Genomic DNA, 71,079 nt, shown 5'->3' with positions numbered 1-71,079 from the left:
GAAGGGCGGGTGTTTGACGCATAGAGTCTGTCTATTTCGCAGTCAGCGGTTTTATGATTCGTGAGCGCTCGCGATTCGTAGAATCGTTGATTGTGGTTGCAAGTGGATTTGACGGGTTTTGTGTGTCAGACGCTTGCCTTTTGGCCTCTTCTTGTGTCTAGGGTGTGCAAGGTATCATTATAGCGTCTAATGGTTTTCAGATTCCTGGTTGGGTGAAATACATTTGTGAGAATGTCTTCTTGAGATTTTAGTAGTCACGTTTTGTTTGTAGTTTATATTTTATTTATTTCATGTAATTATCGTAAATAATAGTTATTCAATAATAAATAATTCATCCATATATTCAATAATAAATTTACGAATGACTATAATTTGGATACCTAACAATTAGGCAAAATTACTAGCAAGAATAGGTTGCGGAGTGTTCGAAAGACATTACATTGGAGGCGGATTCTGGTTCGGAATTACAGGCTGCTATTTTGAGCAACTTATCGTCATAAAATTAAAAATAACATTTAGGTATTAGTCAAAAAAATTTGAAAAGTAAGTTAGATATGTTATGGTATTAACTTTTGCAATTTTTTTTTTGTTTGTTTTTTATATTTTTTAAATTTATTTAAAAAAAAAAAATTTATTTTTTTTTTAGTTGATTATTCTTGAACGCAGCTAAAACTAGGAGATGAGGAAGAAATATAGTCATTTGGTGCACAAACACACACACACACCCTGATACACAAACACATCATGACATTAGACAAGAAAACATCCAGACATTAAAACTGACGTACGAATGAGAAGAAGACATAGACAAAGACAGACCAGCGATTACCGAACCATAAAGATTTTCAAGAAGATTATCTCCCCTATTCTGCGAGTCACGTGACTCTCTCTCACCGGTGAGGTGACAATTATCACCTCACCGGTGACAGAGAGTCACGTGACTCGCAGAATAAGGGGGTATGATTAATCAATATCGTGAATCCGGTGTTTAATTGGTCACCATAGACTAATCCGTCCGGCATCGTAGTCACTTGAAAATTTTTCTCATCAACCCCGATCATTGCAATCCTATGGGGATAAAAAAAAAATTACGGATAGCTTATCAAAGAAAATGAAACAATTGTTATAATTATGTTTTTCAACTATTAATTCACTTTCTATTAAAGTGGTCATACCAACTATTAAAAATGTGTTGATCAGCAAGTTTATGCACGATTTTCTTCGGATGTTTAATGGAGAAAAGCAGGTGGACTTAAAATTTTACCTTTATTTTTAGGGAACTGAAAAACGCGCGAATACTACTACTTTAACACTCCGAATAGTAAAATGTGTAATGGCAAACTTACCATGTTTGAAAAATCAAAGCTCATCCATGTATTGGCGAATTTCAAATCTATTGGCGCCATTTGAAATAACATACTTTAAAAATTTATTCGCTATCAATAGATCTAAAATCTATCGATAAAATGCTGAGAAATGATTATTCAAACATTGCCAATTTGCCGTTTAACATTTTACCGGAGGCATCGTGTTCAGAGTGTTAATAATTATGTTTCTCTTCCTAGTCTTCGCTCTTGACGATCAAACTATCCACAACTAAAGCCCTACAGTAAAAGTATGGACGACTGTCACCACAAAACTGAAAAAAAGCTGTTCCAATCGAGCAAAGCGGTGCATTTTGACCTATTTTGACGGTTCGATTGGAACAACTTTTGACAGACGTCCATACTTTTACTGTAGGGCTTTATCCACAACTCCTAATAAACTGCCGTCTACACTGAAATAATACATTTGTCGTTTCAAAGTAATGACTATCGAATGTACAACCGTTTTCTATACAAGAAGTACTCAAGACGTATGCAGACCAATTTCCGGCGTCATCCTAAGCTATTCTGGACGTTTGTGAAGACAAATAGGCTACCGGTTGAGATTCATCTAAGCGATAAATAAGCCAACACTTCTTTAGACAAATGTAACCTCCTGGCAGAACATTTTAAGAGTGTTTTCAACCACTTAACGGCATCGTTAAATCAAGCTGCTGAGTTACATCACCTTGAACCCATAGGTGTATCCAGAGGGGGGCAGGGGCAACGGATCCCCCCTCTCTAAACTCAGCCACACAAAGGCTTTCGGTGAAATGACATTCGGCCAAATTTTCCATAGTAAAATTCTTCCTAGCTCGAAACCTGGCTATGCTCTTGCTTGTACCTGCTCGAAAGTATTTGAGATAATCATCAAAGACGCTTTATTTGCCAGCTGTAGAAACTACATTCCTCCTGACCAACATGGTTTCCACCCCCAAACGATTGTTCTCAACAAACTAGCTCTTTTCATTTCCCTATGCCTACGGAATATGGAGGCAGGACCACAGGTGGACGTCGTATACACGGATCTCAAGGCTGTTTTCGACCGGATTGATCATGCCATTCTTCTTGTCAAACTCGATAAGCTCAGTGTCTCTCAAGGACTTGGTTTGGATCGTATCTTACCAATCGATTGGTTTGAATCGTATATTACCAATCGAGAGCTTTGAGTGAAAATCTTTCAATGAATATTTTTCAAACAACCCAAGCGTTCCTCAAGGCAGCAATTTGGGACAGCTGCTATTCTCGATATTCATTACCGAAATCGGTTTGATACTTCCAACTGGCTGCCAGTCATTCTATGCAGACGATATAAAGATGAACGTGGTTGTGCGATACTTCACTGATAGCTTGCGGTTGCAGCACCTGATCGATAGTTTCAAAGGGTGGTGCTCTAGGAATTTTCTCACGTTGAGTGTACAAAAATACAATATCATCACTTTCCATCGCAAGCTAAAACCTATAGCATCCAATTATACGATCGATAACCAACCTCTGCAGCGTGTGGACAACGTTCGTGATCTAGGAATTACACTTTATTCTGCTTTCACATTTAAGCTACATTACACGGTTATCATAGCCAAAGCTAACAGGCAACTCGGATTCACTGATGAGTTTCCTGCCTGACAGCTCTATACTGTTGTCTAGCACGATCGATCTTGGAATTTGGTGTAGTAGTTTGGATAGCGAGGATCGAGTCTGTTCAGAGGAAATTCGTTCGTTGCGCTCTCCGTCACCTTCCCTGGAATGATCCAACGAACCTTCCATCCTAAGAGAATCGTTGCCAACTCCTGGGTATTGAAACTATTGAACATAGGCGGAAGATTAACCAGGAAGTTGTTACAGCAAATGTGCTGATAAGCGAAATCGACTCTCCCGAGATTTTGGCTGAATTCGAAATCTAAGCACCTGAACGAGTTCTACGATCTAGGAGTTTCCTTCATCTCAGACCTTGAGCAGCTAATTACGGATTACATGATCCATGTATTTTTCTACTTCAACTGCACAGCGTCACCGGATTCAACGTAGTCTGCTGGATATGTGACGATACGGTATGACACATGCAACTGCTTTCAATCAGCTAATTGTTGCAAGACGGTGAGTATAGCTGTCCATTTAATTTAAGAGGGGGCACCTGTTGGTGGGTTTCAAAAATCGTTTTTTTTTTTTTTGCATTTTCAGCATCCTTATACTTTCTAGAATGTTGTGTATCTTATGTATGGAATAGCATAATTAATATAAGTCGCTGTTAGTCTAGTGTTAAATGCACTTAAATATAACTCAAATCTTTAAACGAGTTTTCTCGAAACCACATTTTTTGGGACCCGTACAGAAGGCCGAATCACAAAAGACCGAAAATATTCTAAGGTACCACAAAAGGCCGAAAGCCAGAAAGGCCGAAAATTTATCAAAAACCGCATCCAAACAATCCGTTAAGGCCCACGCAAATTGGATCCGGATCGGACGTGTTGCGGCAAAGTAACAGCTAAACCTATCGTCTAACTGTCAAATTTACGTCAACGCTACGCAAACGGATCTAATGTGGGTGGCCCTTTAACCTTTCTGCTCGCATAACTGACTCGGTTCGTTAAATGGTTTGCATTCACAAAAAATGAAGCCATGATGAAATTAGATATAGAGGCGTTCTCACTTTCTAACTTTTTGGGAAAAACCAGTAAGTGGTAAGCTGCGGGTAAGAGAAGGGTAAGGAAATGCGAGATGCGATAGAGGCGAACGGTTTATTTACGCATACACAACATTCTGATTGGGTAGCGAGTTGCGCAAGCAGTTGAATGTGTGTAACTAGAACGTTCAACAAAACGGACCAAGAGCAATATCGCTGCTAATGACGATTTTGGATTTGAGAATACATACACGCAGAGGAATATAGCTTAGTTGAAATGAAAAACTCATTGATTAAAATCAACAATCATTACGTACATTAAATCAATCCATCATTTTTTTTTGTTCTAATGCAACCGTATTTTCGAAACAAAACAAAAATCAAAACTATACCTTTAGCTATTTCTATACACATCAACGTTGATCTACATTCCTAGTTGAACACTCAGTCGGTTAACAACGTCCCGGTCTCAGTCACGCGGCATCTAGTTTTTTTCGGAGTTTTTTCCGCCCGAGCGTAAGAAAACTAAAGTCACCTCCAGACGATTGCCAAATTCCCAGGGTAATGGGGATGAAAAAACAAAACCGAAGGCTCCTGTTGATCCAATCCCTGGATGCAGCAAGAATTTTCCGCCATTGCCCAACAAAGATAAAAAAAATAAAAAAGCTGCTCCTCAAACTTCTCAAAAGAAATCCAAGTCCGAACGAGGTTTGCTAGCTTTTTCGGACATTGTGGAATTCATATTAAACATGTTCAACATACAAGACCCTCTAAGAAGCTTAGTTTCTGCCTTGCTTCCAACATTAGAATCATATCTTAAGCAATTGACTGTTTCATGGCCCCTCCTTGCATCAATCATATCTTTCGATGGATAATTCGTCGAACGAGGTCGAAGATATGATCACTGTGCTACAGTGGAACTGCCGTAGTCTAGTGCCTAAACTAGACTCGTTCAAATTTTTACTTCACAATTCTGACTGTGATATATTTGCTCTCTGTGAAACATGGCTTTCTTCCGATAAAGAACTCAACTTCCACGATTTTAACATTATACGCCTGGATAGAGACGATTCTTATGGAGGAGTACTTTTAGGGATCAAAAAGTGCTACCCTTTCTACAAAATTTCCCTTCCTGCTCTATCCAGCGTCGAAATCGTTGCTTGCCAAATAAATGTGAAGAACAAAGATCTTTGCATAGCTTCAGTATACGTTCCACCAAGAACCTCCATTAGCCGTAGTCAACTCTGGAATCTAGTTTCGATTCTTCCATCCCCAGTATTAATTCTAGGTGATATGAACTCCCATGGTACTGGGTGGGGCGATCTATATGACGACAATAGAGCGGCTATTTTTTACGATTTATGTGACGATTTCAATTTGACTATTACGGAAATGCGAGATGCGAGATGACTATACGTGTCGCTTCACCAGTGTTCAAGGTGAAGCGACACGTATAGCAAAACCTCCGGCTCGAGAAAGCCGACTCGACCTATCTTTGTGTTCAAGATCGCTATCATTGGATTGTCAGTGGAAGGTTATCAATGATCCCCATGGTAGCGATCATTTGTCAATCATCATTTCAATAAAGTGTGGCCCTCACTCTGCAGAACCATCTCGGGTTCCATTTGATCTTACAAGGAACATCGACTGGCAGAAATATGCAACGGCGGTGACAATCGGTGTCGAATCAATAGATGCGCTTCCACCATTGGAAGAATATCGATTCCTAGCCGATTTGATTTACAAAAGCTCACTGGAAGCACAAAAAAGAAAAGTTCCAAGTGCACCCTTTAAAAGGAGACCAGCCACACCTGGTTGGGACGAAGAATGCACAAAATTGTATGTAGAAAAATCTGATGCTTTCAAAGCTTTTCGTAGACACAAAACCTCCACTTACTTCGAGGAATATTCAAAGCTTGAGACAAAGCTGAAACAATTAATCAAAGCAAAAAAACGCGGTTATTGGCGCAATTTTGTCGAGGGACTCTCACGAGAAACCTCAATGAACACCTTGTGGAGGGTGGCTCGCAACATGCGTAACCGCTCATCTTTCAATGAGAGTGAAGAATACTCCAACCGATGGATATTCGATTTCGCTAAAAAGGTCTGTCCGGACTCAGTTCCAGCACAAAATATTCTTCGAGAAGCGTCTCCTAGCGGCGGCTCTCTGGATAGACCATTCTCAATGCTGGATTTCTCTATGGCTCTTCTTTCATCGAACAACTCCTCACCGGGAAGCGATATGATTAAATTCAATCTTCTGAAAAATCTCCCAGATATCGCTAAAAGACGCTTGCTAGATTTATTCAATTCCTTGCTAGAAAACAACATTGTACCGCCTGAATGGAGACAGGTCAAAGTAATAGCCATTAAAAAACCTGGCAAATCAGCGTCTGACCATAACTCATACCGTCCGATTGCTATGCTTTCGTGCATTAGGAAATTGTTGGAGAAAATGATCCTTCGGAGACTCGATCACTGGGTCGAATCAAATAACTTGCTATCAAATACACAGTTTGGGTTCCGCAAGAGCAAAGGAACAAACGATTGTCTAGCGCTGCTTTCCACAGATATTCAACTGGCCTTTGCACACAAGGAGCAATTGGCTTCAGTATTCTTGGACGTTAAGGGGGCTTTTGATTCAGTTTCCATTGAAATTCTGTCAGACAATCTGCACAGATGTGGACTTTCTGGAATTTTAAATAATTTCTTGTACAATTTGTTGTCAGAAAAGCAAATTAACTTTTCCCTTGGACAACTGACAACTTCCAGAATTAGCTACATGGGCCTGCCCCAAGGCTCATGTCTCAGCCCTCTTCTTTATAACTTTTACGTCAAAGATATCGACAACTGTTTGGCAGAACAATGCACGCTAAGACAACTTGCAGATGACGGTGTGGTTTCCGTAAGAGGTCCACATGCCGTGGACTTGCAAGGACCATTGCAAAATTCCTTAGATAACTTGTCTTCTTGGGCTATGAATCTAGGGATCGAATTCTCGCCGCAGAAAACTGAACTGGTAGTGTTTACTCGAAAGCGGTACCCAGCCCAAATGCAGCTTAATCTTTTGGGCAGAAACATTACCCAATCATTGTCTTTCAAGTACCTTGGGGTCTGGTTTGATTCAAAGTGCACTTGGAATGCCCATATTACGTATTTGAAGCAAAAATGTCAGCAGAGGATCAACTTTCTCCGTTCAATTTGCGGCACATGGTGGGGTGCTCATCCGGGAGACCTCATAACGCTTTATAAAACAACTATTCTCTCTGTTCTAGAGTACGGCTCTTTCTGCTTTCTCTCGGCAAGAAAAAGTCACCTAATAAAATTGGAACGAATTCAATATCGTTGTCTGCGTATTGCTCTAGGCTGTATGCACTCAACGCATAACATGAGTCTCGAGGTTCTGGCAGGAGTAACACCCCTCCAGAACCGTTTCTGGGAGCTCTCTCTCAGAATACTAATCAAATGCGGAGTGACGAACACACTTATAATTGCTAATTTTGAAGAAATTCTTGGGCTGAACACACAATCTCGATTTATGAGAATCTACCACCACTACATATCATCAGATATGTGTCTTCCTTGTTATACTCCAGACCGTGCTCACTTCACCAATCGCAGTTCCTCAATTGAATATGATCTGACCACCACACTTCGTTGACTTTTCCGCATTCACAAAAAACGAAGCCATCTTGTCATTAAATCGTCGTTAAACACTCAAACAAACATAAAACTAAAGCTGTTACTGTTACTGGTAACAAATCGGTCGGTCTTTCCAGATATTTAACAGTCCATGATGTGATTTGTTCGAGAGAGTTATAATTTCCCTAAAGAGTATCAACAAACAATCAAAGTTTACATAATGTTCAGCTTAGTTATTTTAGGTTAACTAACGTTAAGTGTTTACTTCACATCCGCTGAAGCTATCTGGTATTTGTCGAATCTTTACAATATCTGTTTAATTAGTTTTATAATTTAGTGGTTACACTATTTCAATTGTCAAATAAATTAATGCATTACCTTACTTTGGTACAATCCTTTAGCGTAATTCAATTCAGTGCCAACATTTCAAAGGGGCGTAATTGCTTTTGTAAACAATGACTTTAGCCATCAATTTCTCGCGAATGAAATCTTACCTCTTCAAAATAACAATGCTAGCTGGTAGAGGAAACATTCCTCTACCTAATGGTGTCATTATTTTTCATGAGTGAGCTTTTATTCGCGAGAAATCGATGGCTAAAGCCATTGTTTACAAATGCAATTACGCCCCTTTGAAATGTTGGCACTGAATTGTGTGCAAACCATGCGAAATGAATATTTAAAATAATATTTATATGAAATATTGTTGCAATTGGTTTCACAATTCTAATGTGCAATATCATTTGCTTACCATATAGCCACTTTTGTTTGGCGAATTTTAGGCTATTTAATTCACTAATTTAGGTATTAACTAATTTACTTACTATTAAGGTTACTAAAGAGGAATAATAGTTCAATTGATAATAATAGTTTGTGTAATGATTGGCAAATTTTGCTCTTCAAGTGTTCTGAATTTATTATACTCAGTTGACGTCTCAGCAATCCTCTCGATGAACGCTGGGTGTGTCTTCGTTGACGGAGGGGTTTTCGCCAAAGGGCGTCACAAAAGCTACCCAAATTTTAAGTTTTTTTTTCTTTTAATTTTCATTACAGAAATCGAATGGCTATTAAGTAGCTTCCATTATATTTTATTTCGAAGATGCAGAAATAATTATTGTAACTTTACTTTAATAATGTAATTTAACTTATTAAAAAAAAATTAACAATAGCCCGAATCGGGAAAGCGATAAAGTGGACCGGTACGAACGCACGTGATCGCACCGGTCCACTTTTTTGCTTTCCCGAGCTTTTTCGGCCTTTTGTGATTCGGCCTTTTGTGTATTTCGGCCTTTTGTGTATTTCGGCCTTTTGTGTTTTCCGGCCTTTTGTGTTTTCGGCCTTCTGTGATTCGGCCTTTCGTAGTACTCCCCATTTTTTACCATGCGAGACAAGGATCTCAAAGACTATTCGATCAATTTTAGTGATTCTTCTGTCCGCGATGTAAAAATTAATTATTAAAATCTAACATAGGATTTTTTGGATATTACAACCTTTGCATTTTTATGCGCATTTGAGTAGCAATTTTTTCAACGAAAATTGAACTTTTTTTTATTTAGAACGTCACTATTTTGGTAATTTTGCAAACTTCGGAAAAATCCTGTTAGATTTTAGATATTTGAATGAAGAACACAATCCGATGTTTCAGTGCTGACTACGCTGTCCCGCAAGCGACAAATTAATCGCATCTGTCTGGTTGCAGGGCTGCCAACAGCGGAAAAATTAATATTTCGAGCTGAAAATTTTCGAAAATAAAGATGAAAAGTTGCCTAATAACTGGAAGTCTGACAAATTGCCGCAACTGTGAAAATTTGGGTTTAGTAAAAACAGCTTGACTCCGTTTGTTACGAAATATTATGTTTATTGATTCATTTTCCGCCTAGTTGCAAACAAGTTGCAACTTTAATATTCTTACTTTAATTTTAATACGGCTTAATTACACCGTATGTTAGATAAACAGATGTTAAAAAATAATATTTGCGATCATTTCGCTTTAGAGCTTGTGCAATGTGATATCAAGTATTTAAAACAAATGGTAATAGAACTAAAAACAAAGTAATACTTCAGTTCAAACAGTTAAGGAAAAACTCGTTCACGTAAGTTAGTCAAACGTGCCGAACAGATGTCGGCTGTGAAGGAAATCTTCAGATGTTCCATTGTTTGGAACGGGTGGGGATTCGTCTTCTACCGCGGAAGGATCGTTTATCATCGGTGTGATTCCAAATTCGAATCGGGCCGTTCCACCGTTGACAAATCCGAACTCTTCAGTCAAATGATCGACATCAACAAATGAATATTGGCCGTAGGTTAGCTCCTCCAGTTCAAACATTTCTTCTCCTACCATTCTGACGTGCTTGTCCGGATCGTTATTGTACAGCGTGACGAAAAACTTGCAGCTGAAATTTGAGAAGATAAAATTAGAATCCGAATCAAGGTAGGGTAGAGCACTACTTCGTCGTAATCGCCCATTTCCGTCCTATCGAACAGAAAAGATCAATAATATCAATGATTTCACCATGCACAAATCAATAATAGGTTTGTTCTGATGCGTAAGTTCATTGGCTACAACATAAATCCTGTAAGAGCGCATTGTATGAATATTTACGCTAATAGTTCTCAAAACAAAAGAAGCGCTCCTATCGAATCCCCTTTTTCTGTTTATCCGCAGGACGAAGAAAATCTAATGGCGTTTCAATGCGTTAGGACGGAATTGAAACTCGTAGAACGAATTTAGAATCAAGAAACAGTGTTAGATTTTAAACAATATCTCAACAATTTGTGACTCTTTATCAAATCTAACGGTACGTATGGAAAGGTGCATATATTTAGAAGTCATTTTTGACAGAAATTTTCTATTTTTTTGTTTAAACTTATTCAGAAAAGAGAGGTAAAGCGCGGGTTGTGGAATTTAGATCAAAAACACTATACGGTGATTTCTAGGATTTGTATTTAGTAGGTACCTACTACAAAAGTGTTTCGGTTTTAGCAACATGCTTCAATTTTTCATCTGACTGACAACAGAGTGTTTATATGGAGAAACTTTGTTTTGTTTTCGTTTTCAAGCACAGAAGGGGGTCATAGGGAGCATGCATTAAGTACATCACGCGAAATTTAGGGAAAATCAACCCCCTCACACCTTCACGTTTTTCCTATACCTAATGCATTGCTTGTCACACATTTGTAGATCGATACGCTTAAATTTCTGATATTACAATTCGCCTAAAGGTATACTCATTCATCGCTGAACTCTGGAGTCCTTTTAGATTGGGTCGTATGTAACATTTTTGTCAATCAGGGAGACGGAGTGTTTTGGTTTGGTGAACAAAAAATTGTTTCTATTTTCAATGAGATGGATAATTCTTTCAAAATTCCCTTTAACTAACATCTCAGGAGTGTTGCTATCAACTGAGTAAGGTATTGAGAGCGTTCCTGTTGAAAAACAAACGTTGTTTAATCAATCAATATTATACGACCTTTTGCCGTGTTTTTACGTGCGCTTTTTAGCGGTTTAAAAATGTATTATTATGAGTAATTACTCATGAAAAGCGTAGTTATCATTTTATAGACCACCCACAACCGTTTTACATTGAATATTTGGTAAATTTGCACTTTTATTAGAAAAAAACAACAGGTCTTATGTACAGTTTTTACGCTTCTGTCAACTTTGTTACATGCGACGATTGACACCCCCATAGAAGTTAGGTGTCGTATGTAACATTGAGATATATTTTTTGGTCAGTTGGCACATACGACGAATAGTTTTTTGATGAGAAAATGAAACAGAAATGAGGTAGCGGGCCCAAATTTTGCCTTTAGGAAGAGTAAGCAGAGTAGAGTCTGGTTGCATTAAAATGTCGATTTGTTTACGTTTGTTACATACGATTCAATCAAAAAGGACTCCAGAACTATTCTGCAGCCAGAAGAAATAAACAGCACGACCAATGAGATCAACCCAAATTTGAGTTGAGTGCAGAAACTCAGCGATGAGTAAATTTGTCTCATGTTTTCCTGTGGAAAACCTCGATTCTGCCGGAAAATAAGAAAAAAAAATAAATTTTTACTCAGTCTAGAAGTACTACCAATAGACTGACTGAATCCTATCTTGAGTTTTCTCATATTCGGGAATGTTTTTCTGGAAAAACCTGGAACACTCAGGAAAATTTACTCAGCACTGAGTTCCTGCACTTTTTTGGGATTTATGAGTAAATTGAACTCAAATTTGGGTAGATCTCATTGACCGTGAAGAAGATTCCTATCCCTTGCGATTGTAAGGATATGGCCAGGTGTATAATGCGATGCTTGATTTGTAGATTTTAATGTGTAGGAAAAACCACTAGTCCCAAGTGTTTTTCTTTTTCACGGTAACACACGATATTTTCTACAAAATGTATTGGTTGACCATTATAATATTGTATAACATTTTCACTTCGGACCTCCCTGATTTGCCTCAGGGTTGCCACAAATCTTTGTTCGCTGATGACACAGACATTTCCGCTAAAGAAAGAAGTCTTCGTGTTATTTGCAGCAGACTGCAGAAAAGTTTAGATATTTTCTCTTCTTATTTACAAAAATGGAAGATTCCTCCCAAACGCTTCCAAAACTCAACTTATAATATTTCCACATAAGCCTAGAGCTTCCTTTTTGAAACCTAGTAGTAGTCACATAGTCAGTATGAACGGAGTTCAAATTTCTTGGTCAAGTCAAGTAGGATTAGTACTTGAACAAAAATTAACTTTTAAAAATCACATTGAGGGTATTCAAGCCAAATGTATTTAAAAAATATTTAAAATGTTTGTATCCTCTTATAAACAGGAAATCCAAACTATGCCTGAAGAATAAACTTCTATTATTAAAACAAGATTTTTAGACCGGCCATGCTTTATGCTGTGCCAATATGGTCTAGTTGTTGCACTACCAGGAAAAAAGCACTTCAAAGGATTCAGAACAAAGCTCTGAAGATGATTTTGAAGTTGCCTCCCTGGTGCTGGAGTACTATACCGAGGTACATATAGAATTTTAAATGCTGAGACTTTAGAACAAATGTCCAACAAAATAATAAATAATTTCAGACAAAAATCGGTGCAATCCTCAAATGCCTTTAAACCTAGACAAGATTTAGTTTTAGTTTTTAGTTTTAAGATGACAATTGCTATACTGACATGCAGATTTAGAAAACCTGTTTAAAATACTGAACTGCCAAGGCAGAAACAATGTAAAAACAGTTAGATATATATCATAACAATTAAGACTGGAAAGTTACTGTAGTAACTGGAGCACCTAGGTTAAAATGAAATGTAATTTATTCTAAAATAGGAACAATAATTTAAAAAAATGCAAGCATACAGCATGAGATTAAGTCCTCTCACCTTCGCCAAACAGTCAAAAGTGATCAACGGTAGGGAAAATGTAAATCCCTTGTTCTAAAAAACAACACAAGCACTCCAACTGAACCCATTTTTGCCGTCATCCGTATGATGAAGTAAATCCATGACATTCGTATGTGTCTGTACCAAACACGTAGGACTGGTCAGAATTTGGAATCAACAAGTAGAGTTGTATGTTTAACAAAATATATACAATGTGTGACTATTGATTGGTAAATAAATTTAAAAGTAATATGAAGTAAGTATAAACATTCCATTTTTTTGTAAAAATCCGTCCGAAAAAGAGAGGTAAAGTGCGGTTTTGTGCTTAGAAGGCCGAAAATTAGATCTAAACCGTGCATTATTCCGTAAGAGTGCATCATTAATAGCCCACGAATAGCTTCATCCACCACCTATCCAGAGGGATCCAGAACACTTGCCCGTCAATCGCAACCCTCGTATACTTTTTCTTGATCCCATCCCAACCTCCTTATAAAGTGTAGCCCGTAACCTCGAGTAAGCCGCGAGTATTCACCCCCCCCCCCCCCCCCTTTAACTACCTTTAGTTTTAAGAAACACTGTAAAACGCAAATTGAATTACGGCTCCGCAAAGCAACCGCAACTATTAAGGCTCAAATAAATTAATAACAAAACAGTGTCGTAGCTAGATGGCGGGATTTAATTTTTATCTCTTTGTCAGTTGGTATACTGGATGGCTGAAAATGCTATAATAGATCTTCTCTTTTTAATAAATTGTGCACTTGTGCAATTGCCCTCTTGGTGCTGAGTGGATTGGAAATTATCAGGTTATTTAAAAATGAGCATATCGTTCTTTGCTAGAAAAGATACCTACTTGCTTTTGGGACCACTGAGCTGCACAATGTACGCCCCAAGACAAGCCTTCGCCTGCTTGTTGCGGCGTTTCTTGATGTTTCGCTTCAATCGGAGACACCATTCGATGCCCTGGCTGTCCATGAGAGGATGGGACAGAACAAAATCTCCATCATTGACCAGCGTTTCGAGCGACAGGAAAAAGTTGCTACTGGATCGAAGTTTTCTATAAGCAAAATAGAACATGCAATACGATTTATCTTACTAGAGTTCAGGATTATTAGCTTACAATTGGTTAACCTCATCCTTGAGGTCGGTAACCTCTTCAGCAACGCCATGGCGAAATTTATTGTTTTCATCGATGTGTAGATAATTTTCCACAACAATACTGACTGGTTTGATTGCGATGCGCATCATCAACATGTTATGACCTTCGGTGCTAATATAACCGTTTTCCTTCAAAAACGTCATGTCAACAAGTTCCATTTTCTGGTCACAGTGTTGAATGACGAAAGAGTGGTTAATCGTCTTCATGAAATCGTCATGAAGTATTTCAATCACCACCTTGTGCTTGTACCTGCAGATATAGTAGAAAAATGCACTCCTAATGAACGGAAGGACACTAGAGAACTGAAATACCATACATTTCGTGTCTTTTGTTCTTTGGAGAAAATAGCATACTGAACTTCTGCTCGATAAAGGCCGTCAGCGACCACGGGAAACCAGATGCATCAAAAATCATAAAAGAAACGGGGTATTTCTTCTTATATATGTTTTCGATAAAGACCGGTAGCATAATCAATTTCGGAATTAACGAACTGTAAAAAAGAGTAAGAGTATAAGGTGCATATTTAACATGAAAGTGGTATGCACGATATATCACACAATATGCGATATTACAGGAGGGGCACAATTAAGTTAGTAAGGAAAGGAAGCCTAACATACAATACAGAACATTTGGTAGATCTTACACTTCAATGCACCATCAAGTAAGTGATCTTCAATCAACATTAAGGTAAGTAGGTATTAAATAACATTTAAAAAAAAAATCAAACCATTTGATGTTGTGACACTCGACCAACTCGTGAGGTGCATCAATAACGGGTGGCATCTGTTGTGAGATTTGTCCCAGTGTTTCCACATACTTTTGGATGAATTCCATCTTCGACATGCTGTTGATCCTTTTCTCCCAATCGTGCCGGTACAATTCTTTCTTGATTGGCTGTTTCAACTTGGCCAGAAGAAGCTCCTTCCGTTTTTGCACCGAACGTCGTATGTCGCCTTTAGCTGATTGCCCCAAGGCATCAACCTCAGCGATCAACTCCATCTCGTTAGCGGTTATCATTTCTAGGTTTTTGGACACCCGCTTGTTATCCTCATCTCGACATTTGAACGCGACTGTAAGTTCATCGAGTTTCTTGGTGACAAGTTCCATCCGCTGCTGGTAAAGTTTCTCCAATTGTCCGAAAGTGTGACCATCGTGGCTACTGGATTGGAGCGGGCAATCGGCACAAACACCCCGCTCGCAATTCAAGCAGTAATAGGTCATGATCTTACCATGGAACGTGCAAACCGTAAATTGGGTGGACAACCGCTCTGCACAGGTTTGGCATATGTAGCGACCATCGTGAAATCCGTCGTGGGGACACATCAGAAACAGACTTTGGTTACATTCGCCGCATTCTGTAATTAACGGTAGCGATCCGTACTCCGGACAAATCTCACAGTAAAAATGCTCTCGCATGCGCTTATTAGGATACATTTCAGCCATATTTTCAGTAATTGTTTGCCAACCTATCAGAACACGCTACAACTTTATCGTTTGAACGAAAATATACAAAAATAAAACAAAAAAAAGTTCAACAGATTCACAGAAGACAACAATTTAACAAGCAACGAGCGAGCTAAATTTTCGACTGTACTGTTTTACAGGTTTCGCTTCGCACGATCACACTACCACCACTATATTATAGAGAGATTGATGACGTTTATCGTACGCACACTACGTCACGTATACGTATACGCACACGGCGAATGAGAACGACCCAAATTTGAGTTTAGTCAACTCATAAATCACATAAAGTGCAGGAACTCAGCGATGAGTAAATTTGAGTAGTGAGTTCTCATTCGCGAGTGCACGCAATGAGCTACAGAGAGAGGTGAAGCAGATCGTGAAATATGGTTGTATTAGTAAACCAAAAAATCAACACAAACGCAATTAGTGACGTCACTAATTGCTTGTATCTTACATGGGTTTCACTCACCCAACTTAACCGATTGCTTCACCTCAGTAATCCAGCTCATTGGAGTGCACGAATGGATTTGAGTTCACTCACTCGACAAAAAGTGACACAACAGTGGGGCCCTGTGTACGAAAAATGAACACATGAATAATACTCGCGTAACATTTTAAGCGAGCCTATCAACTTTTGTACACAAAACTTGTTAAGCCCTTTTCGTGTGAACTGAATACTCTCACGCAAACTAACAACACTGTCGGGTAGGGGAAATTCTCCCCTTCCCGATAGTGCTCTTGATTTGCGTGAGCGCACTTCGGTTCTCGTGAAAAGGAGCTAGCAAATTATTTACAAAAGTTTATAGGCCCTTTTCAAATGTTACACGAGCATTATTCATGTGTTCATTTTTAGTAAACAGGGCCCCGCTGTTGTGTCAATTTTTTTCAGTAGATGAACAAAAGTTCACCCGTGCACTCGTCTATTAGGTTCTGCAGCGTGACGTCACGAATGAACTCAGTTTTAATAGGCTGAACCTTTTTGACAGTTCAGTGGTACTGTTTACAAGCACTTAGTCGATATTTCGAAATTAAATATTCTAAAATTACCGAACTTTAAGTTGAAAATTGTCGAGGAACAGCGCGATGAAACGAGGGGGGCGACACATCTAAATCTCAAGTTTAGATGCTCAACAAATCTCACACTAGCGAATCAATCTTCGAAAAATCATCTTTCACTTGTCGCATCTACTTGCATCGCTCATCATCTTTTTGCAGGAAATCTTCAGAATCGTCATCAATCTTCTTTCTATCTACTCAGCTTGCGCGCAGCTAGTCACAGCAAAACACAATCTTTTTTGCATCGTAGATAGAGTCGTCCTCCTCGCGATGAAAGGATGTTGCTCGTGGACAATGCAGAAGTGTGGTTTACATCTCACTGCAGTTTGAAAAATTATCGAGAAAATCTACCCAAGAAAAAAAACGACTAAGTCCACGTCCACGTAAACAGTACCACTGAACTGTCATCAGATTGAGGTTAATCCCGACGGTGCAAAACCTAATAGTCCTCTCCAGGCGGGTTCGTATTGACAAATCCATGTTTCAATCGACCATCGTGACGCTCGCAGCGGTGATAAGTCCGAAATAATGTGTCAAACTGAATACATTTTTAAAATTTCAACCAAAAAACTACTATTTTCTATTTATTCTAGCGAGTTTCTGTGGAAGTCAAAACATGATCCGAGCAAAAAAGTAGTACTCGTAATAATGGTATATAATGCTGAATTTTATCGTGCTTTGTTTCGAAAATATCTTCCAAATAAACAAACATCATCCAGATCACCCAATTCGTCCACCGACTAAATCTATTGCCACTTAAAAATTAATTTCAGTCGGTGTATTAATCAGCAGATTAAATCGTTTTTCGTCTGGTGCTATACCGAGCAATCGGCCTATTTAATAGTTTTTCGTCGATTGATTTAGTCGGCCAACTTTGTCTGTTGTTTAATCGGCAGATGATTTCAAACCTTAACATGTTTTCAGTAATTTATAACACGGAACCAAATTTTGTTCATTTAAGTTAAAAATATATATGTTTATTGAATAAAAATATGCATAGTTCAAAGTAAATTAAAAACATGTTTTCAACAAAAATATGTATGTTTAAAATAAATTCAAAAGCATGTTTATTTCAACAATACATAATCTGGGAAATCAATTTTTAGCGTGTCCTTTTTTCCTTCTTGTTTACATTCGGCAAACTTAACCGAAAACGGCCTGCAAGCGGCGAAACCGAAGTAGAGGGTCCGGAAACCCATGCAAGCAAATGTTCCAAGCTCGACAAAACCGGTGGAACATCACAATATTAACGTCAATCCGTCGTTTCTGATACCGATCCCCATATCATCCTCACCCCCCACCCGACGTCGAATGAAAAACAGATCATCCCGAACAGCGTCAGAAACGACAAGATGACGCTAATATCACAATGTTTCACCAGTTTTACTGAACTGGATCGGATCGGACACCCACCCCGACGGCCTCTCGGATCCAAACATCCACAGACTTTTCATAATCGTAGGAATTTCCAATAATTTCGAGATTAATTTGCTATCCATTTTATTTTGATTTATTCAGCATTCAAATGCTAAAATAATTTCAAAACATGTTTGTTTATTTTAAACATGAAAAGCATGTTTAAAATAAACATATTAATTTTTGATTGCATATAGGTTTCAAATAAATCAAAAATATTCACGTTTATTTTCAACACGAATATTTTTAAAATAAACGTAACATTATTTTTGTTTTAAACATTATTATCAATGGATTCAAACGTAGAATACGTTTGAAATCAACCTAATTTATGTTTGTGGCCAGAACAAACTGAGTTTACGTTTAAATTTACCTCATATATTTTTGTTTCGACGGTAAATTTTTCTGCGTGAAGTCTTGAAGTAGCTTTTTATTTAAGAACAATGCATTACAAAATAGTTTTATGCATTTTGTACAAGATTCATCCATGCTGACAAGAAATTTTCATGAAATTATTGAAATTAAATAATTTTGCAAACAATCAATGAAATTTTCAAGGGCTGTCACAGACTTATCACCGTCGGTTAGTGCTTATTCCTGCCACCAGGCGCGTATGAGTTTAAGTTGGATTTCTCAATTCAACGTCTCTGCCTACACGCTAACTTCAAAGTACCCATTAATGAGTAAAATTTTACCCATTTCGAAGAAAAGTGGCTTAACTCATGAAATGAGTAAAACCACCCAACTGTAAGTGCAAGTGTCTTTGTTTCGAGTATTTTTTAGATTATCGTGGTTTTTTGTTTAGTTCCGTAAAAGTGTAAAAAAATGGCAGGTAATGTTCGTGAGTGTTGTGCAGTTTTCTCCGTTGTCAAACTCCCTAGTAGGCAGAGGTAGGACAGCTTACTGTAGAACGCAACAATCCACCCCACCGAAAATTACAAAAACCCGCCACCAGATAGACAAACAACTGCCTGTTGGGAGGCCATGGGGGGTGGCGATAGAGATGGCCATTTTGAATGGACGATAACGGGCACGACAAACTGGCGATGAACGACGAATGGCCCGGGTCACTGGCCGACAGCCTGGAGCAGTGACCCAATGACTCACTCAACTCTGAAATTAATAATGACTGATCGTAAGACCACCAGCGAAAACGGTTTATCAAGAAAGCAAGCCAGCTAAATTGACGCAAGTAAGAGTGGAAACAGTGAAAAAGTGTGAGGAGAGAGTCAAGGACAGCAGGACCCCGCTGTATTTAGTACAAATCACCTGTACGCAGTGAAGTTCCGGTAGACGTACCGGAAGGTTACACCGTCATTGCCTGCCGGCCGAGTTCGTCACCAACTCACAGGCCCAGGAGAGTAACCTGGTGCTCGTCATCGCCACCCCGTACAGCAAGCGCGCGAACGAGATACACGACGAGAAAGTGGAGAGGAAGCGGACGTCGACCGAGGACAAGCGGTCGACAATCGAAGACACATAGTGGAGGTGTTGCGAGGGGCCCCGACGAAGAAACCAGGTCAGATAGATTGTAAGAAAGTGGGAGAATAAGGTAGTAAAGAGGGAGAATAAAAGTTCAGGAAAGTGCAATAAATGTCTATTCTTGAGTAGTGAAGTGCTTGTGGAGTTTTTTCTGTGTGTCACGTGCGATCATTCCCTGCCCGCGTAATTGCAATCGGTAAGCGTGCCGACCCTGAGGCCATTGGAGTCAGGGAGTCTCGAAAGTGCTCCTGACTGAGGTGGCTGACACTTACACTTTGGCGCCCAACTTAAAATTGTCTTATCGGCAGTTGTTTTAAGAATACAGCTCGGAAGATCGCACTTGATAGAGCTGGTTTCTACAGAGGTCTCTGAGAAAACATCCAGGCCTTCACAAGTCTCTTAGCACATTTGACATTATTACTTTACCTGACCCAGTTTAACAAATATTTTATTTGCAATGGAGGGGTTCTGATTGTCCGTAAAAAAGTAACAAAGAACGATTGTTCAAAAAGTGAGTAACAAGTAGATTGAATTCAAAGGAGCGAACTGTTTATCCGTGTGCGTGGTGTGTTTTCGGAAGGAGTTATTAAAACACCAGAAAGGAAAAGTGATTTATTTCTGAATTTGAAACTAGGATTTTACAATTATTAGGATTTTCAAATTAATTTTCAGCGTGAAAGACCGCTAAGCGTAATATAGGTAGTTCTTTTTAATTTTTCTTTTTATAATTTTGCTTAAATTTCACGCAAACATTGCATAATGGAATTAATTCACTTTGAGACGCAGTACCACGCGCTCAATACTGCTCATCTGGCTGATGACGAACTCCATCATGAATTGCGGATTCGTGGTGTGAACATGGATGATGAATCGCGTAGTAAACAGGAGAGAGCCTTGCGGAATTTGTTGAAAGCTGAAAAAGAAGTGAGAAGATTAAGTTTCAAATACGATGAGATTGCGTTGATTGATGAGTTGAAATGGTGTGATGAAAAGCTACAGGGTGTAAAATCCATATTGGAAGGCAAGAAAATACGAAAAGCCCCTGATCAAAAATTCAAATCCAAGCTTCTTCACATTTTATTCAGAATGAAACGGTTGAGGACACAGGCAGAAGAAGAAGAAGATTTGAATAGCATAGCAACGATAGCAGGAGAATGTATCAGGTTATTAAATCTATTTTACTCAATCACTTCACCACTCTCCGAAGTGAGAGAAGCTGAGATAGCAATCGTAAATGAAAGCCTACGACAAGTCCGCGAAGAAATAGATGAGAGGAATGAGAATGAAAATGAAGAAGTAGAGTCCATAGTTGGTCAGAGTGAAGTGGTACAAACGCGAGAACAGGAGAGTGTGAGCAGTGAGCATGTGAACGAAAGTATTAGGAGAGAGGAATATGAGGAGAATTCTGACGATGTTGGTGCTGTAGGTGGAGATGATGTGATTGGTGAAAAAGAGAACGAAAGAGTTGCAGAGCTTTCGGATGAGAATAGGCGACTAATGGCAACAGTAGGTCAGCTGATTCAGCGTATTAAAGCTTTGGAAGCTTTGACTGCAACCAAACATCGTGAAGGAAATGAACCAATCAAACAAAGCACTAGTACACCGTTAGAGCAAAGTTCGATACAACATGAGAAAGATGCGCGTCAGAAAGCTAATCAGCAGGATTTTTGTGAATGGGTGAAGAATAAATATGGTTCGATTCAGAGTGTAGTAGAAGAAAAGAGATTTACTCAGTCCTCCCATCATGCAGACAAGAGCAATAGGAAGAAAGTAGAGATAGATAGGGCAAGAACTAGCCGATTACCGGTGCATAAATGGTCAGCAAAGTACGATGGGATGGATAATGGGAGAAAGCTAAACGAATTCCTCAAAGAAGTTGAATTTAATGCAAGGTCGGAAGGATGCACAGAAGCAGAATTGTTCGTATCTGCACATCATCTGTTTACGCGGAAAGCTAGGTCGTGGTTTATGGAAGTCAATGGGAACAATGAGTTAGGATCGTGGGAGAATCTGGTAACTGAACTTAAAAGCGAGTTCTTACCTGTAGACATTGATTACCAGTATGAACGTCTGGCGAATGCGCGAAAGCAAGGTCCTAGGGAGAAATTCCAGGACTATTATCTGGATATGGTACGAATTTTCCGGAGTATGTCGAGACAATGGGATGATGCCAGAAAGTTCGATGTGCTTTTCCGGAACACCAGAGCAGATTGCAGAACGGCGATGTTGGCTGCGAACGTGACCTCCATTCCTAAGATGAGGGAATTTGGAAAAAAGTTCGATAGTATTAATTGGCAGGTTTATGCAAGAAAGGAGAGTAGATTTGAAAGGCCAAATGGTCAAGTCGAGGAAATCAGTCAGCAGAATCAATACCGAGGTGGGAATGGATTAAACAATAGATTTCCATCAGGATACACAGGAGGATACCAAGGACGAAATTTTAACCCAAATTTTAAACCCGGAGGTAAACAAATTCCACCTGAGAGGAACAAAATTCAGGGTGAACATAATCAACAGAAATTTCAACCAAAACAGAAGCCAATCCAGCAGAACAACCAAAATCATCAACGAAGACAGGAAAACCCAAAACCAGGTCCGAGCGGTACCAGTGCGTTACAAAGGATTGTAAAAGCATACATTCCGATAAAACGTAGTTTATGTTTTAATTGCCACGAGGAGGGGCACAGTTTTCATGAGTGTGAACAAGAACGCCACGTCTTTTGTGAGAAATGTGGTTTTCCAGGGTTCCCCACGAATGACTGCCCATTCTGCGAATCAAAAAACGCCAAGAAGACTGCTCAATGAGGCAGAGCAGTCAAATCGTCTCCGAAAGTCCTCAACACGTATCGCCGGAAGATCCAGCATCCAGTCTCCAGGAATTAGGATACTCAATCGTGGAAGGACGTGCCACAATGCGGGAGGAGATAGCAACATTGCTCGTCAAGCTTAGTGGAGACGCCCGGCCATTTACAAGGATTGAATTGATGGGGATTGATGTGATTGGGCTTCTAGACAGTGGAGCAGCACGGACGGTTCTAGGGATCGGAGCGAGCAAAATCATTAAAAAACTTAATTTGAAGCTTCAACCAACTTCAGTCAATTTGAGGACAGCAGCTGGGGATGAGCTAGAAGTCCAAGGATGTGCAGACATTCCAATCACATTCAATGGCACTACGAAAATTTTGCCTGTACTAATCGCTCCGAATCTAAACCGTAGGTGTGTGCTAGGCTACGATTTTTGGCTAAAATTTGGGATTAGACCAACTATTCGAGATGATCCAGTTGAGATCTTAGATGATGACGTTAGCAGGGAAGTAGAGATGGAGGATGAGCTAACGGAGGAACAGAAGATACAACTGGAAAATGTGAAAAAGGAGTATTTAGTCGCAGAACCTGGAAATTTCGGAGCAACTAACCGAATAATACATACGATCGAATTGAAGGAGGAATTTAGGGAAACAGATCCGGTTAGAAAGAACCCGTATCCATGGAGTCCAGTGATACAGCAGAAAATTCACGGAGCACTGGACGACATGATTAGAGATGGGATCGTTGAGCAATCTAACTCAGATTGGGCTTTACCAGTAGTACCTGTTGCAAAGAGGGACAGTCAAGAAGTAAGACTGTGCTTAGACGCCAGAAAATTGAATGAGAGGACCAAAAGGGACGCTTACCCATTACCGCACCAGAACAGAATTTTGAGTCATTTGGGGCCGGTCAAATATTTGACGACCATTGACTTATCGCAAGCCTTTCTACAGATTCCGTTGAGCCCGGACTCTAGAAAGTACACTGCCTTTTCAATCCCAGGTAGAGGGCTGTTTCAATTTACACGGCTTCCGTTTGGGTTGGTAAACAGTCCTGCTACTCTGAGTAAATTGATGGATCGTGTGCTTAGTCACGGTGCTTTAGAACCAGCAATATTCGTTTATTTAGACGATATTGTGATTGTCAGCCAAACTTTCGAAGAGCATATTCAAAAACTTCAAGACCTAGCGAAGCGTTTACGAGAAGCAAACTTGTGCATAAATGTAAAAAAATCTAAATTTTGCTGCAAAGAATTGCCGCATCTTGGGTACATTTTGTCTCAAGATGGATTACGGCCTAATCCAGATCGTGTACAGGCGATCTTAGGATATCAGGTTCCGAAATCGGTTAGACAACTTCGTCGATTCCTCGGTATGATCAATTACTACCGTAGGTTCATCGCAAATTATAGTGAAATTACAGCACCTCTCACTGACTTATTGAAAAATAAGCCAAAGAGGGTGCAATGGAACACAGCAGCTGATAATGCATTTCAGGTCATCAAGGAGAGACTAATCTCTGCTCCTGTGATGGCCAACCCGAATTTTATGCTTCCCTTTACGGTCCAAACGGATGCAAGCGACAACGCTATCGCAGGGGTCTTGACGCAGGTGCATAATGGGGAGGAGAAGGTCATAGCGTATCACTCCGAAAAGCTCAAGGGAGCGGAGTTGCACTACCACGCGGCAGAAAAGGAAGGACTCGCTGCGCTCCACTGCATAGAAAAGTTTAGAGGTTATATAGAGGGGACGAAGTTTACTCTTGTGACGGATTCCTCTGCCTTGACTTTTATAATGCGAGCGAAATGGCGGTCTTCCTCACGGCTCAGTCGCTGGAGCATCGAACTTCAACAACATGACATGGAGATCCGTCATCGTAAAGGGAAAGAGAATATTATTCCCGACGCGCTCTCCCGATCTATCGAAACGCTGGATGATGAGCCCGATGACGGATGGTACAAGAAACTGTTAGCAACAGTGAAGGAAGATCCTGAGAAGTACTTAGACTTCAAAATTGTAGATGGAGTTCTCTACAAGTTTGTAGCCGCTAGGTCCGACTTAATGGACTACCGGTTTGAATGGAAGCAGTGTGTTCCAACTTCAAAACGAACCCAGATCCTGAAACAGGAACACGACCAAAATCTCCACATTGCATACATAAAATGTGTTGAGAAAATCAAACGAAAGTTTTACTGGCCTCGCATGAGCGGCGATATTAAAAAATATATCGCCAACTGCGAGCTATGCAAGGAAAATAAACACTCTATCGTGTCGACAGCTCCGGAAATGGGGAAGCAGAGGATTTCTTCACGACCTTTTCAAATAATTTGCATGGATTACATCCAGTCCCTTCCCAGAAGCAAGCAAGGCAACGCGCACTTATTGGTGGTCATGGACCTCTTTTCTAAGTATTGCTTACTTGCTCCTGTTAAGAAGATCTCGACGGTCTCGCTGTGCAAAATATTAGAGGAGCAATGGTTTAGGAAATTCTCTACACCTCAAATCGTCATCACGGACAATGCAACAACTTTCTTGTCGAAAGATTTCCATAATCTGCTTGAGAAATATGATGTTCAACATTGGGCGAATGCTCGCCATAGGAGCCAGGCAAATCCGGCTGAACGACTCAACAGAACGATTAACGCAATGATTCGTTCATACGTAAAACATGACCAAAAACTTTGGGACACGAAGATTTCGGAGATGGAATTCGTACTGAATAATACGATCCATACGACGACCAAATTCAGCCCATATTGCGTAGTGTTTGGTCACGAAATCATCAGCAAAGGATCTGAGCATAGACTGGAGGCGATCACAGAGCAAACCGAAGAGCAGAGAATGGAAAGGTGGAGAGGTGTAAACAAAAGGATCAGTGAGTTGGTAAGAGATCATCTCCAGAAAGCTCATGAGGACACGAAGAGACGATACGATCTCCGACATAAGCGTTACTCACCAACGTTTGATGTGGGTCAGCGTGTGTATAAACGGAGTTTTCGTCAGTCGTCTGCTGGAATCCAATTCAACGCGAAGCTGGGACCTCAATACACACCATGCGTCATCCTCCGGAAAGTCGGTACCAGTTCGTACGAGGTGTCGGACTTAAACGGAAAATCGTTGGGTGTATTCTCAGCTGCGGATTTAAAAGCATAGTTCCCTTAAAAAAAGAAAAGAAGAATAAGAGCTCTAAATCATATCATTTCAATTATGCAATCCAGAAGTTGAAGGTTTTAATGTGGAAAGGGATAGATATTTTAGTGAATAATCATGTTTTAATGTACCTGTCCTTCCATGGTTTAGAAAATCAGCTTCCAAAAATAACAGGAAAACCCCGGGGTAGAAGAACGCAAACCAATGCGTGAGTAGCATGAATATTCAGTTGCATCCATATTATATTTGTAAATACGGCCGTTTAAAAATAGCAACGTTGTTTAGTAGTTGATTGCGCACTGTAGTTTGATAGTTTTAATCTAGTAGTATTGTAGATTTGCATGTTTACCTAAAATTTTAGAAATTGTATGGTTATTTTCATATTTTAGTTCCCAAAAGGGGATAATTTTCTTTTAATTTGTTTGTTTTGTATTGGTATTCAAAGTCAGAATGTTAAAGCGCACCGTATATCGTCTGTATGTTTCAACTGTCTTGAAAACAAAGTTATAAACAAGTTTTAACTTCGAATACAGTCAGTCAGCAAGCTATTGTGCAGAGATGTATGTGTGTAAATGAGCTGTGTGTTAAAAAATTGTGTCAAGGTCATGATCAAGTCAATATAGTAAAACAATAGAACACGAAATCGATGAGTTTTACTCATATTCTAGCAGATTTCACTTTCGTTATACATACTCACCATTCACATATTGTCACGTGATCAACAAAAGAAGTGCAGAGATGAGCTTCTAGTAAGAAATGTACATGATCAACTAAGTGAAAAATCAAAACCAATGGAAAGATCAATTGGCCAATATTTTTAATAAAAATCTATCATGATATGATGATATTTCGCAGCCGGCAAATCAAATAATTTCTTATTAAAACCTCATCATTACTTACCACATGTTATCATCATCGCATCAGAATCACTATTGACAGCAGTTTGACAATGTTTCTAAGAAGACCGAACCAAGATCACGCACACAGATAAATCAGTGATAACGTTATCTCGAAAAACGTACTAGAACACAACTCCGACAAGTCGCGTGAAATGTTTCGTGCACCATTCGCATGACTCAATTATTGTATATATATATGCTCCAAGTTATTAATATTTTGTTTTGATTTAAAAATTGATAGTAAATGGAATATTGCATGTAGTAAATAGTTATGTTATAGTAAATGTCTTTTTAAACAATCGGTGAAAATTTAGCTAATTTGTTTCGAGGTTACTAGGTGTAAAAACCTATGTATTTGATCGCTGGAGACCGGAGTCTATGAACACTGATGGTCAGTATTGATATAATGTCATAAAATTGAGAGGAGTTGATTAAGTTCAACGATGAAAACTTATGACCCCGATACTCGATGATTAATAGCAACCTTCACATACTTTTTATTTTTGTATAGTCATCTTAACCCTGTACGTTACAATGTATATATTTCGCAAACTTCAGTCAGTTGCAGTGATTTTGTCCTGGTGATAATATTCTTGTGTTGTGTAGGTTCAGAGGTACGTGTAACCGGGGAAGTCTTGTGAGGTTTGAAGCAAAAATATTTACTTTGTAAATATTTTTACCCGAGCTGAGGGAGAGTGTAAGTGCAAGTGTCTTTGTTTCGAGTATTTTTTAGATTATCGTGGTTTTTTGTTTAGTTCCGTAAAAGTGTAAAAAAATGGCAGGTAATGTTCGTGAGTGTTGTGCAGTTTTCTCCGTTGTCAAACTCCCTAGTAGGCAGAGGTAGGACAGCTTACTGTAGAACGCAACAATCCACCCCACCGAAAATTACAAAAACCCGCCACCAGATGGACAAACAACTGCCTGTTGGGAGGCCATGGGGGGTGGCGATAGAGATGGCCATTTTGAATGGACGATAACGGGCACGACAAACTGGCGATGAACGACGAATGGCCCGGGTCACTGGCCGACAGCCTGGAGCAGTGACCCAATGACTCACTCAACTCTGAAATTAATAATGACTGATCGTAAGACCACCAGCGAAAACGGTTTATCAAGAAAGCAAGCCAGCTAAATTGACGCAAGTAAGAGTGGAAACAGTGAAAAAGTGTGAGGAGAGAGTCAAGGACAGCAGGACCCCGCTGTATTTAGTACAAATCACCTGTACGCAGTGAAGTTCCGGTAGACGTACCGGAAGGTTACACCGTCATTGCCTGCCGGCCGAGTTCGTCACCAACTCACAGGCCCAGGAAGAGTAACCTGGTGCTCGTCATCGCCACCCCGTACAGCAAGCGCGCGAACGAGATACACGACGAGAAAGTGGAGAGGAAGCGGACGTCGACCGAGGACAAGCGGTCGACAATCGAAGACACATAGTGGAGGTGTTGCGAGGGGCCCCGACGAAGAAACCAGGTCAGATAGATTGTAAGAAAGTGGGAGAATAAGGTAGTAAAGAGGGAGAATAAAAGTTCAGGAAAGTGCAATAAATGTCTATTCTTGAGTAGTGAAGTGCTTGTGGAGTTTTTTCTGTGTGTCACGTGCGATCATTCCCTGCCCGCGTAATTGCAATCGGTAAGCGTGCCGACCCTGAGGCCATTGGAGTCAGGGAGTCTCGAAAGTGCTCCTGACTGAGGTGGCTGACACTTACACAACAAACAATTGAGAGCTCTTATAAAACACCTGAGTTGATCAAACGTTGAATAATAGCTTCCAGAGTTGAACAAGAATGTAGTTGTATTGCCATTTGATTAAAAGTTATAAAAGCTGTTGGAGCACTCTTAAATAATTGTTTACGTTCGGTTTACCTATATGCTTTATAAGACCTACGATAACTTTTATAGCACCTTAGTTAAACCGATTGACAAGAGCTATATAGAACGTGGAATAAACGCATCAAAACAAAACATTGGGAGCTCTTATACAACACCTGCGTTGATCAAACGTTGAATAATAGCTTCCAGAGTTGAACAAGAATGTAGTTGTATTGCCTTTTTGGTTAGAAGCTTCAAAAACTGCTTGGAGCACTCTTAAATGATTGTTTACGTTCAGTTAAACTGTTTGACAGGAGCCATATAGGATGTGGAATAAACGCATCAAAACAAACCATTGGGAGCTCTTATACAACACCTGAGTTGATCAAACGTTGAATAATAGCTTCCAGAGTTGAACAAAAATGTAGTTGTATTGCCTTTTTGGTTAGAAGCTTCAAAAACTGCTTGGAGCACTCTTAAATGATTGTTTACGTTCAGTTAAACTGTTTGACAGGAGCCATATAGGATGTGGAATAAACGCATCAAAACAAACCATTGGGAGCTCTTATACAACACCTGAGTTGATCAAACGTTGAATAATAGCTTCCAGAGTTGAACAAGAATGTAGTTGTATTGCCTTTTTGGTTAGAAGCTTCAAAAGCTGCTTGGAGCACTCTTAAATGATTGTTTACGTTCGGTTTAACTATATGCTTTATAAGACCTACGATAACTTTTATAGCACCTTTGTTAAACCGATTGACAAGAGCTATATAGAACGTGGAATAAACGCATCAAAACAAACCATTGGAAGCTCTTATAAAACACCTGAGTTGATCAAACGTTGAATAATAGCTTCCAGAGTTGAACAAGAATGTAGTTGTATTGCCATTTGATTAAAAGTTTTAAAAGCTGTTGAAGCACTCTTAAATGATTGTTTACGTTCGACCAACCACCAACCACAATTTTGTTGCTAAAAATAGCACAAGTGATAGGCACGTTTATATGACCATAAGGCAATGATTATTCGACTGCAAGAGAAGTCACTCAAGATGAGCTTAATATACTTCTCTCATATGATCAAAATATGTATTCAAGAATAGAGCAGATGGAAACAGAAGCGGCTGGCAATCCGGGATCATGAGTTCGAATCTTGCTTCGAGAGACCCTCGGTGGAGTAGAGGTAAATTATATATAGGTGTTATTAATAAATGCAATCATTAATTTAAGACATATATCATATAATCAACGATAACATTTCTAGATAAATTCTCTCAATTAATGATTAGAGAGATTAATTGAAAGAATATCAATCAAAGATTAAACAGATGCTTGTTACTACTTCTCCTCCATGATCACAGAATGTGAATTATGGCATAATTACATATTTTTTCAATGTGCACAAATAAATTAAATTAATAAAAACTGTACAAGTAATTATTTTGGCGTACCACGACAATTGTTAAACTAATTTTAATATGTGAATATTGTGAGTACTTACACAACGGTTATTAAGGAGTCATTGAAAAGTGCTATAAACGCTTTTCACCGCTTGCTGTACAATGATTATTTAGGAGTCAAAAAGAGTGCAACAAACGCCTTTCAGGTTTACTCTCTACTAAATTTCAAAGCAGCTGTCAGGAAGTGTCTACAAACGTTGTATACGAGCTTTCACCAAAACAATAAAGCTTGACTTTAAATATGCATCTATAAACGTTGTATAAAAGTTTCTTCTATCCGGTTGTTAAGGAGTCATTGAAAAGTGCTATAAACGCTTTTCACCGGTTGCTGTTCAATTAATATTTAGGAGTCATAAAAGAGTGTAACAAACGCCTCTCAGGTTTCCTCTCTACTAAATTTCAAAGCAGCTGTCAGGAAGTGTCTACAAACGTTGTATAAGAGCTTTAACCAAAACAATAAAGCTTGACTTTAAATATATGTATCTATAAACGTTGTATAAAAGTTGCTTCTACTCCTATACCGCGTATACATATAATGCTGTAGTTGAACAGGTTCTCCAAACCAGTGTAAACAAGAGTTTTACAGAAGTTGTAATAAACAAATTGTACAGTTATTATTCAGCATGCAGTTGAATAAAATCACAATGGAAGCGTTTCTTCAACAAGAAATTGATTTTGGGCAAAAGTTTTACTGAATACGTTAGACAACACCTTTGTGTTGCAGTTGTATAGGTTCTACAAACCAGTGTAAACAAGGGTTTTATAAAAGTTGTGGTGAACACATTGTGCAATTATTATTCAACATGCAGCTGAACAAAATCAAAACGAAAGCGTTTCTTCAACTGGAAATTGTTACTTGGGCACCCGAATAGAAATTGTAATGTAGGAAACATCAGCAGACATCTTCAATACATTAAATTTTAACGTATATTGCTGTACCCTTAATGTATTCAGACTTCAGTGTGACGTCCAAGTACATAAAAATACATTAGCCTCAAACGTTACATCAGAATCAAACGTCTTGACGATGTAAAATTTGACATCAGAATACATCCAACGACAACAGAACCTAACGTTACATTAGAATCAAACTTCATCACGATGTAATATGTTGCACGCATAAAACATCAGAATACATCCAATGACAACAGAACCTAACGTTACATTAGAATCAAACTTCATCACGATGTAATTTGTTGCACGCATAAAACATCAGAATACATCCAATGACAACAGAACCTAACGTTACATTAGAATCAAACTTCATCACGATGTAATTTGTTGCACGCATAAAACATCAGAATACATCCAATGACATCAGAACCTAACGTTACATCAGAATCAAACTTCATCACGATGTAATTTGTTGCACGCATAAAACATCAGAATACATCCAATGACATCAGAACCTAACGTTACATTAGAATCAAACTTCATCACGATGTAATTTGTTGCACGCATAAAACATCAGAATACATCCAATGACAACAGAACCTAACGTTACATTAGAATCAAACTTCATTACGATGTAATTTTTTGCACGCATAAAACATCAGAATACATCAAATGACAACAGAACCAAACGTTACATTAGAATCAAACTTCATCACGATGTAAATTGTTGCACGCATAAAACATTAGAATACATCATATGACACAACAATAAAAAGTGGCTTGCAGTGCAGTGATGCCTCCTATGCATAGTTTTGTGACATTATCAATTGCAAATAAAATTGAACTCTTTAGAAGAGTGGAAACGCTAATAAAAGTGCACTTAGACGTTGTATCGTCTTGACGCCTTCTGCGCACTTATTCTTCATTCACCAAGGAATAGGTATGTGCGATGAAGACACAACAACAATTTAACGTAAAACCGCACTTTTATTAGTGTTTCCGCATTCATAATCTCATAAATGTGCCCAATGCGCGATCCTCGACGCAATCATATAAAATAGCACATTGCGATTACAAGGTAGAGCTTACCACCATTAACTCTTGCACGACTGACATAGCCTCAAATCACTGAGCACGCTAACTTGAAAGTACCCATTAATGGTTGAAAAAGACCCATTTTGAAGAAAAGTGGCTTAACTCATTAAATGAGTAAATTTTTTACCCATTAATGAGTATCTGTTACCCATTAATGAGTATGTGTTAATCATTAATGGGTAACAGATACTCATTAATGGGTAAAATTGTTTAATCATTAATGAGTTAAGCCACTTTTCTTCAAAATGGGTCTTTTTTTACTCATTAATGAGTACTTTCAAGTTAGCGTGAAAGAAGTTTTGGCATGCCCTGTGGGCAATGTTTATTTGTATGTAAAACAATGCCCTGGTGACGTTACAGTGCAAGAGTTAATTAGTGTTTTAATTGATTATTATCGTTTCAATTGAAAACCGATTTTACTCTTGTTCTGTACGTTAAACATAACGTCGGCCATAGTGTGCTGTACACGCTAACTTGAAAGTACCCATTAATGGTTGAAAAAGACCCATTTTGAAGAAAAGTGGCTTAACTCATTAAATGAGTAAATTTTTTACCCATTAATGAGTATCTGTTACCCATTAATGAGTAATTGTTAATCATTAATGGGTAACAGATACTCATTAATGGGTAAAATTGTTTAATCATCAATGAGTTAAACCACTTTTCTTCAAAATGGGTCTTTTTTTACTCATTAATGAGTACTTTCAAGTTAGCGTGTATACCGCATCCGTGTACACGGTTAGAAAAAAGTCCCCAAAAGTAAGTTCTTTTCACTCATCTCGGCACTATAGTGCAGGAACCCAAAAATAGGTAAAGCGGGTCAAAGTAGTTTTCATTTACTTGTGTGCAATTCGTATGGAATTTTCCACTAGCTTTCAACGCAAAAGTAAGTTAGTTGTACCCAACAGTAGGTAAATATTATTATACTCAACGTTGGGTTCCCACACGTTACTACCCCTGTTGGGTGGTTTTGCTCCTCCGTTTTTGACAACATTAGAAGGAGAAAAGGAGACAAACTAGTCAAAAGTAGGTAAAAGTGAACTGGCCGTTGGGTACTTTTTTCTTACCGTGTACGAATACAGCACCCCACACGAATAATAGTACGTTCAGACTACAGAGTTATAACATGTTATAGCGCTATCTTGATGGTGGTTTCTGTGTTGCAATTATTTGACAACCGTTATAACATGTTATAACTCTCCAGTCTGTACAGCGTTTAAAGCCCTACAGTAAAAGTATGGACGACTGACACCACAAAACTGAAAGAGCTGTTCCAATCGAGCAAACCCTAATAAAAAATAACTATAAACGAACGATAACCCAAATCATTGAACTATTCCACAAATGGTTTGGATGATACCCAGAACACGTCGTTAAGCAAATTAACCATACAATTTTTATTAGGGAAGCGGTGCATTTTGACGGTTCGATTGGAACAACTTTTGACAGACGTCCATACTTTTACTGTAGGGCTTTACACACGAATTGCCGGCGACAAAGTGACGTCATTTGACATTGGGCGACTTAAAGACTGACGTTTTTAAATTGGTGTATTTTTTTTTTGTCGTGTGCTCAGCCATCTTGTCTGGTTTGTTTATAAACAAACTAGACAAGATGGCTGAGTGCACGGAGCGCACCGCAAATTCCTTCACCCGAGCCGCGAAGGAAATTAGCAACTTTAACAGTAAGTATTCAAATATTTGTTATATTTAGTGTTATTATTTGTAATTTAAAAAATTGATGCGTTGCATTAGTGATCTCATCCGGATTTCTCAAGCGGGTCAATTTTGATGTAATTATTTTCAAAAATTGATCCGGTTGAGATAAGCATCCTTGCTGATGCAACGCATCAACAAGGATGTTTAACTCATCCGGATTCCTCCAGCGGATCAATTTTGAAAAATAATTACAAATTCTAATAATTGGATCTGTTTCCAAAATTTTGATTATTTTGTAATTGTTTTTTTTTTTCAGCCGGCTGCTTCCAATAATTCCGGAGGTGTTCGGAAATTGAATAGAGGTAAGCTGAGGTAAGTATTGAACAGTTTGTTATTAAGTGTAATTTTTTTTTAATTGATCCGCTGGATGAATCTGACTGAGTTAAGCATCCTTATTGTAAGGATGTTTAACTCATCAGGATTCCTCCAGTGGATCAATTTTGAAAAATAATTACAAAATTCTAACAAACATCCAAAATTTTGATTAATTTGTATTTTTTTTTTCAGCCGGCTGCTTCCAATAATTCCGGATTAAGGGACGGGTACGGAAATTGAATAGAGGTAGGTGTTAAACAGTTTGTTATTAAGTGTAATTATTTTTAAAAATTGATCCGCTGGAGGAATCTGACTAAGTTAAGCATCCTTACTGATGCAACGCATCAATAAGGATGTTTAACTCATCCGGATTCCTCCAGCGGATCAATTTTGATGTCTTTTTTCCAAAAATTGATCCGCTGGAGGAATCCGACGGATTTCATTGACTGATGCAAAGCATCAACAAGGATGATTAACTCATCCGGATTCCTCCAACGGATCAATTTTGATGTTACTATTTTTCAAAATTGATCCGCTGGAGGAATCCGGCTGAGTTAAGCATCCTTGCTGATGCAACGCATCAACAAGGATGTTTAACTCATCCGGATTCCTCCAGCGGATCAATTTTGAAAAATAATTACAAATTCTAACAAACAGATCCAAAATTTTGATTATTTTGTAATTGTTTTTTTTTTTTTCAGCCGGCTGCTTCCAATAATTCCGGAGGTGTTCGGGAATAGAGGTAAGTATTGAACAATTTGTTATTAAGTGTAATTATTTTTTTTTTAAATTGATCCGCTGGAGGAATCTGGCTGAGTTAAGCATCCTTATTGTAAGGATGTTTAACTCATCAGGATTCCTCCAGCGGATCAATTTTGATGTATTTTTTTTTCCAAAAATTGATCCGCTGGAGGAATCCGGCGGATTTAATTGACTGATGCAAAGCATCAACAAGGATGATTAACTCATCCGGATTCCTCCAACGGATCAATTTTGATGTAACTATTTTCCAAAATTGATCCGCAGGAGGAATCCGGCTGAGTTAAGCATCCTTACTGATGCAACGCATTCCGATGCCGGATCCCGATGTTTATGTTTAAGTTAAAGTTTTATTATAGTTAAGTAAAATTTAAAGTTAAGTTAAATTAAGTATGTAACAACTAAATTTAAGTTAAAATTATGTTAAAATAAAAGTTATGTTGATGGTAAGATAAACTTATGTTAAAGTAAAAGTTAAAATTTAGTTAAAGTTACGTTAAAGGTAAGTTAGAGTTAAGTTAAGGTTATGTTTAAGTTAAGTTAAAGTTATGTTTAAGTTAAGATAAAGTTATGTGTAAGATAAAGTTAAGTTAAAGTTATGTTGAAGTTAAGTTAACGTTAAGTTAAAGTTAAGTAAAATTTAAGTTAATGTTAAGTTAACGGTAAGTTAAAATTATGTTAAGTAGAAGTTTATTCAAATTTAGGTATAAGTTATGTTAACGTTAAATTTAAATTAAATTTATGTTAAAGTTAAGTAAAAGTTATGATAATGTTAAGTTATCATTAATTTAAAATTAAAGTTGTGTTAAAGTTAAAGTTATGTTCAAGTTAAGTTAAAGTTAAGTTATGTTAACGTTATGTTAAAGTTATCTTAAAGATAAGTTAAATTTAATTTAAAGTTATGTTATGTTAAAGTTAATGTTAAGTTTAAGCTATGTGAATGCGAAGTTAAAATTAAGTTATGTTAAAATTAAGTTAGAGTTATGTTTATGCTTAAGTTAAGTTAAGCTTCAGTTAATGTTAGGTTAAAGTTATGTTAAATTTAAGTTAAAATTACGTTGAGGTTATGTTAAAGTTTAGTTAGAGCTAAAGTTAAGTTAAAGATATGTTAAGTATATGTTAGGTTAAAGTTAAGTTAAATTTATGTTAAATTTAAGTTAAAATTTCAAGTTAAGTAAAGATTAAGTTAAGGTTATGTTGCAGTTTAGTTAAAGTTAAGTTAAAGTTAGGTTAAAGTTATGTTAAATTTAAAGTTATGATAATGTTAAGTTATAATTAATTTAAAATTAAAGTAACGTTCAAGTTAAGTTAAAATTGAGTTAAAGTTGAGCACAATTTAAGTTCATGTTTAGTTCAATTATGTTAAGTTAAGGTTTATTCAAACTAGAGTATTCTAGTTCTAGAGGTTCAAGTAAAGTTTAGGTTAAGTTAAAGTTATTTTAAAGTTAAAGTTAAGTTTTAGTTATTTTAAATTTAAAGTTAAGTTCAAGTTATTTTATAGTAAAGTTAAGTTAAATTAATGTTAAAGATAAGTTAAAGTTATGTTAAAGTTGTGTCAAAGTTAAGTTAAAGTAATTTTAAAGTTAAAGTTATGTTAAAGCTTAGTTAATGTTATGTTAAACTTTATTTAAAGTTATCCCGCATAAACAATAACCATTAGAGGAGCCTAACCACCAATTCGGGATATCATCTCAACTTTATGTGGTATGGTCGTACCATCTATGAAATTGTTAGTGTATGGTACCCGTTTATTAGGGATGTTATAGGTAAGGTAAAGTTTAAAGGTTAAATTTATGTTATATTTGATTAAATTTAAGTTAAAGTTTTGCTAATATTATGTTAAAGTAAAGTTAAAGTTAAGTTTAAGTTATTGTTAAGTTAAAGTTATTTTAAAGTTAAAGTTAAGTTTAAGTTATTTTAAAGTTAATTTTTTGTTAAAGTTAACTTTAAGTTATTTTAAAGTTAAAGTTATGTTAAACTAAAGTTAAAGTTCTGTGATGGTAAGTTAAAGTTAAGTTGAAGTTAAATTAACGTTAAGTTAAAGTTACGTTAAAGTTAAGTTAACGTTATGTTATGTTATGTTAAGTATAAGTTAACTTAAAGTTAAGTTTAAGTTAAAGTTAAAGTTAAAATAATTTTGAAGTTAACGTAATGTTCAAGGTAAAGTTAGGTGAAAGCTAAGTTAAAATTAAGTTAAAGTTATGTCAAAATTAAATTAGAGTTATGTTTATGCTTAAGTTAAGTTAAAGTTCAGTTAATGTTAGGATAAAGATATGTTGAATTTAAGTTAAAATTACGTAAAGGTTATGTTAAAGTTTAATTAAAGTTAAGTTAGAGATATGTTAAGTTTATGTTAGGTTAAGTTCAAGTTATGTTAATGTTAAAGTTATTTTAAATTTAAGATTAAATTTAAAGTTAAGTTATAGTTCAGTTAATGTTAGGTTAAAGTTATGTTAAATTTAAGTCAAAATTAATTTAAGGTTTTGTTAAACTTTAGTTCAAGTTAAGTTAAAGTTATGTTAATGATAAGTTAAAGTTATTATAAAGTTTAAGTTAAGTTAAAGATCTGTTTAGTTCATGTTAGGTTATAGTTAAGTTCAAGTTATGTTAATGGTAAACTTATTTTAAATTTAAGATAAAATTTAAAGTTAATTAAAGTCAAGTTAATGTTAGGTTAAAGTTCTGTTAAATTTAAGTTAAAATTAATTTAAGGTTATGTTAAAGTTTAGTTCAAGTTAAGTTAAAGTTATGTTAAAGTTAAGTTAAAGTTATTATAAAGTTAAAGTCAAGTTAAAGATGTGTTAAGTTAATATTACATTAAAGTTAAATTAAAGTTATGTTAAATTTAAGTTAAAATTTAGTTAAGGTTGTGTTAAAGTTAACTTAAAATTTGGTTAAAGTTATGTTAAAGTTAAAAATAAGTTAAAGTTTGTTAAAGTTAAGTTAAAGTAAAGTTAAAATTACGTTAGAGTGAAGTTAAAATTAAAATGATTTTCAAATTAAAGTAATGTTCAAGGTTAAGCTATGCGAAAGCTAAGTTAAAATTAAGTTAAAGTTATGTCAAAATTATGTGAGAGTTATATTAATGCTAAAGTTAATTTAAAGTTAAGTTAATGTTAGGTTAAAGTTATGTTAAAGTTAAGTTAAAATTAAATTAATGTTATTTTAAAGTTAAGTAAAAAAAAGGTTAAGTTTAGTTAAAGAGAAGTTAAAGTTAAGTTAACGCTAAGTTAAAGTTAAGTTAAAGTTAATGCTAAGTTAAGTTAAGTTAACGTTAACGTTATCTTAAAGTTATGTTACAGATAAGTTAAAGTTATGTTATGTTATGCTCAAGTTAAGTTAAAGTTGAAGTAATGTTCAAGGTAAAGTTATGTGAAAGCTAAATTAAAATTAAGTTAAAGTTATGTTAAAATTAATTTAGAGTTATGTTAATGCTTAAGTTAAGTTAAAGTTCAGTTAATGTTAGATTAAAGTTATGTTAAATTTAAGTTAAAATTACGTTAAGGTTATGTTAAACTTTAGTTAAATTTATGTTAAAGCTAAAGTGAAGTTAAAGATATGGTAAGTTGATGTTAGGTTAAAGTTATGTTTAAATTTAAATTATAATAAATTTCAGTTAAAATTAAGTTAAGGTTATGTTAAAGTTTAGTTAAAGTTAAGTAAAAGTTATGTTAAATTTTCCTAAAAATCTGCAAATTACTTAGACGATCTTCGAACTTCCCTGAAGTTCTGTGTACTCCCAGAAGGTCTGTGAATTTCTCTGAAGATCTTCGAACTACCCTGAAGCATTAAAAATTTCTCTAATGGCGGTAAGCTCCAACTCGGATTAACTTTTAATACCGTCCCTGTTTGTATGATCTGAAAAATGTTTGCTCAGAGTTATGTTGATTAACTCTGATGTCGACATCAAACCAGCCGGACATTCTTGATCGAGATTTAATCCGAGGATAATACCGGTTGGAGCTTACCACCATAAAAGTCTACAAAACTTTCCTGAATTTCTGCAATTTTTTCTGAAGCAATAAAAATTTATCTGAAGACCTCCTTTAAGTTCTGCAAATTTCTCTGAGGATCAACAAACTTCCCTGAAATTCAGTATTTTTCCCTGACGTTCTGCCAATTTGCCTAAAGCTCTGTGAACTGCCCTGAAGTACTGAAAATAACTCTTAGATGTACGAGGATCTTTAAATTTATGTGATCTTCCCTGAAGTTCTGTGAGTTTATCTAAAGTTCTGCGAACTTCTCTGAAATTCTGTTCTATAAATTTCCCTTAGGAACTAAAAAATTATCTTTAAATTTACGAACATCACTGTAGTTCTGTTAATTTCTCTGAAGATCTTCAAACTTCCCTGAAGATCTTCAAACTTCCCTGAAGATCTGTGAACATCCATAAAGTAGTGATTATTTCTCGAAACGACGACAAACATTACTGTAGTGCTGTAAATTACTCAGAAGATCTACGAACTTCCCTGATTTTCTTTTGATTTCTCTAAAGATTTCAGTTTTTTTAAACTTTTCTGAAGTTTTTTTTTTTAATTTCCCTAAAGTTCTGCTAGTTTCTCTGAAGATCGGTGTAGTAAGATCTTCATAACAATTTCCGATTATTCTACGTCCTGAAGAAATTTTCAAACGACTTCAATTCGATTTTTTATCAGATGTTGGTCCTCTTCGAAAAATATCTCAAGATTTTAATTTCTAATCCTTATCAACCTGACCACTTCGAATATTTTCTAAATTACTTTATTTGAATTTCTGATCAGTTGTAGGTCTTCAAAACAATTCCTGCTTATTTTGATCTCTTGTAGTAATATCCGAAAAGTTTCAATTGATTTATTGATCAGTTGTAGGTTCTCAGAATAATACCTGATCAATTTAAACTATTCAAAGAATATCAAAAGGACATCGTTTGAATTTCTGTTCAGTTGTAGGTCTTCAGAATAATTATTAACTTAAATTAAATTAAATCTGGTATTTTTCTGATGTTTATAGAACTACCCTGAAGTTCTAGTAGTTCTTCTAACGAACCTTAAAATGTACATTTACCGCTATACCGCTATGCCGCTGTCCTGGTGTCATTGGGTTCGGCCCTTTACCTGGCTCGTAGACATTTCAAAGACAACAATGTCTGCATGATGTTTATACATCGGTTCAAACTATGCGTATTGATAAGTTTTCTGAAAAGATTTGGATCTAGGTGCATAGTTTGCTTTGATAGTCTTTCACAGTTTCTCTAGCATTCTCTAGTCTTAGCTCATCTAAATATTTACTGCAAAATCCCTGGATTAATCTTCAATTTGGCTTTGTTTTCTTGTTTATTTTCTATCGTTCTATGTTCTGCAACCGAGTGGCAACCACTTACGCCAGGGAGGCAATTGAACACCTAGACCTGGACTCATCAACTCAAGGGCCAGGATCCACGGCTGTGCTTCTTTTCGAAGGAAGGCATGACACCACCAAAGCAACCAAGGAAGTCATCAATCACCACCAACTGACGAGTTTCGTTTGTGGTTCGACACATGGACGGAGCATTTGTGTTTTGCTAAATTTTGCTAATTATTGGGGAATTTCCCTAAACTTTCACGCGGCCACCAGTTTTCACTCTTCCACAGGCCTTAAGGGTAACCCACATTAGATCTGCTTGCGTTGCGTTGTCGTAAATTTTATAGTTAGACAATATATTTAGCTGTCACTTTGCTGCATCGCGCCAGATCCGGATCTAATGTGGGTGGCCCTGTAGATTTGGAAACTTGATTATGTAAACACTAGGCATCTTTTTCTGGTAGTTCGTTCAAAAATGATACAACAATCGTCAAGCTCGCTGTAACGTCACCTAGTGCCTCGTCACCTACAAATTGGCGCCTAAGTCAGTGGTCTAATAACTCTTAGCGCGCTAATGGCATAGTTCCCCTGCCGCATAGAGAGTTGCCACAATGACATTAGGTTAGCTAAGGTCAGTTAACTGACTGGTGGGAAACGGGAGCTTACGCAATGACTATTCTGTATGCATTTAAGAGATAGTCTACCAGAATGGATGATTTTTTTTGTACAATTTTATGTTTTCTGATTGTGCAAAACATGAGAATTAACTTTTCCAATGCTTTCAATTGTACAAAGCATTAGTGCTAGAAACATGATCTTGTAAACACTACACACCTTAACTGTTAGTTTGATTAAAAAATGCTGCAACAATCGTCAAGCTCGCTGTAATGTCACCAAGTGCCTCGTCACCTACAAATTGGCGCCTATGTCAGTGGTCTAATAACTCTTAGCGCGCTAATGGCATAGTTCCCCTGCCGCATAGAGAGTTGCCGCAATGACATTAGGTTAGCTAAGGTCAGTTAACTGACTGGTGGGAAACGGGAGCTTCAGCATTGACAGTTATGTACGCATTTTTATGATGTTATCTAACAACAATGGTGTGTAGTGTTTACACGATTATGTTACTAATTCTAATGTGTTGTAAATATAATTGAAAGCATTTGAAAAGTAAGATTCTAGTGTTTGTACTTCTTAAAACATAGTAAACATCTACATTTTAAAACATTCAAACAACGTTTACTTTAAACGTTTTGTACATCTGAAAACATCAGAGAACAACAAACAGGAAGTACAATTGAAAACATCCGAACAACGTTTAGTTCTAACGTTGTGTACATCCGAAAACATCCAAAAAACGTTTGGTTCTAGCATCGGGAAACATCTACATAAGAAAACATTAGAATACATTTACATATAAAAACATCCGAACAACGTTTAGTTCTAACGTTTTTTACATCCGAAAACATCCAAAAACGTTTGGTTCTAACATCAGGAAACTTCTACATTAATGGTGGTAAGCTCCAACCGGTATTATCCTCGGATTAAATCCCGATCAAGAATGTCCGGCTGGTTTGATGTCGACATCAGAGTTAATCAACATAATTCTGAGCAAACATTTTTCAGATCATACAAACAGGGACGGTATTAAAAGTTAATCCGAGTTGGAGCTTACCGCCATAAGAAACATCAGAAAACATTTACATATAAAAACATTTAAACAACGTTTAGTTCTAATGTTTTTTACATCCGAGAACATCCGAAAACGTTTGGTTCTAACATCGGGAAACATCTACATTAGAAAACATCAGAAAACGTTTACATATAAAAACATCCGAACAACGTTTAGTTCTAACGTAATGTACATCAGAAAACATCCTTAAAACGTTTGGTTCTAATGTCAAGAGATTGAAATTTTTGACGTCAGACCGACATTAGAATGGCAAAATTTTGTTCCAAAATTTCTGATGTATACACCATGTTACGTTGCTTAAATACAACTAAATCATAATGTTTTCTAATGTTTGACATCAGGCATACATTTGATTTCGATGCTGATGTAGACATCAAAATCAAACGTTGGGCTAATGTAAATTTCTATTCGGGCATAGAGGTAACTCAAAGACTACACACAAACAACAAAAATTGTATCAATAAAAATAATGCATTTTCATATTGAAAGGTTGCCAAAATTCGTAGTATTAACCGAGGGGGGCGACACATCTAAATCTCAATTTTAGTTGCTCAAAAAATCTCACACTAGCGAATCAATCTTCGAAAAATCTTCTTGCATTTCTCGCATCTCCTTGCATCACGCATAATCTTTTTGCAGGAAATCTTCAGAATCGTCATCAATCTTCTTTCTATCTACTCAGCGTGCGAGCAGCTAGCCACAGCACAACACAATCTTTCCTGCAGCGTAGATAGAGTCGCCCCCCTCGGTATTAACTGCGAAAATATTCAAAATGAAAATTAAATTTTTTGTTTGTATGTGTTTTTTTCACTTTTGACTTGTAATTTTAAAAGTGCATTTTTTAAAAGGAAAGTTGTCCAACTGTCAATATACCTTTTCACATCGATTTGTTTACTAGCAGCAGCCGTTTACTTCGCGCCAAAATGTATTGCATTCATTTTTGCAGCAGCAGAACCGTCTCGGATATTGAGTGAGTAATTAATTTTAGAAATGTCGAAAAACGCTTCTTCAACAGATTCACATTTATTAAAAAATTACTTTTTTCACAGCCCCATTGATTCGTCTATGCTCCAGTCAATTTTTGAAACAGCCAGCACCGACATTGACATCGAGAACCTCATGTTTTGCTTCCGCCTACAGACATTTTATTTTATTCATCATCCTGCCTGGCCTCAAGAACGGATGGAGATCAGCCGGGAGTAGTGTGGATACTTTAATATTGTATTCAACAAGCGATCGCGTTAGGTATTCTGTTGGGAAGTTTCAGAACATTAGCGCTTTTCCTGAACTCGTGCAAGAGTGAGTGAGGTTTTTTGTCTTGATTTGAGATGCTGAAAATTGATCTTGGTGTTTTTCGTTTTAGGCATGTCTTCATATATAGGTTTGTTCGCGTGTGGTCACTTTCTGCGCTAGTAACGTCACTGATGGATAACGGAAGTAGAACCACAAACGAAGTGACAGACGGAGCGGCTCGAAAACTTTGGTGACTAACCTGCTATTGCAATTTTTAAGTGTACCACATGGCAACACCACTACTACTGGATTGTACCACATGGCAACACTACTACCACAAACGAAGTGACAGACGACTAACTGGCGAAGAAATCCATTAAAATAATGTGGTTCACTGTAATAGAATTTTCTTGGAAGCTTGTGCCATCATCCACCAGATGGGTTAGTTTTTTTGTTTTGATTTGAACAAAGTTGATTTTGTGTACAATGATTCTTTGACAGTGTGCAAAGAGTGCGTATCATTTTGTCATTTTTTTTATGCATTTCAGTTTTGTGTAGAGTGAAAGAGATAGAATCAAAACATTCTGATACATTTGGTGAAAATGCTAGTACAATCCAGTAGTAGTGTTGCCACGTGGTACAATCCAGTAGTAGTGGTGTTGCCATGTGGTACACTGAAAAATTGAAATAGCAGGTTAGTCACCAAAGTTTTCGAGCCGCTCCGTCTGTCACTTCGTTTGTGCTACTACTAGATTGAACTAGCATTTTCACCAAATGTACTAGAATGTTTTGGTTCTATTTCTTTCACTCTACTCAAAACTGAAATGCATAAAAAAATGACAAAATGATACGCACTCTTTGCACAGTGTCAAAGAATCATTGTACACAAAATCAACTTTGTTCAAATCAAAACAAAAAAAATAACCCATCTGGTGGATGATGGCACAAGCTTCCATGAAAATTCTATTACAGTGAACCACATTATTTAAATGGATTTCTTCGCCAGTTAGTCGTCTGTCACTTCGTTTGTGGTAGAACCCAACGTAGGAGACTCTTATCAACCTATAGTTATGCCAACAATCAATACGAAACTAACGATTTTAAATTGGCTCACCAGTTTAGTAGCCTATTGGTCCCAAGCAAACGATTAACGTACCCTATTCTTGTCGAAATTCTAGTACTACGCAATGTTTGTTTTGATTCGCTATGAAAGTTTGACAGATAAAATGAGGGGTTATTGGTTTTTCCTCTGTTTCGAGGGGTGAATCGATTAGCTTGGGACCGAAGAGAGTACCAGAGCTGAGCCAAAAAGTTGAGCTCGTTTCTTCGGGACCTTCTAGTCTTAGAGTTACCTCTATGGTTATGCCGTGCTGGACATCGATGGAATCAAACTTCAACTGAAGAATCCCTGATCTCATCTTGGCTGGCGGGGCAGCTGTTCTGAGCTGAATGTGGTAACTATTTCCTGGAATCCGAACCTATTCGACTACACATACATCATTCATCAGCTGTGGCGTGGAGCCTACGTAAGACGCATATACGCGTGCCGGCACCGAACTGACATAATAAATATATTTTTGTATTTGTAGATTTTTATTTATCAAATAAAGAAAATATTTGGATTTATTAGAATTGAATACTAAAAATGATTTTATAATCTTCAAAATACTTATATTTAAATTGAAAATGCTTTTAGTGTAAATCAAAACAGTACATATTATTTCAAATTTACCACATTTTCATGGCAAAAATTAGTTTTGAATTGAAAAGAACTCACTTTTAATTTCAATACGCTGTGCTTTTCATTTGACAGTAGTACAATTTATCTTAAAAGTTTTAGCTTTTAAAAGTAATGAACGGAAAACTTTTAATTAGACAATTGGTTGACTTTAGTTTTGAAAGCTAACCGCTTTCTACCAAAAAGAACAAACGCAAACTTTTAATTTTACTAATGGTTTTTTTTTTAATTTTATCAACGATTATTTTTTGTGTGTAGTACACTCAAAAATATTACAAAACGAATATAGATTAAATTTTATGCATTTGATGGTTTTTCAAAATTTATACATTGGTTCGATTAAAATTTTCGTCAAAATTATACTAAGTCCGAATAACGGAGTGGAATTCGATCAGTGTTTAGTAAAATGACAGGAAAAATTACATTTGGATTCTCTTCGCAGCTTCGCGCTTGTGAAGAGCTTTGTTCCGGCGGATTTCAACTGCGCCTGTGATCTGCTGGGCAGCTAGACTGCGTGAGCTCGTGAGCACGAGTTCATCGAAATGGTAAGTATTTTTTAAATAATATTCATAAAAAATAAAATAATTTAAAAACCTTCCTGAGAAAATTTTTATTTCTATTTGAAAACAATAATATTTACCATAAATAAAATAAAGAAGCGAAAAGACATTATCTCGATTAAACCGTATCTATACATTGTAAGTATATTTCGATTTTATACTATGGCACGCATAAACCATTTTTATACTAAGTTTGCATTCTCTCCATTTATACCGACCTTTGCGTCGGTATACGGAGAGTTGCGATTTAGCGTAACTTTTATACTATTTAGATTTCAATATTTTTTGAGTGTAGGTCCCGCAGAAACGTGCTCAACTTTTTGGCTCAGCTCTGGTACTATCTTCGGTCCCAAGCTAATCGATTCACCCCTCGAAACATAGGAAAATCCAATAACCCCACATTTTATCTGTCAAACTTTCATAGCGAATCAAAACAAACATTGTGTAGTACTAGAATTTTGACTAGAATGGGGTACGTTAATCGATTTGCTTGGGACAAATAGGCTAGTCAAGTAGTGAGCCAAGTTAAAATCATTAGTTTCGTATTGATTGTTGGTAAAACCGAGTTTACTCATTAATGAGTATTCGACTAGTACTTCATAAAATGGTTATCTTTTATCCTTCGTGTTTTTTGGCAATGAATAAAAAGTACCCATGATTTTAATTACTTCATAGGGCTCATAACTAACAATAATAAATACGTCAGAGGTCATCTTAAGATTAAGATCAACAAAACACTTTATTTATTTGAATGATGAAACAATGGCACATTCGAGGGCACATTCAACACTCCAAAGCATTAAAAAAAGTCTACCGCTTGTGCTGAGCTGGAAATTATTAAGGGATTTTTGTATCGGTAACCTTTGCGTCCTATTCTCCTCCTGTTACTTTGTCTTACTGAGCCACATATGTGCGGTTAAGAAATAGGATAGCCTGTAACGAACAAAGAGCATCATATGAATTGCAGAAAAATAAAAATAAACGAAAAATATTCTTACCTTCCAGTTTTTCGGATTGAAACTTTCACTTCCGCACTGAGCTTGCTTCTAGCTCCTGCTCTTTGGAAATGTTACCCATTTTAACTGCAAGAAGCCAATATCAAAAATGAATCAAAATTACACGCTTTCAATTTTATGAAAATACCCCTTTTTTGACAGCTCGGAATGAATACAAAAAATGAGTACAAGATACTCATTAAATGGGTACTTTGAAGTTAGCGTGTATCAACATAAAATGATATTCTGAAAGACTAAATAAATACGAAACTGCGAGTAGCATTTATTCAGTTCCGCTTATTTTCCAAAAACCAGAACTGAGTAAATGCTACTCAGATTTTGACAGATTCATTCATTACTCAAAACTGAGTAAACATGAGATTACTCACATTTAGGGTAGATCCACTTTTAACGAAAATGAGTAGAATGCTACTCACTTCTGAGTCATTGAACGAGCGCGCATCCAATACACATAACCCAAATTTGGGCTTATTGATCTTAGCGTGTTCATGTGTCATGACGCAGCCATCGCCGATGGCCATGATTTTTCCGATTTTTCGACCAACAATTGAAAAGGCTTTTGTAGACAAAACTTTGAAAGCCCTTTCCATGGAGGCCGCCCACGCAAAACAATAGCATCATCTGGTAGGGAAAACTTTCCCCTACACGAAAATGCCATTTATTTGCATGGGCGGCCTTCGGTTTGCAAGGAAAGGACCTACACAGTTTTGTCTACAAAAGCTGATAGGCTCTTATCAATTGTTGGTCGTGATCTTCATCTTCGATTGGCGGGAGCGGGAAACTTCATTCTGACGCATAAATTCAAAAGGCCTGATGCACGGCATTATTGATTGTGCGGAAAACTTTAATTTTAAAGTCTTCTTGCAAGTCATTATCAGTAGCAACAATATTTTGTACAGAGTAAGAAAATAATATATAATATATATAATAATATATAATATATATAATATATAATAGAAAATATATTATACGACGAATAACTAAACGTTTGTATATAATATAGTTCTGTTCACAATCGATGGTTAAAACGTAGTGAGGACCTTTTGAAATAATTGTCGAGAAATGCTAAGAAATTTGCCAAAATTCATTCGTGTTTTTTCCTTTGTCCTTTGCGGTTCGTTTAGCTTCTTTGGTGCTTCTGCATATAACGTTCTTAGTGGACATTAAATACTCGTGGTAAGTTAATAAGTAAGATAAATAATAGCATAATATTCAATATTTATTCTTAAGATTCATAGCTAAATTACAGTGATTTTTAAATTCAACTATGCCGTCGACTCTGGAATTCTGTGAAAAGTTCTACGGAACACGAGATGTGTACACAATCTTTGCAGTGGCCAAAGACGCTCAGGAAAGCGAAAGTAAGATAATCTTATTAGGACATGTCTAGATGCAGTAGGAATTAGGTCGTAACAGCTTTTGTAAACAATGACTTCTATCGATGATTTCTAGGAATTCAAGGCACGTCCACGCAGACCAACCTAACCATCGGATAGGGGAAGTCTTTCCCTACCAGATGAGGGTGTTGGTTTGCGTGGGTAAGCCTTAAATTTCTAGAAATCATCAAGAGAAGTCATTGTTTACAAAAGCTGTTAGGCCCTAATTCCAGCTCTATCTAGATGTATATATTCTCTTAATTTGACTTGGAATAACTTTGATTTCAGTTAAGAAGGCCTATTATAAACTTTCACTGAAAGTTCACCCGGATCGAGTAAAGGAATCTGAAAAGGAGAACGCTACGGAAAAGTTCAAGGTTTTGAGCAAAATCTATGCGATTCTTTCCGACAAAGCGAAACGAGCATTGTACGATGAACATGGTATCATCGACGATGACGATGATTGCTCCGGTTCCCAATGGCTCAGCATGTGGCAGCAGTTCTTCAAGCCCATTTCCGTCGAGGACATCAACAACTTTGAGAAAACGTACATCGGATCAGAGATGGAGCGCAATGACATCAAGAAGTCTTACTTGAATGGTAAGGGCTGCATCAACTACATGATGGATCATGTTCAATTTATGCAATGTGCAGACGAGCCTCGGATCATTGGGATTGTTAAAGAATTGATTGCAGCTGGTGAAGTTCCGGAGTTCAAGATCTGCACAGAAGAGCCAAAGGTGAAGCGTGATCGTCGTCATAAAAGGTATGCAAGGGAAGCCAAAGAAGTAGCTGCGATGCAAAAGGTCGAGAAAGAGAAAAAAGATCCAAAGGAATCTCTGGAGCAGCAAATAGCGCTCCATCAGAAAGAACGTGAGCGCAGATTTACATCGATGCTGGAGAAATACAGCCAAGTTGAAGATGATGAAGCTTACAGCATTGACGACTACACGGCCAATAAAACGCCTAAAGGAAAATCGGAACCGAAAAAAACTCCACAGAAACAGGAAATTAAAAGTAAAAATCGCAAAATACTGGCTGGCCGTGTATCCAAGAAGACTATCTAAATTTAAATGATCATTGCACACACACTTCGATTTTTTTTGCCGAGATTGGATTATTTTGCTGGATCTCAGTAAAAAAAACACCGAGATTCAACTAACAAACGGGAGTTTTACCGAGATCTCAGCCAATTTGTTATATTTTGCTGAATCTTGGCAAGTTTTTCACTGAGATCCAGCAAAATAAAATGCCGAGTTGCTCGCTGGTACCCATCTCGGCAAAACAAATCTAAGGCCGCGGCCAGGGTAGACGCGATTCGCGACGCGACCAATTCAAAAGAATCTTATTATTTATTATTATTTCTTGCGTGAGTCGCGTCTACCCTGGCTGCCACCTTAGTGTGCAGGTAAGCGATAAACCATCGTCTTTTTATTCATGTTATTTAGACCACAGGGCTCCCAAAGAATCGGCCCCTCAATGAATCTGTTTAAACCAATTTTGGGAAGAATCGATTGCATCAATCGTAACTTTGAAAAATGAGTTAAATTAAAAATATCCTGTCGTTAAATTACAAACATACATTTGAAGCAAAGAGAAATAAATTGAACTAAACTATGTATTTAATAACTTTTTCAACCATAAAAAAAATTGTCCAAAACATTACGAACAATTTAACGAGCTATTATAGTCAAACTACGAAATATTGTCGATACAGCCCGCTCTGTAAAGATAACTGGAACCTCTTTTCCGAGGCTTTTTCTTCACTTATTCTCCGTCGATTTCTGTTCCGCCACGTAAGTACCAATAACCGACACCAGATGATGATGATGGTCCCAGTGCTTACCTCTACAAAGGTTTGAGCTGGATGGGTTATCTTTAAGATAATTAAATATGACATTTTAACCAGGTTTGCAAACGAAATCGAACTGGTTACAGATATAAATTCCCTCTTGAGAAATAAAGAAGGGAATATTCCCTTCTTTGAATATATAAAAGAAAACATCATTAATTCGCTAAATATATGATAAAGGAGGGAATACTCTCTTCTTTTAATATATAATCAATAACTTTTCGCAAGGGATTCGGGGTAATGACCATTTGGGATAATAACGAGTGGAATAAATGTTATAAATTTGTAATCGGTACTTCAACGTTCCATGCACCGATTTTTTAATCCATCACGAGAAATTCTTCAACTCAGGTCGAACAATTCTTCGATAATTGTAGAGATGAACTAGCCTAAGGCTAAAAATCTCTTTAGGGCCTGTTCATAAACTACGTAGAAAGTTTTTTTTTGGGATTCTTGACCCCCCCCCCTCCCCCTGCGTAGACAATTGTCCATACAAACAATTTAAAATTTGTATGGGCCGTGGATAATTGTCAACCCCCCTCCCCCTAAACTGTCTACGTAGTTTATGGACAGCCCCTTAATAAAGAAGTAAAAAAAAATCTTCGATAAAGTTTAACAGTTTCCGACTGGATGAATTGGATTGCATAATAGACCCTTTGACTTATTAAATGATAAACGAAGTGCTCGAAAGCTTGAAGGTTGTCATTTTAGAAAGAGCTAAAAAATGGGTTGAAATTTAAAAATACATAGTTCCATTAAAGTAAACATAGTGTATTATCAATAGTAAAAAAAAAAGAAAAGTAAAAATTACTAATTTCATCATCTTTTCTGGGGAATGTTATAGAACCGTTTTTACATTGTTCCTGCCTTGGCAATTCAGTATTTTAAACAGGTTTTTTAAACCTGCATGTCAGAATAACAATTGAAATCTTAAAACTAAAACTAAATCTTATCTAAGTATAAAGGGAATTAATCGTTGCAATTGAGGATTGCAACGATTTTTGTCTGAAATTATTAATTATTTTGTTGGACATTTGTTCTAAAGTCTCAACATTCGAAATTCTATGTACTTCGGTAGTACTGTACCAGGGCGGCAACTTCAAAATCATCTTCAAAAATTTGTTCTGGGTTCCCACACTTTACTACCCCTGTTGGGTGGTTTTGCTCCTCCGTTTTTGACAACATTAGAAGGAGAAAAGGAGACAAACTAGTCAAAAGTAGGTAAAAGTGAACTGGCCGTTGGGTACTTTGTAAACAAACTCGGTCGCTGTCCCATACAAAAATCCAACATGGCTGAATCATGAATTTGACACACTAGAACACCTATATGTAGTCGCCTTGGATGTAATACCAGGATGCTGCACGCTGACGTCACGAATGAAAGCGATGAACCCGCATTCATCAGTGGATTAGAGGTTTTAAATTAGGTTCTGCAGCGTGACGTCACAAATGAACTCAGTGTTAATCGGCTGAACCTTTTTGACAGTTCAGTGGTACTGTTTACAAGCACTTAGTCGTTTTTTCGAAAAAACAAATTCTAAAATTTCCGAATTTTAACTTGAAAATTGTCGAGGAACAGCGTGGTGAAAGGATGTTGATCGTGGACAATGCAGAAGTGTGGTTTACATCTCACTGCAGTCTGAAAAATTATCGAGAAAATCTACCCAAGAAAAAAACGACTAAGTCCACGTAAACAGTACCACTGAACTGTCATCAGATTGAGGTTAACCCCGACGGTGCAAAACCTAATAAAAGAATTCAAAGATATGATATCCGTTTTGGTTTTTCACCGTCGGGGTTAACCTCAATCTGATGACAGTTCAGTGGTACTGTTTACGTGGACTTAGTTGATTTTTTCATGGGTAGATTTTCTCGATAATTTTTTAGACTGCAGTGAGATGTAAACCACATGTCCAGAACAACATGTGAAAAGGGCATACAAGCTTTTTGTAAACAAACATTTGTAGGCCCTTTTCTCACCAACCGAGGGTCGCCCACGCAAACCAGCAATATCATCGGGAAGGGGAAAGTGTCCCCTACCCGGTGATGATAAAGGTTTGCGTTGGTGTCATATGGGTGGCGAGAAAAGGGCATAAGAAGGTTTGTTTACAAAAAGCTTGTATGCCCTTTTCACATGTTGTTCTGGATGTCTGCAATGTCCACGAGCAACATCCTTTCACCGCGCTTTTCCTCGACAATTTTCAAGTTAAAATTCGGAAATTTTAGAATTTTTTTTAGAAAAAACGACTAAGTGCTTGTAAACAGTACCACTGAACTGTCAAAAAGGTTCAGCCGATTAACACTGAGTTCATTTGTGACGTCACGCTGCAGTACCTAATTCAAAACAACTTTTTTTTGCTGTGTACACTGAAAGGTTGTTGTGTCGGTAGTTTGCATTTCGTCTTCAAGTGGAATACCATGCTGTCATCTCTAGCACTCGGCGTCGGCATTCTAGTTTTCACTGAAGTTGAAAGCTGCGTTTGGTAATTTTGGCGAGAAAATTATACACATTTTTCGTTCCATTTGGAGAAGCATCTGTACAACATCTGACAAAAATGTCCAAGGCACATCCTCCAGAGTTGAAGAAGTAAGTACTGTACAACTGTTGTTCATTTGTTATGTAGCATTGCGGGCGGAAATGTTCAGTGCATTGCGAATCGTTCTGTGGCAAGGTTATGTTACACCAAATATTGGCGTCTAAAGCAAATCCGGCGAATGCTTCATGTTTTCAGATACATGGACAAACGTTTGTCCCTCAAATTGAACGGTGGTCGGGTGGTTTCGGGTATACTACGCGGATTCGACCCCTTCATGAACGTCGTGCTTGATGAATCCATCGAGGAATGCAAGGACAGCACTCGGAACAACATTGGAATGGTGGTGAGTGGATTTCGTGAATATTGTTCAACTTCTATGCCCTGTACAAGGATTGTGCTGCCGCTCACCGCAAGTCGGTTCCGTTTGCGACAAAGGGCCTTATTAAGGATGTCACTTGTCATCACGGTGAAGTGATTCCCATTTGATTTGTACGGCTCTTATAGTGACACCCGTAATAAGGCCCAAAAAGTCAACATATGTTTTCAATGGAGATGGTCGCTAATCACCCATATTTTCATAATATTAGATAAGCTCAATAATTTTGTTCTGGAAATGGTATATCAGGAGCAAACTTTAAATGCATTTTTTCGGCTTGCTGATATGTGCTGAGACGGACTTGTCATGAGCAGCAGTGTGGGTTATGGGAGTTTAAATGAGCCCTATCTAATCAGAATTTACTATTGTAGGTTATTCGTGGAAACAGTATCATCATGGTGGAAGCATTGGATCGGATATAAACATTCGTAGGCTCTTTTTGGAAGCCTACGTAAACTTCTTTGTAGCATAAGGACATGGGTGAACAATAAAACTAAAAACTAATATTACATCAATGTTGAATAATTTATTCTACTGCTAAAGAAAGTTCGCATCACTGGGTAAAATTTTCATCTTTCACCGATTCTGTATTTTGCAGCGCATTTGTGGTGTCATTCAGAAAATCTTGCCCGTAGGAGGAGTTAGTCGACCTGTTATGTTCGGAGAAATCTTCCTCCAGATGGCTGTCTCCTGTTTGCTGTTGTTTTAGTTTGTAGCTCTGTTGTTCCAGCTCTTCGTGAAGACGGTTATTAATTTCTTCCAGCTAGTAATGATTATATAGAGAAAGAGAAACAATTATAACAATTCAGACTCAATCAAAAGGTCCTTTTACCTCACGTTCCACCAAATGGATTCGCTCTTTGGTTTCTGAAATTTTCTTTTCCAAATCGGGATCGTGTTCCACTCGTTCAACGTCCCAGCCAGTCTGTTGCTGCTGCTGTTCTAATGCCTTTTGCTGTTCCAACAATCGTTCTAGCTGCTGATGTTGTTCCTGTAGAAGCATTTGCTGTTCCTGGGCCGATGGAGTGAGAAACTTCGTTACCCGCCGAGTGCTGGTCGCCGTGTCGATGTTATGAACCGTACGCTTGTGATTGGTCAACTGGTAGCCTTGGATGAATCCTTCATTGCACAGATCGCATCTGTAACGTTCTCCGGTGTGACGTCGAACATGCGCCTTCAGATCGTTGCCTTGAGCGAAACTCTTCGGACAGTGCGGGCATTGGTACGGCTTCAATCCATTGTGGGTCCGGCTGTGTACCACAAGATTGTACGCCCGGTGGAAGCTCTTTCCACAAATGGTGCAGAGATGCGGTTTCTCATTTGTATGATACTTTTCGTGGACCTATCAAGATAGTAATGCATGAAATTCCTGAAATTGTACCTGGCTCGTTATACGTACCCTCAAATCCGTAGCTCGTGGAAATGCCTTCGGACAGAATTTACACTTGTATGGCTTAATTCCTTTATGGCGTCTCATGTGAACCATCAGGTAATCATTTCTGAGAAAACTCTGTCCACATTCGGAGCACAAGAACGATTTCCCTTCCAGATGCAATTGTCGAACATGCAGCCGGTGATCGTTCTTGTCGGCAAACTGTTCTGCACAGTAGGTGCATTTGTAAACTTTCGGTTGCAAGTGAGTCTTTTTGTGCAGTTCAAGATTCTTCGCCGAGGTGAAACCTTTTTTGCAGACTTCACAGAAATCTTGCTTTTTAGAGGATACTGTTTCACTGTGTTTCGATTCAATGTGATTCCGGAGGTGTTCGGCACGTTTGAAAGACTGAAATTAAACAAAAACAAATCAAATTTCTTCATTTAACATTATTTGCAGCTACCGATCGAAAGCCAACGTACCTTCTCACAAAGTTTACACGAAAAAGGTCGTTCCTTCGAGTGGAACGTGGACTCATGAATCGTCAGGTGATCACTTCGTGCAAATGCTTTGGCACAACTTTTGCATTTGAAGGGTTTTTCCTGCGTGTGGATTAGAATATGACGTCTTAGGTGCGTGCCTCTGCGAAATACTTTACTGCAATATTCACACTTGTGGCTTCCGAGTGAAACTTTGGCTGACTTTTTCGACGATTCTTCCTTGATCGGATTGGGACTATCTTCTGCTTCTTCGTCATATTCAAGCTCTACGAAATCGACCTGCTCGCAATCGAAGTCTACATCCGAGTTTGAATTCTTGTCCTCAGTGATCGGTTCACTTTTTATATTCTTTATATCTTCATCGAAAGTTTCCACCAAGTATTCCACATTTTCAAATGCCTCTACTTTACAAGCCGAATTTTCCATTGTCGAATTAAGTTTGCTGAAAATGCACGTCAATAAGACACTTTCTATTTCCGAAGGTCAACCTACCTTTTATCAGGACCTGTATCTGTTGCATCATGCAAGTATTCCACTTCAACGAGGATTTCCGGGTCCTTATGCTTTAATTCTGTACCTTTTGCTATAGCTATTGGATCACATGAATTCGGAGTACATTGCTTATAATGGTCTACCTTGTTCGTCTGTGTTCCTTTGGTGTTCTCCGACGCTGCAACGGCTAGATTGTATTGCTCCGCCAGCGAACGAAGGGTACGGTATGCAATGTCGCACTGTTGTTTGAATGCGAACGCGTTCCGTGCCAGCTCCAGGCACTTTTGGCAAATTTTGTCCGGCAGTCCATCATTTCTGCTTATCTGTATAAACTTAGTTAGTAGCTAAATGTCCGTATGATAGGGCTACATTTATCTACCTTCATATTGCTACAGGCCGATATCATCGACGGTATACTACCACTTTCCTGGGCGTCATCGTCGAACATACAAATAAGCCTATCTGTTTCGCTTAAGCATGTTCGGCAGATACAATCCACATTCAAAGGTATTTCCATCGCTTTGTTTATTATTCAACGAAAATACTATTTCATTTAACAATATTTAAAAGAACAATGTCTTTATTAGTTTTATTATTTTTTGGAGAGGAGATATTTTAGTCGTCAAATAAATAAATTGCAAAACAATAACATTTTCTTATGAACGTCAAAATGGGTACATCCAAAAAGCACGAATTGGCTTGTACCGAACACACGGAGAGAAACAATTCGGCACACGGTGTAAGCATTTCGGTCATTATAATTTAATAAGTATTTTGAATTTTGTCGTATTTGTGTATTTTTAAGTTTTATGTATTTTTGTATTAAAGTGTATTCAATTAATTATGAAATGTATTTTTCGTGTAAAAAGTATTTTTTAGTATTTTTTATGGTATTCTAGTTTTAACGTGTACACATTTACGTATTTTTTTTGTGTATTTTCCGAAGCGCGTATTTACGTATTTATGAAGTTGATCGCCCCTCGGTTATATTATTTAATAAGTCTGGCTGGCTGTTTAGGCTGTTTCGTTGCACCACCAATGTAGAGTGCGCTAGGCGATAATGAGAGCAAACGTCAACCAAACCGTTTGCTTACATCAAAATTACAATTTTACATCGCAAATTAGCGCATATTTTTATGCATATCTTACAAATTTCCATCGGGAGTAGTCTTATTTTACTATTTTCCACAGATCAAAACTTATTTATGCTATGTTCATAACAGAGTTATAACAACCAATGAACGATTTTAAATTGGCTCACTATTTGACTAGCCTATTGGTAAATCTATAAGCGTACCCCATCTAGTCGGAATTCTAGTACTACACTATGGTTTGATGCGCTATGAAAGTTTGATAGATAGAATGACGGGTTCGTGGATTTTTCTTTGTTTCGATTGTTTTCAATTAGCTTTGTTTCGATTGTTTTCAATTAGCTTTGGACCGAAGATAGTACCAGAGCTGAGCCAAAAAATTGAGCACATTTCTTCGGGACCTTCTGGTCTAGAGTTAAGGCCCAAGCGCAATTACGGCGGAAGCGGAACAGCAGCGGCAGCGGAAAATCCCGATCTGAGTAAGCCTACTTGTCGGATTGAAAACTAGTTAGATCCAAATCGACTTCGGTTAGGCATCTTCATTAGTGACAACTGTCAAACTTTCCGTTTCCGTTCCGCTTCCGGCCACATTGAGTTTGGGCCTTTACCTCTCTGGTTATAACATGTGATAGCGCTATCTTGATGGTGGTTTCTGTGGGATTCATCGGTGGACACCCAACAGGTAGTGAAGTGGACAGGCCAAAACCGATAACGGACGGAATTAAACCCAGGGAACCAGCGATAACGACGAAATAAAAGAACACTCGTACCGACTACTAGAAACGTGTAATTATCGGACTGTTTACATAGAATGAAAAGAAATTCACTTTCACTTTGTTATTGCAGTCTTCTCTCCTATGGTGCATGAAACTGATTGCAGCGTAGTGACGCCGGGTAAAAATGTTGCTCCTACTTATACACGCTCAACAAAAACATGTTATAACTGCTCAGTCTGGACAGCGCTTTATCGACATGAAAAATGTCATTCAAAAATGTTTCTTGAGAACCATAGTGCTTTTAGTTGTTTCTGAATAAAAAAATTTTATTCGGTTTTTAGTACACTTCAAATTTGATGAGTACATTTTGCAGCTCATTACAACATCCTTTTACTTTGTTTTTTTTTAAGGATTAATTTAACTGTAAAGGGCTGTCCACAGACAGCTTTTGATAGGTTTTGGACCAAACCATCCCCTCCCGCCCCTTGCGTGGACAATCGAGGGGTGATCAACTTCATAAATCAGCTGAATGTAAATACACACTTCGAAAAATACAAAAAAAAAACATAAAATTGCGTTAATGTGTACACCAAATGAAATACACCAAAATACTTCGAAAATACTTTGTACACGACAAGCAGGTTTGGACAGACATTAATCTGGGTGATCGCACACTATTTCTATGCGCTTTGTACATTCCACCTGATCGAGTCCGTGACAATGAACTCATAGATACTCACTGTCGGTCAGTTTTCACAGTTATCGAAAGTGCCACTCCAGTTGATGAGATATCAATCTGCCAGGCGTTTCGTGGAGTCCATCTCATAGCGACGCTTTCTCAAATTAACCATGTAGTTAACGAAAATGATCGTAGTTTGGACCTCTGCTTCGTGAGCACACAGGACATGGCTTCATCAATTTCCTCGGCTCCTTGTGCACTAACTAAGCTAGTTCCACATCACCCTCCTCTAATTGTCACTGTTGAGGACAAACTCGTGCGTGATTTCGACGACTATCCTGCTACGGTTTCTTATGACTTCCGTAAAGCTGACCACCGTAGCATCATAGATGTATTGTCTAGCATGGTATGGGAGAACATCCTTGATCCAGATGACGTTGAGGCTGCAGCGCAAACCTTTTCACATGTCTTGGCATATGTCATTGACAGACACGTCCCGAAAAGAACTCACCACAAAGTGTCTCATCCTCCCTGGCAGACGAGAGAGCTACGTAGGTTGAAGTCAATCAAAAGAGCAGAATTGAGAAGATTTACGAAGTATCGCACGCTTCCTCTGAAACTACATTATCTGAGGCTGAATCACATGTACCAGTGAGTCAGTCGTGAATGCTTTTCAAGTTTCCAACAAGGCATCCAGCGCAAACTTAGCTACACCCGAAATCCTTTTGGAACTACGTGAACGAGAAACGCAGGGAATCCGGCCTCCCATCGTCTATGGAATTCAACGGAGAAGTAGCTGCCACCGTTCATGATATATACCACCTTTTTTCCGAAAAGTTTGCCAGTGTATTCACTGATGAGATACTAACTGACGACTATATTAACCTGGCTGCCAGGAACCAAGCCAGGAACGTTCCAGTAAATGATCAAACGCTGGGTGCAATTGATGTAAATGCAGAGATGATTTCTAAGGCCGCGACTCTGCTCAAGTCATCCTTCAATGCTGGACCTGATGGAGTTCCATCTGTATTTTTGAAGAGACATATTGCTAGCTTGTTAATTCCGCTTCTTCGCCTGTTCCGAATGTCTCTCTCCAGTGGCATATTTCCATCTTGCTGGAAATTTGCACACATGTTTCCCGTCCACAAAAAAGGAAGGAAACGAGCTGTGGATAACTATCGAGGAATTACATCGTTAAGTGCCGTTTCGAAGCTATTCGAGCTAGTGATTATGGAACCGTTGCTGTCCCATTGCAAGCAGTATTTGAGTGCTGATCAACATGGGTTTACTGTTGGCCGCTCTACAACCACAAATCTGCAGTGTCTCACATCGTATATAACCGAAAGCATGTCGGATCGGGTTCAAACGGACGTTATTTATTCAAATCTATCCGCAGCATTCGACAAGTTGAACCATGCTATTGCGATTGCTAAACTCGGCAGGCTCGGTGTATGCAGTAATCTTCTGAGTTGGTTTCGATCATATCTTACCGGTCGGCAACTTAAGGTTGCCATAGGAGATTGCAGATCAGCTAGCTTCTTCGCCACATCAGGTATACCTCAGGGAAGCCACATGGGACCGTTAATTTTTATACTGTACTTCAACGACGTGGATCTGGCATCGAAGCTCCTCGGTTATCATATGCAGATGACCTCAAGATCTTCCTACGAATCTGCTCCATTGCTAACTGTCACTTTCTTCAACGTCAACTGAATGTATTCACTAGTTGGTGCAGGTTAAACAGAATGGTACTTAACCCAGCCAAATGCTCCGCTCCGTTCTCACGAAAACAACAACCGATAATATTTACTATGACCTACTCGGCTCGACAATCGAACGCGTGAATCAGGTGAAAGACTTGGGTGTGATCTTGGATTCGCAGCTTTCATTCAAGCAACACATTGGCGTTGACGGCGACTCTGTAGCTCTTTACTCTAATGTTAAAATCCATAACCAAACGTCAGACCACAGACAAACAGACATAACACTCGCAAGTTGTTCATCGAACAAGCATTTAACGGTCAATTTAAAAGTATCGTAGTTGGTAGTACCGCCACCTGTGGCGCGCATAGTCAGTTCTCTTGCGTTTGACGTTTACACACTACCGCCATCTGTTCAGTGTACTACCCACCACAGTGTACTCAACAGATGGCGGTAATGTTTTAGCGACGATGTTTTACAATGAGGAATATTCAATGTGTTATGTCTGTTTGTCTGTGGTCAGACTGTGCGTGAAACATGGCGGACTTTGTACTATCCTTTCACTCCACGGAAAATTCTCATAAGAAACTGTCAATCTTTGCTAAAAGAGACGATTTTTCGGCGGTGCCGTCAACGCCAATCGCATATGTTGTTGATAAGGCGTCAAGAACTTTAAGGTTCATTTTTAGGATAGCTAAAAACTTCACTGATATCTACTATCCAAAATCTCTCTATTGTTCGCTTGTTCGATCGACGCTTGAGTATTGTTCAGCGGTTTGGAACCCAAACTACAACAACGGTGCCGAGAGAATTGAATCTGTTCAACGTCGCTTTCTTCGTTTTGCGTTGCGTAGATTGCCTTGGAATGATCCGTTTCGATTACCAAGTTACGAAAGCCGTTGTCAACTTATCGACCTAGAACTTCTCCGGACTAGAAGAGACACAAGCAGAGCCTTAACCGTGGCCGATATCCTGGCTATCCTGAGGCAAATTGACCTGAATGTTCAACCCCGACCGCTTCGTAATAACCTTATGCTAAAGGCCGGCGCACAATAGATACGTTTTCGGTTTTTTTTGTCAAAAAACCTGAAAACGTATCTATTGTGCGCCGGCCTTAAGACTGCCTCTACGTCGCACAAATTATGGAGCACACGGTGCGATTTGCGGACTGCTCAGAACATTCAACAGAGTTGCATCTGTTTTCGACTTTCATCTCTCCCGTGATGCGCTTCGTCGAAAGTTTTATTCCTTTTTTCGGCGGCAGGAGTAACTGACTATAAAATATGTTTTTTTTATGTAATGCTATTTTATGTTATAGCCGACACCTTGGTTTGCGGATAGCCCCTGCATAGTGAAATTAAACAGTGAGCATGCATAAGGGCGTATACGCGATAATCGATTCTCTTCATCGATTTTATCTTTGCATTGCTACAGCTAAGCGAAACAATTTTCTAGAATTTGTTCAATGCAGAGTTGTAACAGGCTGTATTGTCTATCAAAAGCAACAGCAAACGCTCCGAGAAACGTTAATTCTAGCGAGTTATTAACAAAAGAGAAAATCGACGAAGAGAATCGATCATCGCGTTTACGCCCTTATGCATGCTCCTATATATCTACCAGTCTCAATCTCAAAGAAATGCACAAGGGCGTATGGAGCATTCACTTTACTTTTAATTGATTGGTTTAAGCACAGACAAACAGACGTAACTCTTCATTGTGTATCTTCGTTCACGCATTTAACGGTTGATTTGAATATTATCAGTTCCGCGAACTACTCGCCGTAGCGCTGGCATCGGATCACTTTGACGTTTCTATACATTCTATTGAACTTTCATGCAATATTGTTTGCGAGTTAGCGAGCAAGATTGTTTTCCGCAAGAAGCCCGAGAGATGTCGTTACTGAGGTCCTATGTTTTGAGATGCTATGTTTTCAAGAAAAACTTTTTCAAAGAGTTACGTCTGTTTGTCTGTGGTTTAAGTAACATTAAAGAATATATTGTATTTATTCAATAGGGTAAAGTGCATAACATGCACATTAGCTGTTATTTTTGTTCGTTGCCCTTCAAAGTGGAGGACAATGCCGGCGACTGTAGTTGCGAAATTTCCAGCAGCTCAGACGAATCAAATGCATTAAATGATGCTTCCGTGATGGTACTGTCAAATCTAACAGACTTCCTTGCAATTTTGCCTGCCTTTTTCAAAGGAGTTGAATCGTTCCTTTGAGGTTCGTCTGCTTCAGCGACACATTTAAGAATGGAAGACATTATCGACGCTTCAAAATCATCTTCCTCCAGCTTGGGAGCCTTGTTCTTTTTATTTTTTGTCTTTTTTACCTTCTCGGTTTTGGACGTATCAATCTGGTCGTTTTTGGTTTGCCCGGATGTATCGGTTTGAAGGTCGTGCTGTTCAGGCTCATTACATTGTGCTGCAAATTTTTGCAATAGTTCTGCTTCCAATGAGTCAATATCGTGTTTCTTTTTCTTTTTCTTCTTCAATGGTCGGGATTTCTCGGCAGATTGGGTCTCTTTTTTAGGCTGTTCTATTCCTGAGGTACTGGGATCAGACTCTATAGCGTCGCTCATTTCTTTCTCAAGGCCACTCAGAAGAGCGTTTATTGAGAGTTGCATTTCTTCATCTGACTGTTTGTCATCCTTGGCTGCGTGTCCATTCGGTTTGGTGTGTTTCCTTTTACTTCCTTTCATGTTTGTGTCTTTCTTGCTTGAAACGAAATCATCTGGTTTGTTATCTGAAAGTAAATTTTCCGGGTTTAATAAATAAAATATCTTTTATATTTTTCTAATCTTACCCTCTATCTTTGCCTCAATACTCTCCCCGCATACTCCAACTTTATTCGCATCGAAATCGTTTTGCTCGGGCTTAACCTGCGATACATTTTTCGGAGGCTTTTCCTTTTTTACGCCATTCGTTACCGGATTATCATCGTCAGATTTCGAAATGAGCTGCCCCTCTATGAAGGGCAGATCGCTTTTCATGTCAAATGCCTTAACGATGAAGCTAATCACCGTGCCCCGTGCGAAGTTCGTGATCTTTTGCATTTTTAATTTTATTGTGACATTGAAGACACGGTAGATAACAGCACTGAGGTAGTTGGACGAAACATATTGGACTGTTCCTTCGATGGTTGCTCCAATCTGCGGTCGAAACACGTAAAAGTCCGTTCTAAGTTTCACATGAACACGTACGCTGTTTGGACGTATGGCCGATAGTGGACTCAGAATCTGGGTGTTTTTGAAAGCCAGTATAACACCGTCGACCTTCCGATCATATGTTCCGATTTTCTGCGTAAGGCATGCCTTCACTCCTTCGCAAATGTTACCAAGATACTTTGGTAGCACGGAAATCAAATCTATCCACTCCAGCTTTTGCACACATGTACCAGGATCAGCCAAGTACGATTCTAATTCTTTTGTAGTGTACTTGGTGTATTTAGTGAACGTATTTCCACTCATTTTATAAGTTTTTCCAGCTTTTCCTACATTTAAACGTGTTTTGAAAATGTGTCCCACACTTGGTAAAGAGAAACGTCACTGTGCAATAACCTTTCTTTCATGTATTTATAAAAACAAATACAAATCTGAGGGATTCGGATCATTATACCGAATATGTAATGTGGCTGCGTACTGGATTGATAGTCTACACTGAAAATAACTTTGCAGTAGAAATTATGGGGGCATTTCTCCAAACAAAATTTCACGCGGCCTTTGCCTCGGCCTATAGTCAAACGACGGGCTACACTTTTCGCTCCTAATTTACTGTATCTTTATAGATCTTTTTGCCGTTTATGGGGTGTTTATACTTAGGCTAGTTCACTAGTGCTAATGAGCTCGCTGTTTGCAAAAACGCTAACCAGTATGATGTAAACAGTTTCTAGCAACTAGTTGGGTTCTTTAATTTTGAAAAATATATTGGTTTTATATATCATCTGAAAGAGCTTCGTTTTTTGAGCACAGCGATATTTTTTGACGTAGGACTACGTCTTTAATTTCTATACTGGTGGTCACATTAAAAAATCAAAATTCAGCCATGTAACGAAAAATCCCAAACACGGACATGCTCACATGAGCGAGCTCAATGCTCGGTTGATCGACCAATGAATTGAAGGGAGGAGAAAAGCAGCGATGATAAAAACGCTTGTAAAATCGTTTTCTTCGTCATTTGCTTTCGAGCAACGACGACGACGAAAGCACCCACATCGACCGGAGGAAAGGAGCAATAAAAAGCATGACTAGGCCGCCGTCATCCAGTCGGCATGGACTTGCACTGGTGTGGCCATTCTTTGAAAAACATATGGCCCTTTTCAGGGCCACCAATTCAAAAACGGAAAGAGTTAAGAACTAAATGAACAACATATTTGTTCCGTCGACTAGCGGTCCTACGTCAAGCTTCCGTTCGTGCCCCTAGGCACAGACCCTTCTATTTTTTTTCGAACCCACACATTTTCATCTCGATTTTTAAATCAAGATTTAAAGCAAAATAATAACTTCATTGATTGACACTAAAGTGACAAACTGACAGCTCGCTTCCATACAAAGTGACACCGAGGGGCGCTAATAAGGTGATTTTTGCAAATGTAATCGTTCTTATTTAAAATAGTTCCAGTGTACCAAAATTGATGAAATTTTGGGTTTGAGTTCCATTTTTAATGCAGATTACGAATATGCATTTACCTCAATACCCTTAAAGAACCCAATTGGGTTCTTTAAGGGTGTTGAGGTAAATACATATTCGTAATCTGCATTAAAAATGGAACCCAAACCCAAAATTTTATCGATTTGTGTACACTGGAACTATTTTAAATAAGTACGATTACATTAGCAAAAATCACCTTATTAGCGCCCCTCGGTGTCACTTTGTATGGGAGTGAGCTGTCAGTTTGTTAGTTTACTGTCAAACAGTGAAGTTGTTATTTTGCTTTAAATCTTAATTTAAAAATCGAGATGAAAGTGAAAGGGTTTGACAAAAATATCGCTGTGCTCAGAAAACGAAGCTCTTTCGGATGATGTATAAAAAACAATATATTTTAAAAAATTAAAGAACCCAATTTCCACTTGCGTATCAATTTCAGGCGCTTCTGAAAGTACATGCTGGTGATGAGAAGCTGGTACCCGAGAGTAGTGAACAAAATATCAGAAGAGCAAGACCTGTTGTCGTGTCGCTCCTACAAACGGGACCAGCAAATGGTTGCTCTGTTCCGGGTTTACGAGCAATATCCATGTTTGTGGGACTTTTCCAATCCCGACTACAAAATAGAACAAAAACGGATCAGTGCTTCAAAAATGATTGCATGCGATATGAAAATCTCATCGATCGAAGAGGTGAGGAAGAACACGAAATCAATGCGGGATACTTTTTTTTTTTTTTTTTTTTCCTTTGGTTTGTTTTTTCCGTCGATCTTGTTTTCCGTGCTGAGCACCAATGCTACCGACGTGCCAGGAAGGCAGCTCCCACACCTGGACCCTACCTATCGACCCAACAACTCATGAACCGGGGACCAACGGCTTTACTTCCCATCCGAAGGAAGGCGTGATCAGAGATGTTATGCCTCAGAACATCCTGGCGGCGCCGACTGGTATTGAACCCAGGCCTGCTGGGGTGAGAGGTAATCACGCTTACCACTACACCACCGGCGCCGTTAATGCGGGATACTTAAACAGCAAAAAAATGTAATATCGATCAATGTAATTCAAACTGATGTATGCCCCTATCCGGTGATGCCGGTAATTTGCGTTCGATTGTCTAGGAAAGAATAATCAACGTTTTGTTTATGAATGTTGATAGGACCTTTTCAATTGTTGGTCTACAATATATTGAATTGGTTCCGCTTTTTGATAGATCGGAATTTTATCCGCCAGACTATGAATATAGCGACTATAGTTGATAGTCATTCCTGGTCATCGTCCGTCCGTCACCGTCATTAGCGGTAGAGTGGTAGAATCGTCATCGTCATCATCATCACACAAAGTGGCAACTCTATCTCGGGTCTCCATTTTCCCTGTCCTATCCAACAGAGATTACCGTACGGGGTGCAGTTGCTGTTCGGTATGTTTTCTGTTAGTACCACATAATATGTGTCTGGGTGAAGGTGAATTTTGGGCATATTTTTTTTTTTTTTTTTTTTTTTTAACTCTTTATTTGTTTCAAATTCAAAATAAATTACATTTCATTTTTAACCTAGGTGCTCCAGTTACTACAGTAACTTACCAGCCTTAATTGTTATGATATATATCTAAGTGTTTTTACATTGTTCCTGTCTTGGCAATTCAGTATTTTAAACAGGTTTTTTAAACCTGCATGTCAGTATAACAATTGATAGCTTAAAACTAAATAACTAAAACTAAATCTTATCTAAGTACAAAGGGAATTAATCGTTGCAATTGAGGATTGTAACGATTTTTGCCGGAAATTATTAATTATTTTGTTGGACATTTGTGCTAAAGTCTCAACATTCGAAATTCTATGTACTTCGGTAGTACTGTACCAGGGAGGCAACTTCAAAATCATCTTCAGAATTTTGTTCTGAATCCTTTGAAGTGCTTTTTTCCTGGTAGTGCAACAACTAGACCATATTGGCACAGCGTAAAGCATGGCCGGTCTAAAAACTTGTTTAAATATTAGAAGTTTATTCGTCAGGCAAAGTTTGGATTTCCTGTTTATAAGAGGATACAAACATTTAATATATTTGTTACATTTGTCTTGAATGCCCTCAATGTGATCTTTAAAAGTTAATTTTTGGTCAAGTATTAATCCAAGATATTTCACTTGGTTTGACGAGGAAATTGGAACTCCGTTCATAGTGACTATGTGACTACTACTAGGTTTCAAAAACGAAGCTCTAGGCTTGTGTGGAAATATTATAAGTTGAGTTTTGGAAGCGTTGGGAGAAATCTTCCATTTTTGTAAATAAGAAGAGAAAATATCTAAACTTTTCTGAAGTCTGCTGCAAATAACACGAAGACTTCTTCCTTTAGTGGAAATGCCTGTGTCATCAGCGAACAAAGATTTGTGGCAACCCTGAAGCAAATCAGGGAGGTCCGAAGTGAAAATGTTATACAATATAGGCCCAAGAATGCTACCCTGAGGAACTCCTGCTCTAACAGGTAGTCGATTAGATTTGGAATTTTGATAATTTACCTGCAGAGTTCTGTCAGTTAAATAATTTTGAACTAATTTCATAATGTAAAGTGGAAAATTAAACTTTTTCAATTTAGCAATCAAACCTTCATGCCAAACACTGTCGAATGCTTTTTCTATGTCTAGAAGAGCAACTCCAGTTGAGTGGCCTTCAGATTTGTTTGAACGAATTAAATTGGTAACTCTCAAGAGTTGATGAGTAGTTGAATGCCCATGGCGAAATCCAAACTGCTCATCTGCAAAAATTGAGTTCGTATTGATGTGAAGCATCATTCTATTCAAAATTATCTTTTCAAAAAGTTTACTTATTGAAGAAAGCAAACTTATTGGACGGTAGCTAGAAGCTTCAGCTGGATTTTTATCCGGCTTCAAAATTGGAACAACTTTTGCATTTTTCCATTTATCAGGAAAGTATGCCAAATGGAAACATCTGTTAAATAATTTTACCAAGAAAGACAAGGTACTCTCTGGGAGTTTTTTGATGAGGATATAGAAAATTCCATCATCACCTGGAGCTTTCATATTTTGAAATTTTTTAGTTATAGACCTTACTTCGTCCAAATCAGTCCCCCACGAATCATCAAAAATATTTTCCCGAGAGAAAATATTCAGAAAATCCCGAGCAACCTGATTCTCAATAGGACTAGTAAGACCCAAACTGAAATTATGGGAACTCTCGAATTGCTTAGCAAGTTTCTGAGCTTTTTCCAAATTTGTGATCAAAATTTTACCACCTTCTTTAAGCGCTGGAATTGGCTTTTGAGAAATTATTTATAATTTAGAAACATTATTTTCAAAAGTTTTGTTCCTCAGGGCAGAGAATCGCTTTTTAATTTGTTTTTGCAAATCCCGCCAGATAACTTTCATGGCAGGATCGCGTGTTCTTTGAAATTGTCTCCTACGGACATTTTTAAGACGGATCAAGAGCTGAAGATCATCGTCTGTTATAATTGAATCGAATTTAACCTCGCATTTTGGTACTGAGGCAGCTCTTGCTTCAACTATAGAAGTAGTCAGAGATTCAAGAGCATAATTAATTTCATCTTTGGTTTGCAAAGGAATGTTTGGATCGAAGTTATATTCCATAAATGTTCGATATTATTCCCAATCAGCTCTATGGTAATTGAAAGTAGAGCTGTTGGGATTAGAAATTATTTCTTGGGATATTTCAAAAGTTACTGGAAGGTTATCAGAACCGAAGTCAGCACGGGTAACCAATTGGCTACAAAGTTGACATGAAGAAAAGCATGTTGGGCTGTTTGGATATTGAATAGTGTAATAACCTGCAGAACAATCATCAAACAGAATATTACCATTGGAATTGCTTTGAGCATTATTCCATGAGCGGTGTTTTGCATTAAAATCACCAATAATGAAGAATTTAGACCTATGACGGGTAAGTTTCTGGAGGTCACCCTTGAGAAAATTCTTTTGCTGGCCTACGCATTGGAATGGCAAATAGGCAGCTATAAACGTAAGTTGTCCAAATTTTGTTTCAACAGAAACTCCCAAAGTTTCAAAAACTTTGGTTTCAAATGAAGAAAGAATTTTATGCTTGATTCGTCTATGAATAATGATGGCAACGCCACCACAGGGTCCATCAAGACGATCATTTCTATAAATCAAGTAATTTGCGTCCTTCTTAACCTTATGGTCAGGTTTAAGGAACGTTTCAGTTATAACGGCAATATGCACGTTATGAACTCTCAAAAAATTAAATAGCTCGTCTTCATTATCTTTAAGAGATCGAGCATTCCAATTTAAAATGTTTAATGCTTTAAAATCCATTACTGAATTTTAAAGTCATGACAATATTATTAGCAAATTTTACTCCAGTTTGAATAGCATCAAACATGGAGTTAGATTTAAGCATATCAGAAATCATGTCAATTAATGAATTCTGTAAAAATTCCATTTTAGGGGCAGTAATGCTTCCTAAGTCAAAATTGTCAAAATTTCCGTTAGAACGTTGGTTAGTATTTTGATTTCTACCCGCTGCAATAGCAGCATAGGTAGCTCCATTAACTCGCTGAACATTGTTAGCAGTGAGGGGAGTAGGTACAGATGAAACATTTGAAGCAGGGGTGATATTTGTACCTACGGGTACGAATGTAGAATTTGTTCCTCGCTGACCGTTGTTAACAGCAGAGGAATTTGTACCTGGTCGGAAACGTGGAGCGTTTCTTACCTGTCGGTTAGAACGAGATTGTAGGATCGCTTTGCGAGTCTTACATTCCCAAAAATTGGATTTGTGGTTTTCACCACAATTTGAACATTTAAATTTCTTAGGATCTTCCTTCACAGGACAGTCGTCCTTTGCGTGAGAGGAATCACCACAATTCATGCATTTAGCTGGCATGTAGCAATTTTTAGTTCCGTGACCCCATCCCTGGCACTTACGGCACTGGGTGAGGTTTTGGAAATTTCCTCCAGTCTTCCTGAAGTGTTCCCACTTCACTTGGACATGGAGCATAAGGCTAGCTTTTTCTAAGGCCTTAAGGTTGTTTAGTTCAGTAGACTTGAAGTGAACTAAATAAAAATCATTACAAATCCCGTTGCGCGAATCGCCAGGACGGGATTTCATTTTCATTTTGATTACTTGGAGTGGCACAACTCCAAGTAATTTTGCCAGTTCATCTTTGATCTGATCCAGGGATTCACCACTGGGCAGTCCTTTCATGACAACCTTGAACACACGTTCAGTTTTGGTGTCGTAAGTAAAAAATTTGTGCTTCTTCTCAGTAAGATACTTGAGAAGACATTTAAATCCGTCCAAGGTTTCAGCCAATACACGGCATTCACCCCGACGTCCAATTTGTAGTGAAAACTTAACTTTCACGAAATTCAAAAGTTCCATGCGAAGGGCATGGAAATCGGTAGTGGTTATCACAATAGGGGGAATCTTTTCCTTCTTGGCATTAAGCCGGGAAAGTTTACTAGAATTTTTCAATGATGGATCATTCTCATCATCCGTGAGCAAATCAAATTGATTACTCAAATTAATTTCTTCAGAAGGGGGGTCAAGAGTTTGCCCCTTTCTTTTGCGTTTAGGCGCCATGGCGGCAGTAAATTTTTTATCCAAATCGACTTCCAAGCAGATTACTATAAGAATCTGAAGGATCGAAGAGGAATTTTCCAAATCGATATCCAAGAAGGATTACCTCGGGTAGGGTCCAAACAAGGATCGAAGAGGAATAAGAGGAGTTGAACAAAGTAGAAAATTTTTACAGGTTGAGCACTGAAAAGTGCGATTATGCGATTATCCAAATCGAATTCCAAGCAGATTACTATAAGAATCTGAAGGATCGAAGAGGAATTTTCCAAATCGATATCCAAGAAGGATTACCTCGGGTAGGGTCCAAACAAGGATCGAAGAGGAATAAGAGGAGTTGAACAAGGTAGAAAATTTTTACAGGTTGAGCACTGAAAAGTGCTGTTTAAATTTGTTGTAGCTTTAGGTAGTAGTAACACTTCCTTAAGCAAAAAGCAAATAGATCCGCACGGCAAGAGAGCACGATGCGGACTGATTGGGCATATTTTGATTTAACACTTAATGCGTTCATATTTTGCGGAATTGTTGATTTAGTAAAAACTGTCAACTGCAGGCTAACGTAACACTTTATAAATACAAATACAATTTGCTCCTCTTGCATATTGAGCTTGATCAAAGGCTATGTGGCTTAGGTGGTTTTTAAGCAGGTGAATTTTCACAATTTTCTTTTTATGGTGAATTTAGAAATTTTCTGTTGGTTAATATTTTGCAGATTTTTGGACACCAGTTTCGTCAAGCTTGGTTTTATTTGAACATCGGAAAAAATGAAAATAAGACCGCTTAAAAAATGGGTTGGGTGTACCTATACAATGAGTCAGCACTGCGAATTTAGCTCTTTTCAAGGAGTAGTCAGTCATATTGTAAACTCAAAGCGAAGCGCGAAATGCTTTTAGATTAATTAAATTAATTTTCGATGACTCAAATGCCATGTTCAAACTAGGAGCTGTAATGTGGTAATAAGTTGTTCATAAGACACCAGAACAATTATTACAATACATTATTCTTGTAAACCGAACTTATAGCACTTTACAGCTCTCTAGTATATGGCATAAATGTAATAAATTTTGCATCATAAATTTTAAGATTTATGTTTACAAGTGTTCTGTTCTTCAAAAAATAGTCGAGTTTTGAACGCCTTTGGATACGGTTGTATCTAAATTTGCTCTCTGTTTTGTGCGTGCATTCACTTTCATAGTTTTCGGCTGCATTTGCCGGATTAGCGCTGGCACTCTGCCTCCCGGACGGTTATACGTGTGTGAGTGGTGGTTTTCTCGCTTTCCGAGAAGTTTTAGAATCAAGAAAGAAAACATGATTCATGATGTTTGCAAAATTGAAAGCATCAGAAGATTAGGCGCTGCGTGGTTTTATTGTTTTTCCCGGACCAAAAATTTGTGGCATCGCGAGTGAAAATTTTAATTTCTTTTTATTTACGCGGTGATGAGCACGGCGCTGATCTATTGTTAGGGTTTTGCGATGTGCATTGCTTTTGTGCACGGAGTGTCTTGAAAAAGAAAAGTGAAGAAAAGTGATATTTGGTTGTTGTGTGGTTGGAGTGGAGAGAAAAATATGCGTGGAAGCATCGGGAATGCGCTCCCGGGTGAAGTGATTTGATGAGCACGTTCCAGTTGAAGATTGTTGACAAGTGTATTTGTGGTGATGCAAATTATGGTTTAGATGACGCATGGCTTCAAACATTTTGTGTATCCAAATAAAACATATTACATACTAAATACGCACAGGGCATCGTCTGCTGACCATTGCCGCGGGTATATCGTGGGAGTCCCAGGTACCCGGTTCAAGCTTTAGTTGGCGGCGGTGGCTCTTCTTGACCTTCTATCCCCTGAGTAGTTAGTGTGAATAAGGGCGTCTATGTGATGTTTTGCTGTACCTGTTGTGGACATCTAGTGCACCCTGTTCCCTTAACTTGTTGAGGACACCCTGTCTTGCCTCAAAAGTTACCCTTTTTGAAGTACTAGTCTTCACAACATAAAGGGCACCATTACGGAGCATGAGATTTGATCAAATTATTCGCAGTTCTACTTGTCCAACGCCCCCGGCTGGGTGAGGGATAGAGGATGACACACACACACACACAGTCCGTGGCAGTGCGGTAGTTTTCGCTTTTGGTGGTCTCGCGTTTTGATTGTTTTTCATCGTGC

General features: G+C 37.9%; 5 protein-coding genes and 2 long non-coding RNA genes across 9 annotated transcripts; 3 read left to right on the top strand and 4 right to left on the bottom strand.

The window, feature by feature from the left end:
- Positions 1-9,490: 9,490 nt before the first annotated feature.
- Positions 9,491-15,726, bottom strand: LOC135713927 (E3 ubiquitin-protein ligase TRIM37-like). Its single transcript, XM_065237146.1, has 5 exons — positions 14,873-15,726; positions 14,462-14,635; positions 14,107-14,394; positions 13,840-14,043; positions 9,491-10,019 (listed from the first exon to the last, which is right to left on the bottom strand). The coding sequence occupies exons 1-5, from the start codon at positions 15,586-15,588 to the stop codon at positions 9,725-9,727; spliced, it is 1,677 nt and encodes a 558-aa protein (XP_065093218.1). The 5' UTR covers positions 15,589-15,726; the 3' UTR covers positions 9,491-9,724.
- Positions 15,727-20,116: 4,390 nt separating this feature from the next.
- LOC135713929 (uncharacterized) lies at positions 20,117-25,761 on the bottom strand. Its single transcript, XR_010518793.1, has 4 exons — positions 25,655-25,761; positions 25,330-25,530; positions 21,608-21,817; positions 20,117-20,479 (listed from the first exon to the last, which is right to left on the bottom strand). It is a non-coding gene; the product is annotated as an uncharacterized LOC135713929 (long non-coding RNA).
- Positions 25,762-33,274: 7,513 nt separating this feature from the next.
- On the top strand, positions 33,275-41,284 carry LOC135713928 (uncharacterized). Its single transcript, XR_010518792.1, has 5 exons — positions 33,275-33,360; positions 33,651-33,706; positions 33,902-33,955; positions 34,411-34,451; positions 39,814-41,284. It is a non-coding gene; the product is annotated as an uncharacterized LOC135713928 (long non-coding RNA).
- Positions 41,285-47,119: 5,835 nt separating this feature from the next.
- On the top strand, positions 47,120-49,039 carry LOC135713925 (J domain-containing protein CG6693). Of its 3 annotated transcripts, none has more exons than XM_065237143.1 (3): positions 47,120-47,200; positions 47,255-47,385; positions 47,689-49,039. In XM_065237143.1, exons 2-3 carry the CDS (start codon positions 47,292-47,294, stop codon positions 48,465-48,467), a joined length of 873 nt encoding a protein of 290 aa, XP_065093215.1. In that variant the 5' UTR covers positions 47,120-47,200; positions 47,255-47,291; the 3' UTR covers positions 48,468-49,039. The 3 variants fall into 3 exon arrangements, with proteins under 3 accessions (XP_065093215.1, XP_065093216.1, XP_065093217.1); XM_065237144.1 differs by having other exon boundaries at positions 47,129-47,200; positions 47,263-47,385; XM_065237145.1 differs by having other exon boundaries at positions 47,135-47,200; positions 47,274-47,385.
- Positions 49,040-51,729: 2,690 nt separating this feature from the next.
- SNRPG (small nuclear ribonucleoprotein G) lies at positions 51,730-52,678 on the top strand. The gene is made up of 3 exons (XM_065237142.1): positions 51,730-51,839; positions 51,985-52,132; positions 52,537-52,678. The coding sequence occupies exons 1-3, from the start codon at positions 51,808-51,810 to the stop codon at positions 52,585-52,587; spliced, it is 231 nt and encodes a 76-aa protein (XP_065093214.1). The 5' UTR covers positions 51,730-51,807; the 3' UTR covers positions 52,588-52,678.
- On the bottom strand, positions 52,670-55,102 carry LOC135713922 (zinc finger protein 436-like). The gene is made up of 6 exons (XM_065237139.1): positions 54,909-55,102; positions 54,530-54,852; positions 54,020-54,479; positions 53,565-53,945; positions 52,998-53,507; positions 52,670-52,928 (listed from the first exon to the last, which is right to left on the bottom strand). Exons 1-6 carry the CDS (start codon positions 55,044-55,046, stop codon positions 52,719-52,721), a joined length of 2,022 nt encoding a protein of 673 aa, XP_065093211.1. The 5' UTR covers positions 55,047-55,102; the 3' UTR covers positions 52,670-52,718.
- Positions 55,103-60,610: 5,508 nt separating this feature from the next.
- Polr1F (RNA polymerase I subunit F) lies at positions 60,611-62,239 on the bottom strand. Its single transcript, XM_065237141.1, has 2 exons — positions 61,523-62,239; positions 60,611-61,462 (listed from the first exon to the last, which is right to left on the bottom strand). The coding sequence occupies exons 1-2, from the start codon at positions 62,184-62,186 to the stop codon at positions 60,759-60,761; spliced, it is 1,368 nt and encodes a 455-aa protein (XP_065093213.1). The 5' UTR covers positions 62,187-62,239; the 3' UTR covers positions 60,611-60,758.
- Between the last annotated feature and the right edge of the window lie 8,840 nt (positions 62,240-71,079).

This window comes from Ochlerotatus camptorhynchus, unplaced genomic scaffold (genome assembly GCF_037179485.1).
Source record: "Ochlerotatus camptorhynchus isolate MF236.1 unplaced genomic scaffold, CSIRO-AGI_Acam_v1.1 ptg000593l, whole genome shotgun sequence".
NCBI classification, from domain to species: Eukaryota; Metazoa; Arthropoda; class Insecta; order Diptera; family Culicidae; genus Ochlerotatus; species Ochlerotatus camptorhynchus.
This window is presented reverse-complemented; position numbering and strand designations above follow the sequence as displayed.

Bases quoted from the DNA above. Each gene is read 5' to 3' on its own strand.
- LOC135713927 (XM_065237146.1), bottom strand. From the start codon at position 15,588: ATGGCTGAAATGTATCCTAATAAGCGCATGCGAGAGCATTTTTACTGT. The intron at 14,044-14,106 runs GTAAGCTAATAA...TTTTGCTTATAG, and splicing joins AAGGATGAGGTTAACCAATT to AAAACTTCGATCCAGTAGCA. The intron at 10,020-13,839 runs GTAGGTATCTTT...CTCAAATTTCAG, and splicing joins CTCAGTGGTCCCAAAAGCAA to CTGCAAGTTTTTCGTCACGC.
- LOC135713925 (XM_065237143.1), top strand. From the start codon at position 47,292: ATGCCGTCGACTCTGGAATTCTGTGAAAAGTTCTACGGAACACGAGAT. The intron at 47,386-47,688 runs GTAAGATAATCT...CTTTGATTTCAG, and splicing joins AGACGCTCAGGAAAGCGAAA to TTAAGAAGGCCTATTATAAA.
- SNRPG (XM_065237142.1), top strand. From the start codon at position 51,808: ATGTCCAAGGCACATCCTCCAGAGTTGAAGAA. The intron at 51,840-51,984 runs GTAAGTACTGTA...TCATGTTTTCAG, and splicing joins CATCCTCCAGAGTTGAAGAA to ATACATGGACAAACGTTTGT. The intron at 52,133-52,536 runs GTGAGTGGATTT...TTACTATTGTAG, and splicing joins GGAACAACATTGGAATGGTG to GTTATTCGTGGAAACAGTAT.
- LOC135713922 (XM_065237139.1), bottom strand. From the start codon at position 55,046: ATGGAAATACCTTTGAATGTGGATTGTATCTGCCGAACATGCTTAAGC. The intron at 54,853-54,908 runs GTAGATAAATGT...AAGTTTATACAG, and splicing joins CGGCCTGTAGCAATATGAAG to ATAAGCAGAAATGATGGACT. The intron at 54,480-54,529 runs GTAGGTTGACCT...GTGCATTTTCAG, and splicing joins GATACAGGTCCTGATAAAAG to CAAACTTAATTCGACAATGG.
- Polr1F (XM_065237141.1), bottom strand. From the start codon at position 62,186: ATGAGTGGAAATACGTTCACTAAATACACCAAGTACACTACAAAAGAA. The intron at 61,463-61,522 runs GTAAGATTAGAA...ATTTACTTTCAG, and splicing joins TATTGAGGCAAAGATAGAGG to ATAACAAACCAGATGATTTC.